This window comes from Azolla caroliniana, unplaced genomic scaffold, assembly GCF_043228905.1.
Source record: "Azolla caroliniana isolate FFs.n. ecotype wild unplaced genomic scaffold, voAzoCaro1.0.p SCAF_21, whole genome shotgun sequence".
Lineage (NCBI taxonomy): Eukaryota > Viridiplantae > Streptophyta > Polypodiopsida > Salviniales > Salviniaceae > Azolla > Azolla caroliniana.
In genome coordinates this window covers 2,937,015-3,005,954 of record NW_028230456.1, presented here as the reverse complement: position 1 = coordinate 3,005,954, position 68,940 = coordinate 2,937,015, and the positions used below count along the sequence as shown (strand labels likewise).

Genomic DNA, 68,940 nt, shown 5'->3' with positions numbered 1-68,940 from the left:
CAATATATTGAGAAGGTCTATGCATATGTATGTGAAAGCATAAAAATGTTCCACTCTTGGTCTCAAGTGCTAGATTTGACTACAGAGGACTGGGTCTATGTGCTCATCTTGTGATCCCCACATATCGCAACTTTACATGTAGTGTGTGAGAAAAGGTTTTCACTTTTGGTGTGATGAGGTGTGTTTGATATGTGACAGGGTCTATATCGACAACGTGCATTTTTGTTTAATATCTAACATGGTCTATATCTACAATGTGCATTTGTGTGTGTGATATATATATATATATATATATATAGAGAGAGAGAGAGAGAGAGAGAGAGAGAGAGAGAGAGAGAGAGAGAGAGAGATTTTATTATCGTCTTCAAAGGTCAAATATGACCTATGAGACCAAACATTTCATGTTAAAGTGAGTAGCAACTCTCGATGTTCAAGAACTTTACCAATGAATGTTGCAATTGAGAGTGCACATTGTGGTTGTGAGAAAAACTCGTGCAAGGATTGCATGGTCAATGATGTGTGGAAAGCTTGCTTGAATATGATCAAGGGCAGAGCATTGTCTCAAAGTGTGATACTCAGACTCTAAACATGTTTAGGGTAAAGTGTGCATAGTCAACCACTCTCATCACTTGTGCCCCAACGCGCCATCTCACATCACTATGCATGTGTGCTAAGTCGCATAGAAACTATGGTTTGAATGCAATACAATAGGATGGGCTCTATCATATATTGAGGTGTATAGTTTCCTCGTTCCGTGAAGAATGTGGTTTTGTAATTAGGTGCAACATGTGTAGTATAATGTGTGAAGCATGAGCCTCCACATTTGTCCCATGTCATGAGGCGTTGCAAAAAGGCCTCGTCTACAAAACCATTCTTCCATATCTTGCATCCAATCGGAACACAAAATTTGGCTTTTTTATGCATATTTTTTGTTATGCGATTCTAGGAAGTTGATGTGAGGGACGGACTTTTTGGAACCTTATGCATGTATTCAACAAGCTTTCCCATGGCGACAATCTTGATGGGAAGTGACCCCATCGAGAGAGAGAGAGAGAGAACCCATGACTTCCTTGTGTCCATTGGGCAAGCTTACCAACCAACTGAGCTACATCTACGTGGGCAAATTCTAAAGTCGATCGAATAAATGAAGAGGATATGTATGTATATGCAAGGAATTATAGATAGGCGAGAAAATTAGGTTTCGAACCCAAGACCTAATAGTGCTCAGTTCTAACAACTTAACACTAAGACAAAAAAAATGAATTGATAATCGTATGTATTTAAACCTCTTTCTTCATACGCTGCATTCGAGTATATTACGTTCTTATGTTTTTCTTTACAATATTCTTATGTTTTTATTTACACTTTTTACCTTAACTTTCTTACCTATGAAAAAACATTACCTTTATAATAAATCATTTATATAAAAGTATGGTATTTACCATACGCGAATGAGAATTCACGTATGGTTTAGGCCACACACCATTACTTCCTTTCCTCTGTCTCTCGCCGTCTCTCTGTCCTGTGAGCTTTGAGCAGGGCTACAGACACAGACACAGACACAGATCCCCCAAACTCCGAGGCTTCCGAAAGAATCAACCGGGAGCTCACGAATGTGCAGGCAAATGTTGCCTCGTCTTTTACTGTAGGTACGTTGCTGTGACCCGTCTACCAAAATTAAGGATTTCTTTCTTTTTCGTGCATCATCCTGTTCAATAAAGCAAGTTTTCTAGATTCCTTTTCCTGTACTTGTTTGCATTCACAAAAGTTCAATTTTGCTCGAAAAGCTCAATTTCAGGGTTGTTATTTTGTCCTCAAGGCTTTTAAAAAATGGGAGATTCTGTTTTCTCTGCCTAGTACGCTTTCCTTTTTTGGCTTCTGTAAGAAAAAGAGCAGAGCATTCTTTCTCCTCCCTGTTTTTCTATCCTATTCTCTGTTCTGGTTTATTATATTGTCTTGTTTGGGCTAAAAAAACCATTTTCTCTTCTGCGAGTGTGTACGTTTTGTTTTTGTAACTTCTTTTTCTTTTTGGTTATATATATGTATATATTTCCTCAGATCTTTATGAAGGAGATATGTTCTGTTGAGAAGCTGCTATATTTGGCCATGCTCAACGAGTGTTCTTATTTCGCATTTGTTTCCCTTGTAATTATCCCGATGCACCACCTAAGGTACTTGTATTTTTATTTGTTACATTTTGATGAGCTACATTGCTTTGCTTGTTTGATTGACAATTGCTTTTCTTGTTTGTTTCTATTATATGATCTGCATGTGGTTATTATTGTTATTATCATTTTTTATTGTTTAGTCCATTTCATTTTTTTCTTTGTTTCTTATTTTATGTATCTATATAGTGACCGATTGTTATATTTCTGGTTTTGGTTATTGTTTTAAAGCCTTAAATTTTTTAATATTAGGAATTTTGAATTTCTGAAACAGATGTATGTTAAAGAGTCGATATCCACAGTGAAGTCATGGCTAGTAATAGAGATCAGGATACCTATCAATTAGTGCATCCCAATTTGTTCAATTATATTTCATTTATACCTGACTGACTCCCTTCCCTATGGACTGTTCTCTTTCTTCTTCTTCTTTTGTAAATGTAGTGTGTATATTAGAATAATGTGGCAAAAACCTATGCTTTCCCTCCTATGATAGTGAGGGGATCTAGTTACGGTAAATCCTCTTAGGTGGTATAATTGTAGTCACATATAAAGGTAACTTTTCCATGTACAAATCTTAGTTGCGAAAAACTAGGGAAATCCAGTTTTCCCATGTGGCCTCAGATAAGATCTTGATGCAAATGGGACCATCTTGGACATGGACCAGGATATTCCGGAGGAGCCCATCTTCAAATGTGAACTGGTCTGAGTCGTAATTTCCTGAGACTTTGGTCGAATCAAATATGAATTTGATCTCTTTGGCCGGCGATTGGAGCCTGTTGCTGTGAGGGTATCTTGATTTGGAGTGTGTATCTGGCGACTAGGTTGATATTGTCTAGCTTCAAAAGGGTCTTAGCTTCTTGGTTGTGGCCCCACAACCCAACTAAAGTTGAACTCTGCCCTGAGAAAGAATGTTCACTTTTACCTTGCAAGGACCCTGCCCGTAACAATATTTCAAAGTTGATAAGAGATCTTGACAATGCATCAGCGAACAGGGAGTGGTGAGATGGGTACTGTTTTTACGGTCACCACCTCCACCAAGTAAGAATGCCATTCCTCAAAGGTGGAAATGATATTAGGCAACTTCTTATCATATATATTGAATGGTTGGCCTCTATAAGGGTAAATTTCTCAGAGTAGAACTTAACAGGGTTCCAGTTACGGCTGTCATCTGCTAAGGAATTCTCTTTTTATGGTGATCCTCTAAAGTGGAGAACGAGATGGTGACTGTGGTTCTATTGAGTCTGCGAGAAGTTCAATGTGTTGCCAGGCATCTCTCATGAAGAACTTTCCATGAATTCCTGAAATATGTGAATGTGGTAAACAGCTGCCCGTACTATGTGTGGAACACAGTCTTCCTCTCATCTCCAGGCTTGATGTGGGGTTCATTGTAGACACCACGAAAATTGATGTTGTTGGAAAAAATCATCACCAATCAAAGAAGATTGAGAAACGTGTGTGTGGATCAAGTGTTGTGGGTATTGGTTTCAGATGATTATTCAATTGAGTCCCTGATCATTGACACTTGGTGATAGGGATCTGTTCTTCTCAACAAATAGGATAGGTGTCAACCCAATGGGAAACTTGGAATGGCAAATGAAGCGATTCCCAAGATCTCATCAATGTAAAACCAGAGGGCTTGGACCTCGAGCTCAGAGAGTTTGTAGATCAGTTCCTATAAGGAGATGCTTCTTCTTTGAGTTTGATGGGACAATTGATTTTTTGCTAGTTGTATTTTCAATTTTAACCATTGCCATAATGATGTTAGTTACTTATACTGTGTTCTATTATTTGATTAGGTAACATTTGTGGGAGGAGCTTCCCACCCAAACATTGGTAGAAATGTTGATAGAAATGGACGGCTAAACTTGGGTATTTTGAGGTAATGGCATCCGGAGACAACCATGTCAGTTGTACGTTCTCTTTTTATCACTTATATGCCCAAGGCCATATTGTTTTTTCCATATAGGTGGTATTTATAATATTGTTTTACTGTGTAGTACAGCATATCTTGACATACACCTAGGGTTTCACAGTGATATAAAAGACCATAGCTATCCAAACTCTTATCTGCCACACACAAAATATGCTTCAACACATAAAACGTAGCATAATGTTTTTCAAACATAGAACTGTATCTGAATCATCAACCTTTTAATTATTTTTCCTTGTGAAAAATGGTGGCTAGGTGTTGATTGCGATATGCTCTCTAGTTGTTGTCTGAACCTCAATTAGCCAAACCATGCGGGTTGAAGGAAGTGCATGAGTTAACAGTAAGGTTTTTACTTCTTGCTGAGCATAAATAACCATGCTAATCAATTTATCTCTAGACTTGTATATATTTTTCTCTATATATAAGTTTGATTATCCTTAACTAATCCTTAATTGACGTTGGTTCTCTAGTAGGGTGATGTTCTCAATAACTATGGCATGATGAGATGAACTCATTTGATCATATCATACGGCATGATCAGTTCCAATTTTTTATTTGACTTTACAATAATGTTAGCAAGATTTGGAGGCTTCTTAGTATTTTTTTGTTTAAGGACTTTGAATATGATATGCATTAATATAATAATGGTGGATCCCAGTTGAAACCAACAATAAATCATGATTAATGAACAAATTTAAGTGCAAAAAACACTTGCAATTGAAACAACACAGTCAACAATGAACGTATGATAGAAGCCCCATCATCTATAGTCAAAACCATAAAGAAAGAACTAATTTCAGTTCAAAAAACACCTTTGAAACTAAACTATCAACTTTCAAGAATAAACAAATATGCTATTGTGGATAGTAATCAATCAATGATGAGGTAGATCTAATGAGGAAAATTTTAAGGAATGAGACTTCAAAAATTAGGTGGCGAAAACAATTTGGCAATGTAGGTGTTCTTGAAACATTGTAATATTGGTTAGAGCATGAGTGTATGTAGTGAAGTAAATACATTGTTTGCTAGAGCATGTAAATGAGTGGTAGATACATTATCTTTACCATACAAACATCAATGATGTGTTGTAAATATGTGCACTTGTTAGAGCATGGAAATGATAGGAAAGCAAGCAATCTTTCTAGAAGAAGGGTTTAATGTGAAGACATGGACTTTTTCTAGAGCACATGGCATGTTGGGTGTGTTTTCGCTATAGAGAATAAGTTTTTTTATTATAGAAAACATATCCTTCCATTAGTTTTAAAAAGCATATCAGCTACAAGACACAAAATGATGGAAAGTCGGTGATTATCCTTCCCCAACCCGTTTTGTGTAAGACAATGGCTAGCCATGAATCCTTGATTGAGCACTTCCTCAATAGTTGAAACATACCATGAATTTGCATATGCTCAAAGCAAATCAATCTTCCTCATCATGTTCATATTAAACATATCTAGATACCACCTTTGGGTCATCTAATCCTTGACAACTTTACATGCATCCAATATACCACCACATTTACAATGACAAAGCATCCTTTATTTTCCATATTCAACGTAAAACTTAAGCCAAGCATTACGGTATAGAGGTCAGCATATGATGTTGTGATTCATAACAAGCACACATATCTAATGAGAGCATTGTTCCACAATAATGTGGTGGATCTATGTGTGGTTTAGTGTAAAATTTAGGGCTTTGGACTAAGAGATGCATGAAAGAGGGGATTATAATAGAATTAATTAACAATCACAAAAATTAATAAATAAGTTTAGGGTCAACATAGAAATTTAAAAATGACTTCGTCAACACCATAGTATAGCATGATAGTTGTAGATTAGATTCTTGGGAAAAGGGGATATAACCATTAAAATGATTTTAAAGCAAATGGATATAACCCTAGAAATGACTTTAAAGCAAAGTGTGACTTTCAACAAGGGAAAAACACATCTCCCCACCTCTAAATAAGTTGTATTGTTTAGGTTGTCACAAGCTAAGAAGTGTGAATAGATTTTGTGCAAAGAAGAATGGAGAGAGACACAAAGATCGCAAACCGTGAGATAACCTTTCATAATCCACTGTTATTAGTGGCACGTTGCTCCTACAAGTTATGCACTCATTAATCTTCTTTGGTTTCTCTAAATTTATGTTGTTCTCCCTTCCTCTTCTTATAAGTGTGTTGCATCAAGTACTAATTATAGTGTTCCGTTATGTAACCTACAATTGTGTGTCGCATGAATTCCCATCCAATGTGTGTCCTTGTTGACATATGTGTAGGTCTTGTCTCGATAATTGTCAATTGGTGATCATCAATGTGTTAGGGGTTGTTAAGAATTAGGTAATTAAGCAAGGGTTAATTATTAACTAATTATATGATTAAGTTAAGTGGAAGATTAAGTGATATGTGTGTGTATGTGTGTGAGAGGAAGAGAGAGAGGAAGTTAACACTATGAACAACGAGACAAGATGGGGGATGATTAACTCTATATTAAATTAGCATCATCATCATCAAAATACAAAAATACCCACAATGAGGTATAATATATGAGTAGAATATAGGTACAAACGTGTAAGTCCTATATTAAATGAACATGGGAGTGGAGGCTTTAAGGTCAACACACTAACTAGATTCTATCTAGGTAACTACTAAGTTACACGTGTTGACTAAACGACTAAACTAAGTTGAGCTTGATATCTCAACAGGGGCATTTCACTCTCCTCCACATGAGAATTCATTTCCCCAGATTGGTAATCAAGCTTGAAAGATTACGACCAATTTTGCTAGCCAACACGGCAAACCCTTGCCAACCACATCATTGTACAACCATGACAACTAACCCTTGGCAAACCACAATGTATCGGTCCCTCAAATCAAAGTAGTAGAAATGGGCGATAATTTCAACACTAACCTTCCATTTCACTTTGATACCACTTCTTTAGTAGGTCATAAAACATTCCCCCATGCCCCCTAGAGACAGACCTCCCTTTGCTACTTCCTGTCAACTTTGTGTGCTCACCCATGACTAATTCTATTAGTGTCCTTATACACTTGCCTCTGTGTTGTCTAGAAGAGGCACATGCTCAACATGCATAGTCTTCGATATAGAACTTCCAATGGTTTGGGAATCTCATTCCCTCCAATTTGTTGTATACCTTAACACCAACCACTTAGAATTGATTTGACAATTTAAATTCATTGTACAATCTGCTTACTACTTGGACACACATATCTTTGAATATAATTGATTAGGTGAAGAAGGAACCGACCAATATACATTTGATTGACCTAGTGTAACAACATAATGATGATCATCGCAATACTCCCACTACATGCATGTTAACCCTCAAATTTATGTGGTTATTTGCATGTAGCTTGAACCTAGCATTGGATTCATGCATTTGAGAAGCTCACATGATATTAAATAAATACAACCCTAGAATAGAGAAGTTTGGTTTTGTGGAAATTTGAGATTATAATAGTTGGTCGACCATACTACGGTAAGATAGTGAAACGGAAAGAAAACTATATATTGCTTATTACTTTTCAATTACAATAAGAGATGAAGTGACGATGGAGAATTGAAATTTTGGGTACCATTATATGGATGGAAGCAAGCATGTGGTTATGGATGAATCATTATAATCTACTCTCTCCTCAACATATGGATGGGAGTAAGGGTGTACCATGTAGTCATGGATGGATCATAATAATCCACTTTTCTCGACTTTGTGCTCATGAAAATATGTCACTTTTGGGCTCATGGGCTACTCGTATATTTTCTTATGAGGTTTTGCACATACTCATCTCTACAACATTAGCATGCTTTTCTTTTCTCATGTCTCGTGGGTCATATATCAAACCAACAACTCTATATATATGTTTTTAACACTCCTCATAAGCAATCGACTCGCGACTCTTTAAGTCTACGCATAACATACTATAAGAAAATGGATTTTCACTTTGAGTCTTGTGGGCCACATAATTGAGGAAGGTATACATGCTCATCATAGTAATCCTGTCACGTCACAACTCAGCTTTTACATCTGTTATGCAATGGTGGTCCACTTTTGGCATTATCGGGGGTGGGCTAGGACTCTCTCTCTCTATATATATATATAGATATATATATTTGACAAGATCTATGAATATTGAACGTGAAATCAAGCTCAATCATGAAGAGAAGCCACAGCCCACCCCCGACAATGGCCAAAGATCTACGAATATGAACGTGAACTCGAGTGCGTACTACCAATGAATGTGTACATACATACTAGGAGGGATTTGACCTAGTCTTTGTCCATTCATGAGTCATGACCTAGTCTTTGGTCCAGTCATGAGTCATGATTGACCCAGAAGACCCTTGACTCCTTCCTCCATTCACTCTTTCTGGTCTCCATGGGAGAATGGATCTAAAAGCTTGGGAGGGAACAGAGCATTCATTACTATCTCTCTCTCTCTCTGCGCCAGGTCAGGGCTACAGACACAGAGATAAATCCCTCCTGCGAAGACAAAAGCTTCATATAACAGAGACAAGATGCGCCTCGATAATTCCAGTATCTTTGCGATCGTTGTGGTCTATGCTGTTATTCTGAGCTATATATTGCCGACAGTCCTCGCCATTCTCTTGTGGTCTTTGGTTGTCTCTGCTGGTTGTGTATCTCTGATCTCTCAAACAATGGGCAGGGATATCGGAAGGATGAACTGGTGGTAGGACTCTAGGGAGGAGAATTATATACATATGTATGTATATGTGCCAGGTATGGTGTCGCTTCATCCTGTTGAGAAAAGCAGTAATTCTAGGGTTCCTTTCTGTTACTGTGCTTCTCTGTGATCCTTTCTGTTTCTAGGGTTTTCTTTCTTTCTTTTTTTCTGGTTAACAAAACCCTAGAGTAGATAGATATTCATTCTCTCTGGCTCTTGTTTTTTGTAACAGAGAGACAGCGGCAGGAGTTAATAACAAACAATAAGGTTTTCTTTTTGTACTTGAGTCAAAACAAATTCAAGACTCTTCTATACATATATCATATATGTACATATGTATAAATTGGAATATTGTCCTTCCTATTTAAGTTAAAATCATTTTTTTGGGGGGGCCGGTTCTCTAGTAGGATGGATGGGGTTCTTGTAACTATGGCTAGATTAAGTGTGGACTCATTGGTTTCTAGTCTAGTCTCATTGCCATCTATTAGTAATGAGTCATGACCAAAGAGATCTTATTTGATCCGACATACGCTCCACTATCCAGTTGACTCTACAAACCATGTTGGTATCTTGTTTTTCTAGGGTTTTTAGTATGATTCATGATTCGAGTACTTCTTAGTATCTTGTTTTTTCTAGGGTTTTTAATATGATGCATTATTCGAGATCTTCTTAGTATCTTGTTTTTTCTAGGGTTTTTAGTATGATGCATTATTATAATAGAGGCGGCTGGCATCCAAGTCGAAACCCCCCAAATCTTGAGGTAGGAACATATTTTTAAAGTCTTATAAATGCTATTAGTAGATGCAAAACCAAACCATCAAGAACAAGCAAATTTAGATGCAAAGTTTGATAAAAGCCAAAACCATCAAGAATGAACGAATTTAAGTGCAAAAAAAAATGCTCCTATTTCTCTAGCGGTTCATCCGGGTGAAGCGGCAAAGGTCGTGTGAGTGTGTGGTTACGCTTCAGATGTTTGCTATGCCCATATTGAATCCCAGTTTCCCTTATCCCCGGTGCACTCGCTTTGGATCCTCAACACACAGGGAGAGACTCGGTAGGGAGAAAGCTCGGCGCTGCCCAACACGTCCGTGCAAGCAATTTCAATAAAAATGGGTTTTAACAACTCGTTACTACCAATGTAACTTGACAACATTAAATGTTGGCAAATATAATTCACCAAATAATTTAATCAAATGAGTAATCAATTAATGTGCTAGTAATAAGGTATGATGTTATAATTGAGTTGGATTGACATGTTTTGATAATAAGGTGCACACCAACAAACAAAGCTTGTTAAAAACGATATCAATTGTCTTGACATTCAAGGATAATGATGAATATTTAAATGAGCAATTAGTTCAAACAATGACGAGGCTTGCCTAATGAACAATTTTGAATGGAAGTTTTCAAGGATAAAATAGCGGTTTATCACTAAAAATTTCTTCAAACATTGGCAATGCAATACAAATGGCATGGGCAAAATTATGAACATGACATGGTTTCATTAATTGTCACAATTCTATATACTACGGTTTTAATTTGTAATTATTGCCATGAATATTTCTTTATTTAAATGCAAGGCCTTGTTTAAATTGGCAAGTATTGGGAAACTCAAATTTCTTGTTTGCATCATCATTCAATATCAATGAAATTGGGAGAGATAAATTAAAATTAGCTCTAATCTAAAGTGAGAAAGGTTGTCATGGTAGTCAGAAAGGGTAGATGTTGGCGCTAATAAGATACTTTGATTTCCTTCCCTTTCAAGAATGTCAACCTATTGGTGTGACATGATGGGTATATCCAAATTTGAGTATGGTTAAATAATGTGATATGTACTTGTGTAGGTGGTTATAGATGTGTATGTGCATGAATGTTTGTGTGTGTATGGTACATATATATATTGTGATTGTATATGTATATACATGCAGATGCATGCATAGAAAGGATTGCATGCATATGCATATGAGTATGTGAGTCTACTCGTGTTTAATTTTGTACATCTCCATACATGTATGTGTAGTCGGTGTGTAAAAGAGTGGAGACGAGTAATAAAAAGTGTGTATGTTAATCTGGGTATGTGGACAAATGTATAATGGTCTATAGTAATCGTATGCCAATATAATTTGTCTTATGTAATGGCATATATAAGTAATTAAATGAAAATGTTGAAGGTTGCAGAGTGATGTTTGACACCTCTTGCATTGGGTCGACGCCCACATTGTTTGCTTGGCCTTAGGTGATCTCATGAAGCGTGATGTTCTATGTTGTTTGTTGTTCATTAGTAGTTCATGTAGGAGTAGCTATGGCAACACGTGAAGCTCTACTTCGTGCTCACCTTTGTGTCACTTGTTACTACATTAATGGGTAGCAACACGTCAAACATACTTTTCACTTCATGGAAATTTCCACAAAGCCTTTTTTTCAAAGGGGACCCATGTGTGTGTGTGTTAAATATATGTTGTATGTTTCCAACAAGGGTTGACATTGACATTAACCTACCAAAGGAACATATCTAAATGTAAGGGAAAGGGCCAAGGGATAAGGACATTCTAACAACTATAGTTTGAATGGTCATAAATAATGTACAAGACTACAAATGTCGATATGTTTTGTGGTTATTTCAACATTTTGTCATATAAAGTTATCTATTAATCAAATACCTCACAATCTCAAACTTGTGTAGTCTTCATATAATACGGCAACTAGGGGGTAGTGTTATCAATCCTGCTAGGTCGAGGCATCTCTTGTAGTAAAGTCAATGATGGAAAAAGCTTTGTCTAAAAATATATGTTTCCAATATGTCATGTCTAAATACCATCACAAAATTAGTTTTTTCTCTACTCACCCGCCAAGGTCAAACAATTGGAATTGTTCCTACAATCTTAGAAGCTCTTGAAGGCTTAGTTCAAGCATTGTCATAATCTCATGTGGATTAGTTCTTTCTCACTGACTTTTTATGTCTTGTTAAATATGCTAAAATAACAAGCCCAACCAAATACCTTGTGTGCAAACACACACCTCTTGATGGGCATGTGTGTCTAGGAGTGAGTGTTTGGTCGAGGTTGTTATTTCAGCATATTGAATGAGACATTACTTGTCAAGGTGAAAGAGCCAATCCATGTGTGTCTAGGAGCTAAGTCTTCAAGAGTTTGTTGGGTTGTAGGAACAATTCAAACCTTTTGTCCTTAGTGGGCGAGTAAAGAAAAATTGGTTTTGTGATGTTGGTAATAGGCATATTCGACATGATGTATTGGAAACACATTTTTTTACTAAATGGTTTTTCATCTCTCTTATCACATTAAGGTAGAAATCTCTATATCAATAAAATCCCCCTACAATCTCAACCCCCTTTAGCCTTCGGCAACATGACTAGGGTGTTTGCTATTGGATAAGTAGCACACACACACACACACATGCACACACATACCTGCCAAGGAATGTGAGTTCACACACAAGCTTTGATTACACTTTATGACGTTAAGGTCTAAAAGTGCTCTCATCTCTATGGATAGAAGTGAAGAAGATGTTCAAAAAGTTATCAAATGTGACCTTTGTAGTCTATACTATTTAGGCCATTTCACATTTTGGTGGTTGGAAGGTCATTGTCCCTTGCCCCCTTTTCAATACGCTTAAATTTACCCGTTTGGTAGCAATTCCAAGTCAACATTGTCAAAAAAGAATATGAAGGGAAACAAATGACATGCACTTAACACACAACCTACTACTTCCTTATTAAGTTTGGTTGGTATCTTACCTACTTAAGTTAATATGGGGAATACCTCATTGGTTCGTTATATTGTGGATAAAAGCTTAACATTTGAAGTTTGGGTTGAAGAAGAGGTCAAAATTCAGTGTGTCTGTGTGTTATAGAGAATAATAACCGATGTAGCTCAGTTGGTAAGGTTGCCCAATGGAGACCAGGTGGTGATGGGTTCAACCCCTACATTCCACAGAGGCATCTTTTGAAATAAGAGATAATAGACAGGTGAGAAAGTTAGGTTTTAAACCCAAGATGTAGTGCTTATAGTGTAAACAACTTACCACTAGGGTAAGCTAATTACAATAGAGAGAAAGAGAGAGAGAGTTGTAGCTCCAAGATGAAAAGTGAAAGAGGAAGAGAAATCTTATCTTTTGCTTTTATATACCTTCCACAAATTGGTATTTATGTCTTTAGCCTAGGACTTCTTCTCTTGTTTTGTGAGTTTCCCCTCGACCCTATCTTTGCCTTCAGATATCAAGTGATTGATTGGTACTTAACACTCATCAAGTTTATTAATATGCATGCCTATGGAAGAAGTTAGTGATGTGTTGAATAAGGGAATCAACCATTTACTAAAATAAATGGTTGATTCCCTTAGTTTATGAAACTCTAATGAGCCTTTGTCAAAGATGTAGGGCATGCTCCTTGATTCACTTGTCAACTCCAAGAGGACAATGTACGTTGCGAAGAATGTGGCAAAAAAATTGTTAATTGAACGTCGCTAAGGTATTTGAGGAGGTGTTCATCCTACCTAAGGGTTTGGTTGGTGGTAGGAAACTTACAGCTAGTCTACTATATTGTGAGCATTGTGGGGGGAAGGAGGTATGTAGACGTGCATACAATTCAATCCCTTTATCAAATCGCTCTAGTCTACAAGCTCACAAGATAAATAAGTCAAACCCTAAAAGGGAGAAACTCGTTTCATAGAAAATCGAGACTAATGTAATTTGTTCATAATAATAGGGTTAAAATGTGGAAGCAAAAAAAAAACATATATTTCATTTTGCTTTCAGGTCACAATAAGACATGAAATGGAGGGCAAAGAATGGATACATGATCAACATTAAAAAGATGAGGGAGAGCCAATATGGATGGATCATAATAATCCACTTTTCCTCAACACCATGCACATTGCAAGAAAACATTCCAGTTTATTGGTCTCATAATTTGTATTTGCCTTCCTTGTTTATCTACGTAAATACATAGTGATCCACATCATGACTTGAAAATATACCTTTGTTGTTTGTTCGATTATATACATAACAATTGACTCATGGGCCAAACTCTTGACATTATGATGCAAGGAACAATTAAAAGTTTTGGTGCGATGGGGGGGAGGAGGGGTTGTGACAACACCCTCGTTTTGATCACAATGACTAGTTTGTGTCCCCAATAATCCTGTCTTGCAGATCCACTCGATGCATATTACATATGTGGAAATGCTTGACTTTCGTTGTACTAGAGGTGGGGGAGGGGATGATATTAGGCTCGGGCCATACCTCTAGTGTAGATCATTTCAAATCCAATTGGAGACTCAACTTGACATGATCCGACTTGGCTCAACCCAAACCAACTGACTTGAATCGAACCAAACCGAATTCTCTCCCTCTCTCTCTCTCTCTCTCTCTCTCTCTCTCTCTCTCTCTCTCTCTCTCTCTCTCTCTCTCTCTCTCTCTCTCTCACCATAAATAATGGCTTTGATTACGAAAGAAAATAACACCACCATGACTAACTTACTACAAAGTATAGAAATCTTCTAGGGATCTAAAAACTACTACGACTCCAACCTCAATGCCACCCTACACACCAATTCAAATGGCGAATATGATGATATGTGACCTTGCAGAGTTCTCTCACTTCATGGTTGAGATTTCGCGACTTCTCTAGCACTATCAATTGCCACAAAAGAAGTCTTTTTAACTTTTACAACATATTTTCTCACTTCAATTTGAGAATAAAAAATGAAGGCCTTCCGCATATTCCAATTGAACCATAGCACCCTCGATACCTCAAGACCTTAAAAATAATTTGGAAATGAGGCATTGGTTCATTGATCTTCATATGTGCAAAAACCGAACTGAAGGAAGATAGTCTTACTCTTGTTAGAGACATACACACTAAATTGATACACCTCCAAACGAACTTATAGCCATCGTGCATGAAAGAAATCGATGTCTACTATGCTCCAATTCCACCGAACAAACAAAACACACTCTTGTAAATATGTTTCTTTTTTTTAATGCATCTCCCAATGGTAAAGCTCCAACCATTACTATCCAAATGAATACCTTAGCTCATAAAATCAATCGTGACCACCAACCTGGCTTGATCACATGAAACCACCACTAGGTAATGGGCTTACGAAAACCCCATATCTTCATAACCCTTTCTTCCATCCACTTATGTTTGTCAATCAACTTGTGACGAGCATCATTTGTTGAGGTCATAGTTAATCTCTTATTTACAACAAATGTCCAATCAAGCTCTTCAGATCCCCCCATCTTAAATCAGGAATCGGCTCATACGAAGATACTAATTCTTATAACTTATCCCAAATAAAAGTATAACCTTTCGGAATACGAAATATTGAACTTGCTCATCGAAAGGTCATTAATTTTCTTTGTGGCACCAACATAGCCATCCGATTAAATCGAAGGTTAAGAATTTGTGAACCTTTCCGAATACGAAATATTGATCTTGCTCTTAGAAAGGTCATTAATCTTCTTATTTGTGGCACCAACATAGCCATCCGATTAAATTGAAGATTAAAGAATTAGGGTTTAGGGATCAGGGATCTCTCTCTTTCTCTCTCTCTCTCTCTCTCTCTCTCTCTCTCTCTCTCTCTCTCTGGTTGTCAACGCAGAGATGTGCGGAGATCCCAGAGACAGAATCGTCGATAGAATCGCACAGTCAGAATCTACGAAGCCGTCGCCGAAGGCATCGATCGATCGATCGAGAGAGAGATGATGGGCTTGGCACAGTCAGGAACATCATGATGATTTGGTGTTCATTTGTCCTCTGCTTGGTTGTTCAGAAATGAGTTTTCAGTTTTAATTTCTTCTGTGGTCGTCTCTACAGTGAAAAAAATAAGTGTTGGGCGTGTTTTTTTTGTTACCTAACAAACTCTAGGCTTTTCTGTAAATTACCCTAATGCGCCTCCCCAGGTATTTTTATTTTTATTTTCATCTTTTACGTGTTACATTTCGATGAGCTACATTTTGCTTTGTTCGTTCGATTAACTGATCGAGAGTTATTTATGTAATTATCCAGTTTGTTTCTATTATATTATCTACATGTGATTAGTATTGTTGTGTATTGTTTAGGTCATTTGACTTGTGTTTTTTGTTTGTTTCTGGTTATATCTATTTATTTACCATTCAACTCTTAATTTTCTGGTTAGTTAAATCAAAGGCTTACAATGACCAGAATCACTTTGAGTCATAAGCATGCATTTGGACCCATGCGAGTGAGAATAATTGCAGCAAACAAGTATGAGTGAGATGAGCTGTACAAGTCTTAGACAAGCATTTTAACCATACAAGTATGAGTGTTCATTGGGATTATACAAGCACTAAATCAACTCACTTATCAACATCAGGGTCTCCCAAAAGATCAGTCTTTTCTTCCTCTCTAAATTCAGGTGCATGGACAACTAAAATTTCAGCTCCTATTGTTTTAATGTTTTAAATTTTAATTTTAGTAATGTTTAATTTGTTGAACAATAAATGCATGAAGGAATAGGCAGGCACAGAGTAATTGTGGATTGCAACATAGGTAAGCATATTGATTGATGAGTGATTCCCTTTTGTTTGATTGTATTTCATTTATATAAATATGAAAGAAGATCTGTTGATACCTGAGTCCTGTTCCTATGGATTGTTGCAAGTTCTCTCTTCTTCTTCTTTCATAAACGTAGTGTGGATATTCCATTGAGGTCATTGATACATTAGGAAGCTAGATGAGCAAGCACTGACGACTTAATTATCAGGTGGTGATGGTAGTTAACTCTTTACCATACAATGAATTATTGATCTCCTCAGAGTAAATATCTGGGATTAGAACTCAACAGGGTTCAGAATACCTCTGTAATCTGGTCGGGTAGGATTATATTAAGGGTGGCATTGAATCAAGATAGAGGGTGATCTGGGTGGATATGAAAGCTTTCTTGAAAATCTCAAATAGGAAGTGGGTTTTGGAATTCCCTTGGAAATTGCAATCATTAATCAAAGGCATTATGATTGTTGAGTAGTTCCAGTTGAAATGTTGATAGAAGTTTGCATAGCTGAAGAATGATTGAACATCCTTTACGTGTGTTGGAGCAACCCGCTCGTGGATTGTCAATGCCTTCAGTTTGGTTATGGTGATCCTCTAAGGGGGAGCATGAATGGACATGTTTGTTGTGTGATCCTCCTGAATCTGGGAGAAGATCAATACATTGTGTAGGTCAGGTACACCATGAACTGATCTATGAATTTCTGAAATATGCTGCTTATCATTTGCTCAAAAATGGCTGGTATATTTGTTAGACTGAAAGACGTGACCATGTACTTGAAATGCCCATACAATATGTGGAACACAGTCTTCCTGTTGCCTCCAGACTTGATGTGGACTAGATTGTGGGCACCATTAAGGAAGATCTCCACCCAAATATTTGATGAGAATGGACGGATATACTTGCGTATTTTGACGCGGTGGAATTGAAATACAGCCGTGTTAACTGTATGTTTTCTTTTTAATTCTTACATGCTGGATGCCATAATGTCTGCATATAGGTTGTATGTATAATATTGTTTTACTATGTAGTGTTGCATATTTTGGGTAGTTGTAGTGTCAAACATACACCTAGGGTATCATGGCGATATAAAAGACCAGACATATAGCTATCCAAACTGTCATCTACCCACAAGCTGGGTGATATGTGGTTGCCTAGTAAAAGATATGCCACATACAATACTTGCTTTGACACATAAATCTAACATAATGTTTTTCAAGCATAGAATTAAACCTAAATAAGCAACTTTTTTATTCTTTTTCCTTCTGATTAAAATTTGTTGTTAGGTATTCAATGCGATGTGTGCTCTACTTGATGTCAAGGGAAACCATGGGCGTTGAAAGAAAAAGGTTTTTACTTCTTGCTAAAAAATAATAGCCATGTTAATAGATTCAATTCTAGACTTACATATACATCTATACATATACGCTTGATTATTATTATTCTTCTTATTTAATTTAAATCGTTGACATTGGTTCTCTAGTATGGGGTCGTTCTCTTAAGTTTGGCATTATAAGATGAAACTTTCCAAGTCTAATCTCACTCTGATCAACAAAATAATTTGACAGGGACACTGAAGAACAACATTGAATATCTAATATGGCATATCTGACATTGGCTTCTATTTTCATTGACGTTAAAATCATGTTCACATGATTTAAAAACTTGGTTTGTTTTTGACGAAAGAATTTTAATATGACATTAATATAATATTGGTTGGATTCAAGTTAAAACCACCAAATCATGAAGAATGAACAAATTTAAGTGCAAACACTTACTATGAAAATGATATCATGAAGAATTAGCAAACTTAACTGCAGAAAACACTTTTCACAAAAGCAAAACTGTCACAGCATAACCCAAAAACTGTAAACACACTTTCAGTAAAACTAAAACTAAAACTATAAAGAATTAACAGATTTAAGTGCAACCACTTGTAAAAATGTGTTTCCAAACAATTTGTGAACATTCTCAATTTTGTAAAGTTAACTTGATTCAACATTCTCAATGTCACAATGAATAAAGAGGGAATCCATAAGCTAGCTAAAAAACAAGATGTTATATGAGTTGGATTGTCTTGTTTTAAAAAGATGCATATCTATTATCAACAATCAAAGCTTGTTAAAGATGATGCAATGTTCCTTGAACAAAGTTTGTAAATGATGATGTATTATGTTTGAATTAGTAAAGAAATCAAATGATGATGAGCCATAACTAAACAATAAATTTAAATACAGGGAGGTTTCAACGATCATTATTGGGAATATTGGTTAAGGATGAGTGCAAGTAGGTATGATAATGTCTTGAAATGTTAGTGACACAATAAAAAATGTATGGGCCAGATAATGATTAATTCTTGTAATTCTATATAGGAAGGTATCAGCGTGAACATACCAATTATTTCTAAGAATATTGTCTTATTTAAATGTGTAAGCCTTATTGGATCAAATGAGTTGCATCTATTTGAATTTTAAAATAGGTGGAGCTTAAAATCCTTGTTTGAATGGTGATTTGATATAAACAAGATGGGAAGAGAAAGATTAAGAATTAAGGTTTAGCGTAAAGTGGGAACAAGCCTAAATCTTGGCTTTAATAGTAGTAAGGTAGAAGTAGATAGGGTAAATGTTGGTGTTGGAGGACGGTTTGAGGTTTTTGGAGGGAGCGGTGGGGCTCATTTGTGGATTTGTGGTGTTGAATGTTGAATGTTGATAACCATTGAGAAAATGGTTATCTCTGCATGGCACTGTCGAAAAACTCCATGAGGTCATTTCAAAACCACACATGTGTAGAATTGATAATAAGCTTTGTAAATTGTGCGTAATCAAAGTAAATGAAAGGAGAGGCCAATCTTGTAGCGTATTGCTATATGGAAATCTTGAACAACATGGTATCCCATGTCCCGAGTCTAAAAAATTATTGTTAGGTGGGGTCTTCATTGAGGTCAAAACAAAGATTATTTGTGTTTATGGGACCATTTGTCGAGATTAAAGGTGTGCTCCATCAACAGAAGCCCAAGAAGCATGAAGATGCGGGCACTGGTTTGGATGTCATGGTTAGGAATGTTGATTTATTTGTTGGACAATGTTTTTGCGATCTGGATCATTGTTGCACCAGTTGTTTGAGATGTGATGGGGTTACTCTTTTGTGATGGAGTCGGTGGTGACGAGTGACCTAGTGGTGTTGATGGGGTGGTGGGGGTGGGGGTGATGAAGGTAGTTTGTTGTTGGTGTCATTTCTCATTTTAGTGTTGCTTTTGTTGTTGTTGTTGTCATCTAGGCAATTGTTTGTTATTGTTGTTATTGTGGTGGTTTTGCTACATCTTCTCACTTTGGAGAGGACTCTAAAAGAGATGTGCATATGATCCATAGTTGTAGAATACTTAGCAAACAATACACATGCAATAAATATGCTATGTATTCTAAAAGTATTCTACCTTTTTTTTAAATATTTAGAATACATATTCTAAAGGTAAAGTACGTAAAATGCATACAATACATGTAGAATACATTAAATATTTTTCATATTTTATTGTATCTACCAATTGTTTGAATTTTGTGGTCAAATTTTAAATTTTTTTGGAAACTTTAAATACGTAGAATACTTAGAAAAACCTAAAATATGTGAAATCTTTTGGTAGTTCTCAAATCTAGCATGTGTTAAAGACTTTAAGAGTATTCAAATACATAAAATGCTCAATGTTTTAACAATTATGATATGACATTATGTGGTTAATGTTCACAACATTGTGGAGTGTGATTGACCACTATGATGGCATATTTGTAATAAAGCACAAGGCCAAAAATCTATGTTGTTAGCACAAGTGGGGCTAGTTGTTAAGAGTGTCTTACTAAACATAGACCCAATTGAAGATAAAAAAGGAAAATAGATTGGATAGAGAAACCCAATCCTCCCAAACGCCCTTGGGCCTTGACTTATGATTGAGATATTGCCAACCTCCCAGTGATGCCCCATATCGAGGGATATTAGGATGACTAGTACCTTGGAAGAAGTAACATGATCCTTGTGACAAAAGCCTAGTCTACACCATTAGTGTCTCATAACTTCAGCCTTAGGAAGTGTGCCAATGAGGGTAGTTAGAGCTCATATTTATACATATTCCTAGGCCACTTGAATAGGCATGCCCTTTTAAAAGACTCTCCATCCATTGATTGTCAAGATCATGGCATTGCATACACCTATCATTTCCTCTATCCGATCACATTAATCCTTCTCTAACATTTGTGAAATTACCCGTCGCTAATGTTTTGTAAATAATAGTGATCTGCATTCACCTACATTCCAATCACAAAAGTCATTGCGAATGGTTCCATTATATATGAACACTTGAGCATCTCGTATCCATGGAGATGGGAAACAACACCACATATTTAATCAAACACACTAGAGATGTTCAATTCGATATAAAAGAAGGTTTTGTGTGTTCTCACCATAATGAAAGATCTAGTGTCCATCAAAAAATTTATGGAACCAGGAATGCAAGTCTAATTTAGTTAATGGGGGGGCACTATGTATCCATCAAACATATCATCTTTGATGCTATGGTTCAAGGATACATTGAGAATCCTTCTAGATGTAGGACAATAGAGAGATTGATTGATTTTATTATTGTCTTTGGAGGTCAATACGACCTATGAGACAAAAACTATAACAACTTGCACTATGTGCATAGGTAACTGTAAACATTGGGTTGAGGTTTGAAAAACGCAACTTGAACCATTGTGCATAGCTCATTTAAAACCATCATGTTGAGGTTTAGGATACCATGGGGTTTTTAAAAACCACATGGATGACATAAAAATATAATTTTCTTGATCTCTATTTCGAATGTGACATAATACACAATCTTGATCACACACGAGGGATCACTAGACAAATCAAAATAGTCAGATGGGTGTATTTACATGCCCAATTCACTTGAGAAAGGGTTGAGAAAGAAGGACCTTGAGACTCCATAGGAGTGGCATCTAGTAAAGTAGTGGATAAAAACGAGATTTGAACCCTGAGTGCACGCGCGAGCGAGCGAGTGAAAGCTTTGGAATGTGAGGAAAATAGAGAGAAATGAAGAGGAAGATAGATAGTATGTACATATGGGGGGGCACAATGCACATAACATAAATGGGGTGGGGGGTATGTTTGGGAATTATGTGAAAGTTATGGGCTATTTTGGTAAATATGGAATTGTTCTTTATTTTATTTTTAAAGTAAAAAAAGAAAAGAAAGAATGAAGGTGGAGACATGTGGACCTTGGATCAGAACCATATCCATAAGCACACACAGAGACTGTGAGAGAGAGAGAGAGAGAGAGAGAGGAGAGAGAGAGTTAGAGAGAGAGAGAGAGAAACAGAGTCTGAGAGAGAGACAGAGAGAAGGGGGTCTTTGCTTTATCTGTCCAATTTTCTTCACACATTTGTTTTAGCGTGTGCAGAAGAGAAGGGAGAGAAGATTTCTCCTGTGTTATTTGCTCTTCCATGGCCATGATTCTAGAAGCTGCTGCAATCCCTGCACGCGATCCATTAACAAGCGCATATGGATCCCGCCTGTCTCTGCCCAAATGCTCAGGAGGATTCAGAGTCTCCTTCCCACCCAAAACTCTCCATGTCCGCCCATCACACTTTCGCCGCGCCTGCTCGTCTCGAGGGGTTGTATGCGAACAATCCCCTCCGGGAACCTTATCGACAGGTAGCTTCCATTTCTCTCTCTCTCATCTCCTTCTAGGTGTTTGATGTTTTTTGGAAGGGCTATATTTTGATAGTGCCTTTTCATTCAAGAAGAAGATTTGTTTTACATGGGCAATTGTTATATTCTAGATTTTGCCATTTGAACAGGGTAATGATAACGTTCTAGATTCTTCTATATGACATATGGGATGGAGCCTATCTAAACTGTTCTATATGACATGGAGATGGAACCATCTACGTCTTTCTATATGACATATTGGATAAAACTGGTTAATTCTAGGTTGCTCAATATGACATGGGTATGCAACCTTTCTACATTGTTTTATCTGATGTACAGGATGAAACCAATCTGGTCTAGATTGTTCCAAAAGTGGAATGGGTGGAACTATTTTAGATTGTTTCATATTACATGTGGTTGTAACCATTCTAGATTGTTTCATATCACTTGAGAGATGAAACCATGTTAGATTGTTCTGTGTCATATATGGAATGGAATCGTCTACCTTAGATTGTTTCATGTGACATGCATATGAAACCATTGTAGATTGTTTCATGTCATGGATACCCTACCACATGGGAGTAGAACATTCTACAGTGTTCTATGTGATATGTGGGATGTTGCCATTCTAGATTTCTCTATATGATGTGGGGCGGGAACCATTCTATGTTGTTTCATGTGATAAATACCCTACTACATCAGAATGCAACCATTCAAGATTTATTTGAATCACTTCTGACACCTACCCACATGCAGCAAAACATTCTCAATTGTTCCATGTGATATCCAAAGTCATGGGATGGAAACATTTTAGATTGTTCCAGCTGATATCTGCCATCGTGGAATGGACTATGCTAGATAATTGCATTTGACAATTGTAATCGTGTGATTTTTATATCTTGCTTTTTTAACATTTTGGCATGCCTATCATCATGGGATGGCATTCTGTATGGGGTAATTTCTGGTTTTGTAATACATGAGGGTTGACATTGTCGAGATTATGTGCCGACTTGGATAAATGATTATGTCATGTTAGAGCGTCCCATCTGATTTTTTATCCATGTGATCAATATTCCATTTGCAAAATAGTGCTTTCTTATCTGGCTTTATTGCTCACTTTTAACTTTGTAGCACCAACAATATTTTGGACTATTTTGATATTCTAGAATCTGGATAGTTCCATGTGATGATGTCTCAGTTGCCCTACCATCATCAATAAATAGTCTGTTTGTGTTTGTCTTTATTCTGCAAGCCATTCTGTACAATACACTGATTGGGTGACATTTTGAGGATTCTGAACTATCGTGGGACTTGACTACTGTCATTCTAGATTGCTCCATCTGAGTTTTATCATTCAGAATTCTCAGCCCAATAAAGATTCCATTTAGGAAGAATGTTTCTGGTAATTTGGCTTTCTCAACTTCAAACAATATCTTGCTGAAGAAAAACATAACTCATGTCATCTTTGACCCAGTCTAATAAGTTCGTGCTCTTTCAATAGTAGGCATTCATTGTAATGGATGTCAATTTGTGATTTTCTTTGGATTATTTGGTTTTAGTTATCAGGCTATTTCGTAGAACAATGAATTGCTTGATTGGGTGAGAGTTTAGGGAGTGTAGACTATATTGTAACTATATACATAATCTTGAATCGACTCAATCATGATGAGTTCACGCTCTCTAAGTGGATACTTAACGACAATCCATGTTTAATTGTCCAAGGCTACATGACATTCCACTTGACAATTTTCAGATTCTCTTTGAGTGGTTTTGAGCACTATATTGTCCACATGGCGTTTTGTACATAACTTCATTTTGTGAGTTTTGGCATAAAACCGAGGTTTCCCACCATTACTGTAAGCTATTGCTAGAAACAGAAGATCGAGATTCAAGCCTATGTCTGATTGATATATCTAAAACTCATTATTGTTTTCTTGCGTTTAGCTGGAGAAGTCACCGACAAGACATGGAAAGAGGTTGTGTTGCAGTGTGATGTCCCTGTGCTAGTGGATTTTTGGGCACCATGGTGTGGACCATGTCGCATGATCGCACCTATCATGGATGAACTCGCAAAGGAATACAATGGTAGAGTTCGATGTGTGAAACTTAATACTGATGAAAGTCCTAACACCGCAACAGAATACGGGATCCGAAGTATCCCGACAGTCATGGTATTCAAGGGCGGTGAGAAGAAGGATACTATTATCGGTGCAGTTCCCAAGACTACATTAGTTTCTACCATTGAAAAGTTCTTGTAAAGAGACATGGTTTTGAAGCCAATCCATCCCTTGCTTTGTAATCTCAATGTATGATTCAACATATGAGTAATGCTTTTGTTGTTAAAAATTATGGTAATTTCTTTTCCACAAGAGGATCTTTTATCGTATTATGAATGATGGTCTCACTATTAGGTAATTTTAAGGAAGAGAATGATGTGTCAAAAAATAGAAGATTCGCTATAATTTTGGATTGCAGAATCCTAATGTGCTTGCTTTGTGAGATGGAATAAATGGTTTCACGTGTGTAGTGTTTGGATGAAAACATTCAATTGTGGCATAATTTGTCTTCCACTAGCTATGTAGAGATTGATTTGATCTCGCCTTGATTTACAAACCTAGTAACTACGTGAAACCCGTTGAAGATAAATGTCTGAAAGCTAGGCACAAGCCTTAATTTAGTATTAATATTGTTTTGGGAGTGTTTCAATTGTTATAGAGCTTGCCTACTTAATTGATTGATGTGCACGTAGAATATACAATATAGTTGGATGCTACCCACAAATAAGCAATAGGTTGGTGTGGTTAAAGTTGTGTTTGTCCCCTAGTAATGTTGGGTTAGCAACATGTTCAACTATTCTCAATACCAAAGGCTATGGTTTTTGGTCACATCTATTAAGATTGGCAATGGTTAGTGACCCAAAACCCCCCATCCTTAGGGAGATTGTGTGCTAGAACAAGGAAGAAATGAAATATAACTCATTACATGTGGGTTAGAAAGTTTTATATTAGTTTTATAGGATGGTAATAGGTTGACTTCTATTAGGATTGGACACGAGATTAGTGCATGAAAGGGTTCTCACATAAATTTTTGCAAAATAATGTGTTTGAGGTACCAATTACAAAACATAACATGACACTAGGTTATGTCCATTCATGATACACGAAAGAAAGATTGTACCTTGTTTAAGTTGCTTTAACTCACTCTCCAAAGCTTTCCTATTCTTGTTAGGCCGAGTAAATCAACTCATAACTCCTAAAAAGATTAAATAAATAAGAAAATGCTAGCCTACAAAACTCACTAAGCAATCCTTAATTAGTTAAACAATATTGGAATGTCTTTGCTCATTAATTAGTTAAACAATATTGGAATGTCAAATGGGTGTTAGAAAACTAATTTTTATCAATCACTTAATCAATGATTGAATTTAGAGAAAGTTAAAAGAGACCTCTTCATAAAAGTCGCAAAAGGGACTTTTGTACTCTAAGAAAAAGGTGTTTGTCCTAAGAGTTTTTTACACTTTCTTGGACAAAAGGTTCTCTTACAGTGAGGGTAAGTGCTTTTCTACACCATTACATGTGGATTTATATAGTGGGATACATGCAAATGTCACAAAAGAGACACATAAGGTCTTATAGGTACTTAAGATATGTTTAGTGTCACATAAAAAACATCACCTTTACTACCTATCCATTGTGGTTACCAAGAATGGTGGGCCTTGCGTTAAAGTTGGAAAAGCCCAATGTTTGACCTAATCACTCAAGCCCCTAAATGAGCATCATAGGAAAAATACCACACATTGCATAAGATTGTTGTAGATAAACAATAACACTCAAAAGATGGAAGGTAACAAATAGTCCATGCAAAACACCAGAAAATGGGAGCTTCAACATTCACAACAGTAGGGTGATCCAATGTACAAGAGTTCTCTCTCTAATTCACAATCTCTCAAATGACATATTCCCTCCAAGCCCCAAGCTTCTCATATTTATTATTAGACTTATAGAGTTCAAACTAGCCTGGCCCAATTTGGCATTTCACTTCCAATGTGCGTTGTATACAACTTCTTGCACCTATACATATATCAATCACACACTGTTGTCGCTTAATAATCTTGGTTATATCTTTCGTCTATTGACTTGTGAACTATTTTTGCAATTGCAAATTTGTTTACTACTCTTATTGATAACTTATTTGTCATGATGACATGACTTTGCAAAGTGTTTATATAATCATGTTGATTTGGTTGACCTAGTTCGATGTGCCAAGGACAAAACATTTTAGGATGCAAGGGCTTGATGCTATATTCAAATATTGAAATGCCTTAATCATGATTTTGTGCATGTAAATGAATACGACAGCAAGTTTGAAATTTTCAATTGGAGTTCAGAATCAACCTTATCCAAGGTTGGTTGCACAATGCAATCCCTGAATCGTTATTGATGCCTTAATCAAACGTATTTTCAATGTTTATCATGCATTGGCCTAAACAATCCATGCATCTCACAAATAATCAAACATAACTTCCACAATATGTTAGCCGGTCGGCTACCCAAAGGATAAAGATTGACAAGGAGTCGAAGTTGGACAAATATAAAAAGACAAAATTTGAATTGTAATTTTGCCAAGTAGAAAAATAGAGTAATTTAGAAAATAGGACGGTTAGTATAAATTGTAAGTTCTTGCCGAACATGCAAGTGTAATATCTTGGAGAAGTTTCTCAAGTCGCCTATAAAAAGGGGCCGAGAACATTGTATCATGATCGGTCTGTTTTGGTTTTAATATAATTTTTGGTAGTTAGAGTATCTACTGTGTCCATTGTTGTTTATTCTTTTATCTATTTATTGTGTCGAATGTTCGAATCTATTCTCTGCTACACATATTGTGTTTAAGTAACAGTCGATCTGGATCTTATGTTCTAAGTATGGTATTAGGTTCTGTGAGAGTAAGTTATGGTGTTTGCATAAGTGTTGAGTAAGTAACCACTTTCGACAAATACCATATCTCCAACCACAATCATCTTGATAGAACGATCTTGGAAGTAAGACGTTTGGCCCATTGTGTCGGTCGACAGGAACAACACAATAAATCCATTATGAACAAAAATTAACTTAACATTGAAACATAAGACAATGGTATAAAGAGAGAATTCACTTGATATATACATCATTGAGTATTAATGTTTATATCAAAAGTTATTGACTTTACAATCAAAATCCACAAGCCTTATCTTTTTACATAAATTGTGAATCTAAATGGATATAGAGCCAAAGAAAAATATTCTCTCCATTTGGTGTCCCATGGCTCACCAAATTAACCCTACACCATCAATAGATTGCAAAAAACTATGTCACCGACCAAGAATGTGTTGGACTAAAAGTTCTACTTCGACCATTGTACTTTAGTGTGAACACTCCCTGTAGTTATGGCTTAGTTCCCTCTTGTATAACTAGGAGGAATTGCTCTTTATACATGATGATGGATGAATGAATAATACAGTTCCTCTTTTTTGCCTAACTAGTGTGTAACTCTCTCTCTCTCTCTCTCTCTCTCTGCATATCTTCTAGTAGAACAGTACACACATTGTCTCACGCTTATTTTACATCTTGCCAGTTCCACAACAAGATCCACACTTGCTTCCGCACAAGCACATCTCAATTGACCACACATATATTGGTTGACTAGACATTACAAGTGTCAACGTAATGGGGTATTGTGCCATCCTAACATTGTGAAAACAAAATATGCATTTTCCATCATAACCTTGGTCTCACGGTTCAAGATTGTCATTACGAAATTCTACCTTGCATGATCTTGACCTAATAAATTAACGAGTGTTAAAGAGCATTTACACCGATTGGCTTGCCTATGTGTTAAGAGTGGTAGGATTCCATTGTTGAAGAATTGCTTTGTTTGGTCAAGGCAAATAGTGAGGCATAACATCAGCCAAGAAACTAGCTACCAGATGGAAAGTTTATGTCACTCCCATATGAATCTAATACCTTGAATCATAAAATGCCACAATGTTGGTAAATCAAATCATGATGCCATAAAATATTTAAAATAGCTCCATATTGTTCCATCATGACATTGATTGTCACATTAAAAATCTTACCCTTGTGCTAGCCTAAATGTACTTGATCATATGTTATTATTATTTATTTATTTATTTCCCAAAGACATACACTACATTAGTATTAAGAAACGCCCTAAGGCAATACATAAAAGATGTACCTTTTGGTAATGAGCATCTTTTCAAAATTCTAACTGTTGGCTCAAACAATTGGAGTTTCATGCCACCTAGGACAGAGGCATATTTTATAAGATGGAGTGGTTCTACTCTACACCAAAGTATTGATCGTATGATTTAGTATTATTTGCGTGAATTTATGGCCTTTCTACAAGCATTGAATGTTTGTCTTGTTATTAAACAATAGCTAGGGAAATTAGAATATGACATGACAATGGAGTGCTTACGTGAAGCACGGGAAGGAGTTTGTTGTCCTTTTGATAATATGTACCCAACCATCCGCATTGAAACCCGTGTGCTCAATGGGAAAAGAAATAGCTCGGACTTCACCTAGTAAAATATAGAAGAGAACAAGAAGCATTCCACGACATGCACACCCAAGTTGCTATTTAAATGCTTATACAATGTTGCTCAATCTTACTAATGCTCCATCCTATTTATTTTTCCTTCGTCATCGGAAGTAACCTACCTCCATCACCATTAGGAAGGGAGGATGGGAAAAGAGTTGTATGGTTGACTACTTGCATGACCAATTCAATCGACATGGTCAATGCAAGTGATTGATTGCGCGAGATGTGGAGGCCTTCTTCTTGTGATAGAAGTTCACATGAGGAGCGGTTGATTGGTTGGGGGGCACACTGATTAGTTCTAAGTGATAGATTGTTTGAACACTTTTGGTTGGGTAGACAAAAATGTCTTCATAGATCTCTTTTTTTCCTAGTAAGTAATGGCTTTCATTACAAAAGAAAAAACGCCACCATGACTAACTTACACAAAGTGTAGAACTCTTCTATGGATCTAAATACATATGACTCTAGCAATTTTCTTTTGTTTAATGCTTCCCCTAATGGTAAAGCTCCAACTATAACTCTCCAAATGAATACTTAGCTCATAAGATCAAGTGAGAACAACAATGTGCCTTGATCACATGAAACCACTAGGTAACGGGTTTATAAACCCCCATATATTTGTAACCTTTTATACCCTCAAACATAAATCGAATGAAAGTAAATCGAGGAGCCACATATCGTCATATAAATTCCATATTGATGCCCTACCAAGACGCTTTGGAGTACAAAAACATGATCCCATGCCAACTACGACATGGAACTTTTCCCTTTTGTCTTCCACAATAACATCCACCTTGGGCGTGACACCATTTCAAGAGCTTTCTTCGACCATGGTAGCAGAGGAAGATAATAAAATACCATAGAAACCATAATTGATTGGACAACCTTAAGTTGTACATGAAAAGGCTAGAATTAAGACCTCGAATACATAAACTTATCCTCCAGTTTTTTAGATATCCACTCAATAAGTTTTCGCATGAGAAACATCTCCGCCAATTGGATATCCAAGACAGGCAATGGCAAACTACACCACGATCTTCTATCATTCATGACTACCCCAACCCTAATGCATATTGTTCTATAAAATGAAACAATGGCGATTTCATATGCATGCTAATTCTCAGGCCTGGAGCATTTGAAAACATTTCCCACATGTCTCTTGCCTTAATACTATTATCTCAAATAGGTGCCGAAAACATGATATGGGCCATTTGCGAGAGCTTGAACAATAAATACATGGCTTCGCTTGACAACAACCTCAATCCAATCGATTTTTCTTCCGGAGCCCATATTGTGTGTAATTTAACAAGAATAGGATCTGTCACAATAATGAATATGTAGTAAAGAACTGACCAGGCAATCCGTGTGTGTAGTTGATCTTCGAATAGATCTCTCTTGTCTCTAGACGAGTCAAATCCTATTTAGAGCCTCTTTCTTTCTTGTTTTTGCTTTTTGCTTTTTGCCTTTTGCTTTTTGGGTTTTTTTTAAAATCCATGGAAAATAAATATAAAATGGAAATGGAAAGCAAAAGCAGCTTTTCTTTCAGCTTTCCTTCTTCTTCTTCTTCTTCTTCTTCACGCAGCTGCTGCTTCTACGACAGACACGCTTTCGCTTCTCTGTGTTTTTTTTTCTTCTTCTTCTTCTTCTTCTTCTTCTTCTACGTTTTCGCTTCGTCTCCATAGCCGCGTTGAACTAAGAAGGAATCAGACAGAAGAAAAGCAAGGAAGAAATCGGACGGAAGGAGCAGGAAGGAAGGTAGCGAGAATTAGACGGAAGAAGAAGAAAGAAGAAGGAAGACGGAGATTCCCCCCCCCCCCCCCCCCCCTCTCTCTCCTCTAAATCTTCATCTTCAACGTTTAGCCATGGCCGTGGAGTCCACACCTTCTTCTTCTTCTCCTTCCGCTTCAGATTTCGTTGCTGGATGCAGACTCTCCATCAACACTATCCTCGGAGAACATTTCGAAGGTCAAGTTGTCACTTTCGATAAGCCTTCAAACCTTCTCGTCCTTCATATCCTTTTTCTTTTTTCCTTCTAGGGTTATCACAGTGCATTTTATTTTATTGTTATTTCTTGTTTTTTTTTTGTTTCAAATTGTTCTCTGTGTGCTGTCTGTTGGATTTATGATTAAAACTGAGATTTAGCTCTAGAAAAGAGTTGTTGAACTTGCTGCTATCTTCAGATTCAGTGAAGTACGAAATCATTATGTCAAAAGGTGTTTTTCTTGGAATTTGTGGAAAGAATCTAAGCTTTGTTTATGGAAGAGAGTTATTTAATTTGCTCTCCCTGAGCAGATTCAGTAAAGTCTGGATTTTATATTGTACTTACTGCTCATTCGTGGAATTGTAGATGGAATCTAAGCTTTTGTTGTAGAAGAAAGTTGCTTACTTTGTAGATTCAGTGAAAGAATGGTTTTTGCGTATTCAGAGTCATCCAGCGAGATCAAAATCAAACAATCGAAGATCACTCCTAAGACTGCAAAGTACAGCCACAATAATCTTTACCAGAGAGAAGTATCATTTTATGATGCGTAAAAAGCATTCATTCTTTACTGAATCTACCGAACTAGAATAGACTAAACAACTTCCCCTCGATGTAAGAACTATTAGAACTAAGATATTATCCATAAAGCCAAAAAAAGAAACTACATAGAATTCACTAAGTCCTTCAAAGTCTTGACTACGCCCCAACTATATCTTGACTATATTGGCAGATAATGCCACTTCCCTCAATGATATGACATCGTGGTTTTGCTAATAAATATCTCTGAGTGCCGGGACCAATTGATTTGCATTATTCCCTTATTTTCTGAGCTTACTTTGGATTTGATTGTTACTGTCAATTTCAGTTAGTTATTATGACCTTAATCATACATAATCTTACAAAAGAAATTTTCAGAGAGGTTTTAGCTTCACTGACGCATTCAGATTGAAATCCAGAATATAATTTATCGTAAATATCTTTCTAAGAAAACTATGGGCTTCTGGAAACTATGAATCTTCTGGACATAGCATTTTTTTTCTCAATTTGTAAGTCCTTAGAAGAGTGGATCAGAGATAATAGTCTGGTTCATCATGTTTTGATTGCTAGCTTCTGTATTTTTGTATTATACCATTTTTTATGTGGTATTTTGAAATTATTAGTCTATGCTCTAGTCTGTATCACACTAGCATTTTACAGTTCCTATATGATTTCGTGCATTTCAAGTATGTATTCCTTAATTTGTTAGCACAGCAAATTGGCCAAACTGGCCCACACTGCACTCTACGTTTTTTGAAGGCAAATTGTATCAAGGAAACTAGTGTGTTGGGACGTAGTCAAGATATACTTGACTTGAAGGACTTAGTTATAGATGTGGAGAGCTTGAAGGCGCGAGAAGAGGCTGCAATAAGGTGTTTAACTTTACCTATTCAATGATGTAATGATTCTGCACATTTACCCATGCTGTTTACTTCACAATAATGGGTTTAGTGTACAGGCAAGCTGAAGCTGAGGCAGAACGTATTGGCATTGGGGTTAGTAAGGAGGCTCAAGATATTTTTGATGCGTTGTCTAAAACGTAAGTATTTTATGAATAGTTAGGCTTTTTGCAAATTACCAAAATATCCCTGTATGCTGACTGAAATCCCTCAATACCCCTGAAAAGATTGGAATGACCCACTTCAGTCAATATATAGGTGTAGGTTGATAAATTTAACTTAATCCTTTTAATTTATTAATGTTATGGGCAATTTATTGCTGGTTGCTTATAATTAGTTAGTTCTCATTCCAGGCTGCCTGTCCGTTGGGATAATACGATGATTGTGGTGATGAATGAAGTGCGTGTAAGTACTCCTTATTTTCCAGAGAATGTATCAGGAGGTCCAGCAGCTGCTAATGAACGTGTTAAGAAAGTGGTAAGGAATTCTTGTTTCTTTCAGAGCACTCTTTCAAGTTAAGATTAATGGATTTGTACAAATATTTATAATTTGCATCCAAATATAGGATTGAAAACTTGTCCCATTACATTTAGATAGTAATGAGAAATACAATTAGTCCATTGAAATTCATCTTTTGTGCTATAACATCTTGAAAATGAGATATGCAGAGATAGTCAGCCAGCACAGAACCTCATGGCATTGTGGCTATGCGAAGACATTTGGAAAGCCTCAAAAGGATATAGTGAAGGTCTTATAGATCTATTTAACAAAAATATTAACAGGTTATACAATAGAGGAATTCAAGCATGGGCACAATTCTGAACTGGGAAGGGACGAGTTTGGATTGAAAGATGTATTCTAAAGAAGACATAACTTTAAGATTTTGACGTGTTGATCATTTGAAGACAGAACCCAAGTACAGAGGGGAAGGAAGTATACAAGGCTTAGATATACAAACTCAAACAGGAAGAACAAAACTGGAGCTATTAGATTAGTTTTGAGGACAGTCAAATGAAGTAATAGCTCAATATCTCACTCTGTGTTTTGGAAGATATATTGGATGTGCAAAATTTATGTCACTCCTGGTATGACCATAGGAAGCAAATGCAAGATGGGAAAAGAGTTTTAAAAATTCCAATATAGCTTTTGATGTGGCTGTAGGATTACGAGGTAATGTCCTCCTCAACTTGCTTGAGATTGAGGGAGTCTATCAATAAAACAGAAAAGAAATTTGATGACACACAATGGAGCTCCTCTTCAAAATCAACAAAGGAAAGCATCGCTCATTTTTCTTGCCACTATCCTCTAGATTTCATACAACACAATCAGTGTTTCTTCCATGGACATTAAAAAGATATCTATCTATCTATATATCTATCTCTTTCTAGTGGGAGGATATTTTGGATTGACTTTAATCAGCTGCCAACCTCAACGTGAAACCGAAATGCAAATTGCCTATTTCAGTTTTATTTTCTTCTTGCAGCCTTCTCGTGCTCCTGTTCCATCTATCGTTCTTCGTGCAGCCTTCTGATCTATAATTCTTGTTTCTTCTAAGTCCTAATCCTTGCTTCTTCTTATGTCGTCGCTTCTCCTCCATGCAACTCGACCTATTTGAGCTAATCCTGTTGCATCCTTCTCATCTATAATTCTTGTTTATTCGAAGTCCTAATCCTTCCTTCTCCTTATGTTGTTGCTTCCCCTCCTTGCAACTTGACCTATTTGTGCTAATTCTATTGCTGCTGCTGATCCTCCTTCCTGCCCTCCTTTCATTTATACTTCTTCATGGAACCTTCTCCTGCCAAGTCCTTGCTTCTACTCCTAGCAGCATCTCCAATCTATTTTTACTACTGCCAATCCTCCTTCACTCACTCTTTCTTGCTTCTCTATGTGGTATGCGACCCTCTAGAGGAACGTAATAGATGTTGGATTATCAGCTTTATCCCTTAGGTTCAGTTTGGCCTCCAGATGATGTTAATATAAATTTCTTTCTACTCTCTCTCTCTCTCTCTCTCATTGTGTGAAGCTGCAGGATGCAAGATGGACATTAGTGTAAAGCGATGACATGTGATCTAGTAATGTATGATCTAATAATGAACGTAGGGCAGCAAAATGCAAGGTTAACACCATGCCAGATTGAAGTGATGCTTGGTCAAATGTAAGAAGGGATTACAATATCCTCAAAAGAAAGAAACAAAGAGAGTATGAACTTGAAACAAGGACCTAAAAGGGGCATGAGAGCTATCAAGGGGTTGCGCATGGTAGTAAAGGAAAATTTCTCCTCGGCTGTTATTGTGACATATGTAGAAGGACGAAAGACCCATGCTGACATATTTCTCTGATGCACATGGAAGCTTTCAAGTATACATGAATGACATGTTTTTCTGATGCATATGGAGGCTTTTGAGTATAAGGAGGTAACTATACATGAAGAATGAATAAAGAGGCTATAAAAGTCCTGACACCAGCCCAGACTACCACCCCAATTTACAGATATTTATAAGATAAACCAATCATGACACAGCACCTTTCTTCACAGGGCAACATTTTGAGTTCCATTTCTCAGATACCAAATCAGTGTAAGCAGTTTGGCATCAGTTCCTCATTATCGAATATATTCAGGCCGAGTTAACATGATCAAAATAGTCAATTACAATCTTTTGGGAACTTTTCTAAATCTTTCTCTCCTCTCTCCTCTTTCTTCTATCTTCCCTTCCTATGTTTCTTCCTTCATTTTCCTTTTCTTCATACCTCTCTTCTGCTTGCGTTGGTCGGAAATAGGAGGGTTTCAAGGATGAAATGTTTCTTAGAAACTGTTAAAGTGAGCAAAATAGCCAATTACAATCTTTTGGAAACTTTTCTAAATCTTTCTCTCCCCTTCCTATGTTTCTTCCCTCATTTTCCTTTTCTTCATACCTCTCTTCTGCTTGCGTTGGTCGGAAATAGGAGGGTTTCAAGGATGAAATGTTCTTAGAAACTGTTAAAACTCAACAATGTTTGACCTCCTTGTATTTATTGTAATGTCATGCATAGGAATCACTGTTAGACTTTGGAGGCATCTGTTGCTGTTTTCATCCAGCTTCAAGAACATCAAGATGCACTTCCAATATGTGCATGTTTTAGAGAGAGAGAGAGAGAGAGAGAGAGAGAGAGAGAGAGAGAGAGAGAGATGATGGTATATTAGTTCTTGAATATTCCAGAAACGGAAAGAGAGGAATTGTTTGATTTTTCAGTTAGAACTTGAAAGAAAAAGACTGGAAGCACGAGGAGCTGGGCAATGAATGAGTTTTTACATTGGAGGTATGTAGGAGCTCCTGTGTCCTGATTACAAGGAATTTTTAAAGCAAAAGATTGATCATTTGATTGATAAAAAGCTAATGCATGAATCATTTTTTGTTACGATGTTCTACAGAAACTATAATTCGATTTCTGAGAGGAGATTGCATGCGCAGTATCACAATTCAATAATGGTTGAAAACTTATGGAAATTGTTGTGATGTTGATGTATTGAATGGCAAATGACAGAGGCTTGAAATTTAATTTTCAATAGCATTAGAGAATTAGGCTGTCCATTTGCCATCAAATCAATGGGAGGCATTTTAAGATCATTTTAACACAATTGATTGGGTTCTCTTTATAGCCCATGCCCACCCTATTCCAATAGGATGTTTGTGACCCATTGTTCACTATTCAATATAGAAATTGTTGAATCCCAAATAATTTCTTCATGATAGTGGTGTTTACTTCAATACATACTCTTTATCACCACTGCTTTAAAAAAATATCAGGTGTGTGCTGCTCCTATTCTTGCCCTAAAAAAAAAAAGTGCTAGTTCATGAGCATATGATGAAAGCTTCAATGTTCCTATTATGGTGACTACCCTATATTCTTGATGCTGTGGAGAGTAAAGATTTCTCACCTTTATAAAATTTCATCTAGTTTCTATTCCAATTAGAAGCATTTAAGAGGTCCATGGTTCATTTGCTTGTGAATACTAGCGATGAATGTGTCAGTTTAGTTTCATTGGAGCATGTATTCGTGGTGTCTATGATGTACTCCCAAATTTTTTGCGCTTGCCTCCCATGTACTATGCATACTTCTCATGTGATACTTGTCTAAACATAGTTGCCAAGTCTTCTCTGTCTTTTCTTGCAGTGATTTTTGTTTTTTGACTTTTAAATCTGTTGTATGACTAGTCACAACTTGGTTGTCAAGTCTTCGCTTGTTAGCTTTTCTTGCAATGATTTTTTTTTTTCGTTTTTAAATCTCATTAGGAAGAAATTTTTCTCGCCCTTGTATGATTTTCATTCTGTTTTGTCAAGTTTCATCTTGTTCGTCCGTTTATATCCATGTTGAAAAGTAATATTATCTCTAGAGGTAAGCCAAGTTTTCAGTGATCCATTTGCTGGGCTTCAAACGTCATCAATGGATAGAGTGTGATTTGTATCTGTGCACCCAGCAATCTTTAGGGGGGTGAATTCTGATGGTCTTTGCCAAACAACCTTGCAAATTGCTATGGGTAAAGTTCTTAGATAGTGAAAAAGCATTATTTGATTTCTCTCAAAATATCTATAATTTGTCAAAAGCTTTATGTGGTTCATGTTAGGTTAAGCCAAGCTTTTTCTTAAAATAACTTTCACACTTGAACATAAAGAATTAATTACTTAACCTTACACATTGGGGGAATGATTCACTTTTGCTTTCATATGCCATGTTTGTTCTTTGAGGATGAGAATACAAGGTAGAAGATTTTTCAACTATTGCATATTTTGCTTTGAACAGGTTCACGAGTATCACACTTTACATAGAACCCTGCTGCTGATTGCATTTGAGTTTTCCTTTCTGACATTGTCAATTTATGTCTTGGACCCCATGCAAGTTTCTCTCATAAATGTAATATACAATATACAATCTCAAGGCCAATTTCAAAGTGAAACATTCTTGATCACCAAGAATCACCAAAGTCTAAACATAGTATGAACCATACATACTACATTCGCATTTGAGTATGTTAAACCCCCTTGAAGTATGGTAAATACCATACTCTTGTATTCATTATTTATTATAAGGAAAAACTTTTTTTTAAGGTAAGAAAGTTAAGGTATAAAATGTAAATAAAAAAAAACATAAAGTATGTTTTCATAACATACGCATTCGTTATCAAATGTCTAGACCTGTTTGCAAATGCATTCGAGTATGTTACATACTATGGTCCAAACATGTCATGAATGTTGAGATGGAGGAAGAATGGCGGAGCCGAATCAAGCTTGAGAAGGCCTTTAGTCACAACCTGTGGAGCTAAGAGTGAGAAAGCAAGAGGCAATTGGTAACATTTGAACCCAATCGTCTTGTTGATAGCACAAAATGCATTTGTTACCAGAATATTGTTTTTTATATCCCTATGAAGTTTAATATGTCTAATCTAGAATATTGCTTATAGGAACCCTTGAAAATGCTCAAAGCTTCACTAGTCTCTTGGAGTTGAGAGGTAAGTGCCTTATGTGGTGAGGTATGACATCTTGTTTGGAATTGACACCCCCAGTCCTTTAGTTGACTTACCATGACGAAGGTGATCCCTCAAAACTCGATAGTGACCCTTGGCAAAATAGCACTCCAAGATATGAGTTGTGTTGTCCCTGGCAAGGAAATTCGATTCAACATTAGAGATGTTGCTCACAAATCCAATTCATTTACGATGTTTGGTCATGTGTTTAAGTATGGATTGTGATGAGAGCTAAAACAAACATGTTTTGAAATGTAACATGATTGTGAGTTGCAATTGGAAACAATGAAGTCATCGAGTTCTAAAGCCAAATGACATTCATGAGTATGAGATCCATTGTTTCCTCTCTTGATGTGAATTTAGAGTAAGGTATAGTGTGGGCCACTTTTTAAACGAGTTCATCATGACAACACGGATAATTTATTTACTTAATAGGAAATCTGTGTGGAAGTTCAAAAGAATCAAGGCTGAAAATTAGATGGGATTAAAAGGGGCTACAAAACATCATAAGGGCGAATCATGGTGGGGAGCTCTTGAACAAGTGTGTATACCACGAAGATTTAATGAATTTCGTCGAATGCATTTGATTCTACTACAAAAGGTTTGGTTGGATCACGATGGAGGGAGATCAAGGTAGATGTCAAACCTCTCTTGAGAGTCTCAAACGTGAGTCAAGCTTTGGCATTACATCAAACGGGGCAATTCTCGTTGATGAGGGTCATTAAAGTGGTACAATTGTAAAGTAGTCTTAGATGAAATGTCAATAGAAGTTCACAAAGCCTAGAAATGATTGAACATATTTCACATGGGTCAAACCAACTCAATCTTAAACCATAAATACATTTTGCTTGTATGTGGTGATACCCTCTACAAAGGAGTTCCAATGGAATTTGATCAAACTTACATTTATTGAGTTTTGTGTGAAGCCTATATTTGTAGAGTTTGGGAAGGAAGAGGCAACATGTTTGTTGTGATCGTCCTGATTCTTTGAGAAGATAAAGATGTCAAGTACACAAGATGAATTGATGTGTGAATTCCTCAAATATGACATCGATCATGTGTGGAAAAACGGCTGATGCATTTGTTCAATTGAAAGGCATGATTATCTACCCAAAATGCCCATATTATATGTGCCTTAGTCTTCCACTTATCATCGAGCCTAATGTACACTAGAATTATGTGTGACAACATAGGTCATGTAATAGATTTGACCTCCAAGGACAACAAAATAAAATCTCTCTCTCTCTCTCTCTCTCTCTCTCTCTCTCTCTCTCTCTCTAACACTTGCTTTTTGTAGGAATAACTTGTATTGTTTTTTGTTTTATTGTTGTCCTCATGTTTGACCATGAGAACCTTAATTAGATCTCTCTCATATCTCTATCTAATGGACTAACACACTTTATTTTGTACCACATCATTCTTGGGAACTTTTTGAAGCTTGTAAAAATTCTATTTCATTTCATTCACAACATGGGATGTCTTCATAGTGATTACTCTTTGTTTTGCATGTAAACAAATTTTAATGATCTTTGGAAATGCCTCACAAATGTTATTGATCCATTGTTTTAACATGTCTTTTCAAATACTAGTTGTGAGCAACTCAATTTCTGTTAGGTGAAATGCAACGTCAAAAGCACAACTACTCGAATTTTAATAACTAGTCTAGAAGGTTGATTGTTGCTCCAAAAATAAAACCATCACACCATCTATTCATTCGTTACATTTATGACATTCATTATAACATAACGTGCCTACTTTCTATACCAAATGAAAATTGATGTTGGTTGCATGTAATAAATTTACTAGTAGGATCAGATTACATCTGTCTCTCACACTCGTTGTGCCTATATCAAGTAAGTCGCAAATGATTGTCCCCTACATATTTATTTTTTCTTGACATCTCAAGCCTTGGGCATCGTATAGTGTCTTTCTAGTTCTCTCATCTTTTTGGATATCATCCAAAGTGATGTTCTACATGGCCCTATCCCTCCATAATTAGAATACCTTAATATGTATTGTGCTCTACCACTTTTGGTTATTACCTTAATGAAAACATATATTTCAAGTAGACAATAATGTACATAGATGTTAAGAATAGTGTGCATGCACTATGTATTTAGTTATGTAGTGGAGAAATCAATTATTCTGTATAGTGGTGGGTGTGAAAATTTATGATCATGAATGTGCTTTGAATGGTAGTCTTCCTTTTCTTTTATGGGAGATATAATCCATAGTCATCTCTTGGTTGGTCTATGAATGAATGCCTCACAAAGGTCTTTAGACACTTTTGACTAATGATCCTATTTAATAACAATCAAGATTTGTTTGTTTGTTATTCCTTGCATTATAAAGTGGACAATACATAACTTTCTACATAGAGATAATACAAAATGTTATTGGTTCATGGCTTATCTTATCATTCTTGCAAGTATATTCATTTTTTATGTTATTGTATAGTTACAAAATGGTTCTAGTTTATCATCCAAAATATTTCAATGAGCTATGGTTGTCACTTACCTATCCAACCTAGTGTATGCACTCATCCAATTGGATAATAATGATAAAATTTATCATTGAATTGAGATTATTAGTTTTGTTGGTACAATTGAATATGTCATATCCATATTTGGCACTAAATTGTCATATAATGACAAGTAAGTGAGAAAGATGAGAAAAATAGTTTGTAGTTAAGTCATAGACAACAAACTCTCTGTAAATTTCACAAATCAACAAGGGGGGAAACATCACAAAGAAGCGCTAAGCTTACCAAGTGAAATGTATTGATATAAAGAGTGGTTTGGTTTTGAGAGCAACGTTTACATACATTAGCCATTATGTGTCAAATGCCCGTTAGAGATTGGACAAATGCAACATTGCAACATGGGGAAAAACCTAGAGAGTGTGAATAAGTTTACTAAGCAAAGAAGATATGCATGAATCACTATATGTGATAATGTTGGCTAGGGATGAATCTAAAACCTAGAGAGGAATTGCATTTACCCATTGATGAATATATTTTGTGGGGCAATACAAGTGAAGTACTAACCATGGATCAAATACATATGTGGACAAAGATACTAAAGAATATAGACATTTGCTAATATTTATTAAGTGGCAGGCTTCAGCCAAGGGTGGATCATGGATCACAAGCATTTCTGCACTACAATAGAGATGCATCAACATAGAGCAATATATATAAAGGGTGAGAGCTAAAGGTTGAAAACATGCAATCATGAGTTAAAGTATGTATGAGCAAAACCCATAGCAATAGGATTAGGGTATACCAACAAGAGAAATACATGCAATCGGCAGTATGTATGTATATACATATATGGTAAATGCCTGAAATGGTATTGGCACACATGAATGGTGTGATATCAAATAAGGTGAAATACTAAAATAGTCTTTGGTTTCTCTTTATTCGTTGAATTGGTTGAGTTTTCACGATTGGGAAAAGTGAAAAGACCTCGTTGCATGCCAAGAGTGCAATAGAAAACTTGAATTTACATTCATATTATATGTCAGAAGAGCAAAGCCGCCAATGTTCAATGGAGCAATTATTGCATTCGTACAATCCACAATGAGTGGCTTGGGAGTATGAATTTATATGGCCTTATTCATTGCTCATATGACAAGGTGTTTATATCGCGAGATGCTTTTAGAGTCATCTTATATAGTCATGATTTATATTCTTCAAACTTTTGCAAAGAACACTACTAAATCACTAATGACATTATGTGTTACATGTTGTGTTTGGGTTGTAGTGTAAAACTATTATATCTCCTCTGTCAACACAACCCATATAATAAAATGTCTCTTCCAAAGGTTGACAAAGTGTATATGAGGAAATAATGAAAAGTTTGTTGCATCCAAGGACATAAAGAAAATCTCAAGTGGGTGTATATGAGAGTCTTTCCCCTATGCACATGTGTGCACACATGAATGTACAAGTAAAAGCTTAGGCATTGGATGTTGTTGCCAAGTACAAATTGCATAAATCGGGTGTAATTGTCAGGGGTTACTCTTGAAATAAAGGGAGATTTGGGAAGTAATGTCCCCAATTTGTCTCAAAACTGATTGGGCTCTCTTATGAGTCCCAATCAGTTTTGGGGCACTGTCCTAGTTGAGACAAATTGGGAACATGTCATTCACCCAAGTCCTCTAGAGCTTTGAGTCTCATCAAGCTTATATAACTACACCAGTAGCCCCAATGTGTTAGCCTTGTGCTTTGTGTTGTGTGCCCCTCTCAATCTTCCCTTCTATCCCCACCACCTCACTCAACCACCTTGGTTGAACTCACCTTACTTGAATTGTGGTTGGTCCTTTGCTCTATGATAGTTCAAGGCAGTCCTTTTGTCTTTAGACCTTGCTCAGACACCTTGGTTGAGCACACCTTACTCGAATGGTCTCGATCCCTTGCTGTATGGCCCTTTGAGGCCTTTCCTCCATCATCACATTTTGCTTGTCCCCCTTGGTTGAGCACACCTTCATTGAATTTGCCTTCTCTCGAACTCGTGTAGTTGATTCCTCCTCGTCTTCTTTGTCGAGTTTGACTTGCGCTCTCGCCACTTGAGAGGAACCCCCTTCACACTTAGGGAACCCCCCGAGCTAAGTGTGATCCACCACACGTGAAGTAACATTGGGTTGAGTTGGGGTTTGAGGGAGTGTTTCATTCACTCACCTTGCTTCCATTTGTGATACCCAACAATTTGTTCCTTTCTAGATGGTGAGGTCTTCAAGTCCCCCTTTTTCTTTAGGGAGTCTTCCTTGTGTTGGGAGGCCTCCCTAGTCGCCCACGTGCTCTGCAACGTGGACCGCCTCCTCCAAGCGTGTTGGTTCCAACTTCTCTACCTCCTTCCTCAACGAAGGCCCGCCAATCTGCAGAGAAATCCACGCAGCTTGTCGAGATTGTACAGATTGGTTATCTGTGACATAATCCTTCTATACTTAGTAGATTATGTATTGCTCGAGTCAGCCGAACTCGTGTCGTAAAGATCTCCGTTCATCCCTTAGCCTTATGTGTGGTGTGGTTCGGCCCGGCGGGATGGAAATTTACTCTTGGCATCCTCTTTAGCTTGAAATCATCCTTAGCATATAAGGAAGGAAGGAAGGAAGGAAGGATGGATGGAAGCACTAATATACTCTACTTACTAGTAATAGAAGAAGCTACTTACTAGAAATAGAAGAAGCAGGGGAGAGATAAAAGTAAAGTTTGCATGAGACACACACAAAAACAGAGTCTCTCTCTCTCTCTCAAACACACACAAAATTGCCCTCCTTACATAAAGCCCTGTTTCTCTGCTCTACTACTGTCTACACTAACTAGCCCTCCTCCATATTTCTTCTGCCCCCCCCTCCCCTGTTCCACCCTCGTACCTCACTCGATGGCTTCTTCTTCCTCCTCCTCCTCTGTGATTTGCTCTAATTTGCAGTATGCTGCATCTTCATCCATCCGAAACCTCTCGCCTTTGTCTTCTTCCCCCCAGATGGTCCGATTCCGTGGAGTCGGTGCCTCAAAGTCCCCGTTCCTCTCTGCAGGATCTCGGATCCTCTTCCACGCTCTCAGCTATGGAGGAGGAAGAAGAAGACACCTCTCTTCTTCTTCTTCTTCTTCTCGTAAAGGAGATGTTCAGGTCTTGGCTTCTTCCTCGAATGGAAATGGAGTTTCTTCACCCTCGTCTTTGCCTTCTCTTGCAATTGATCTTCGTGGTAAGCAAAAAAGTGCCACACAATTTATCTATTTCATTATGGAGGGGAGTAAATAAATAATTTGCTAAGCTTTTTAGCTCCGACATGGTCCAGATACATTGTTCTTGCTTCTTGAATGCTTTTATCTTATCTTAGAAGAGTTTTCCTTCCGAGATTTGTTCATAAGAATCTCTATCATGATCTCGATGATTAGTTAGAGTTACTGATTTTGAGCTTATGATGGTCAGATTTATCAGAAAATAAGGAGTTTTAATACCAACAATGTAGGAATTTAACACGATTTCCTCTAATTTTTGCCTCCATATTCTTCCATTTTGCATGCATTATTATTTCATTCCTGTCTATGGAGAGTTGCTGATTTTGAGCTTATGATGGTCAGTTTTATCAGAATGTAAGGAGTTTTAATACCAAAAATGTAGGAATTTAACAGGATTTCTTCTCATTTTCACCTTCTTACTCTTCCATTTTGCATGCTTTATTATTCCATTCCTGTCTATGGAGTTGCTTAAATCAGTGATAAATGCAATCTCCATAGCCACTAATGAAGCCGAGTGTTGTACATTTAAGAGTGTAATGTGAATTCCCTTCTTTTTCATGGGCCATAATGCTAGGATCAAATGCTAGTTTCCTCCAATTTGGGACCATAACTTGACGATTTGATGCTCATATTTTGAACCATAATGATGATGAGGTGTCATTTCTCTCGATTTTTAGGATTGTAAATGATTGGAAATTCTTACCTTATAAAACACCATAAATATGATGATCTGGAGCCAAGTTCCTCTTTTTAGGCCATAATGTCGATTTCCTCATTTTTTGGAGATGCGTGTTGTCCTGCAGGGAAGAGAGCATTTATTGCTGGAGTTGCTGATGATCAAGGTTATGGCTGGGCCATAGCCAAGGCTTTAGCTGCAGCTGGAGCGGAGATCCTTGTTGGGACTTGGGTTCCTGTATGTTCTCCTTTTTATTTCAGATGAAGTTTTTCTAAATAAGTTGGTCAATGTTAGGCTAAAGTTGCTCTGGATTTGAACCATCCAAATAGTTTCAGATAAAGTTTAATCAAAATAAAACAATTTTGCCACTAAAAGTTAGAAACAAATGAATCAAGGTTCAGCCAAAATTTGTCGATTGTCTGAGGAATTCAGATAAAATTATATTGTCTTTCGTGCAGTTGTCTTCAAGATGGAATTTTCCTAGTACAAGCTCCAAATCTTTTACATATATTGTTTTAATTGTAGGCATTGAATATTTTTGAGACAAGCTTCAGGAGAGGAAAATTCGATGAATCTCGTGTGTAAGTGTGGCATTATGTATTTCAATGAATGAAATTGAGGCACAAAACCAGATTCTTGTACTTATATATGTATATATGATTCAGTCTTCCAGATGGGTCGCTCATGGAGATCACCAAAGTTTATCCACTTGATGCTGTTTTTGACACACCTGAAGATGTTCCTGAAGAGGTGAATGCTCTTCACTAAGGTGCTTTACTGTGCATGCATGGTATGGTTTATTTTATTATTTGTAATTTTGAGAAATTTGTAAATTATGTTGTACAGATAAAAACAAACAAAAGATATGCTGGGAACAGTAAATGGACTGTATCGGTAAGGATATGGATCACAATCATGATTATATGATTCATTTTCATGTAATGTGTACTGAGTGATAAAATTCTATAAAGAGTTTCTGGGATGCTTTTTCTGATTTTAACCTTATTTATATACTATGTGCTAAAGGTTATATTGTCTTGATGTATAATGGCATGCACATATTAGGTTTCTGAAATCTTTTTAGCGACTTATAAAATATGCGTGTTACTAAATTATTATATCTATGGCAGATGTACAGAGACGTGCATACTGAAGATTCTTTCTTTTAATTGTTTATGTAATATTTTCTGCAGTTTATCTGTGAAGTGATGATATTAATGGCTTTTGATGTTGCATCTTGCAATCATTCTAACCGCTCTCTCTCTGTGCAGGAGGTGGCTGAGAGTGTAAAACAGGACTTCGGCAGCATAGACATTTTGGTACATTCTTTGGCGAATGGTCCCGAGGTAAAAACAAAGCTCACATCCCTCCAGAGTTGATTTCCTTGGTAAATTTCCAGGATTTGAATCTTCCTGGGGAAAATAGACAGCTTCCAAGAGTAGAACTCTCTTTTTGTGAAATGGTATATGGATCTGTTTTATGAACAGGTAACCAAACCTCTCCTTGAAACATCGAGGCGTGGATATCTTGCTGCAGCTTCAGCATCCAGCTACTCATATGTGTCTTTACTTCAGCATTTTGCACCTTTCATGAATTCAGGTATTTATTTGGTACAAGAAAGATTTGTATGTATCCAGCGTATTTATCTTTGTTTGTATAACTGTGATACCTCTTTTTCTCTTTTTCTGTAACTTCTCAAGAAAGGTATGTATATATCTTTGTTTATATCAATGTTGTACCTCTTTTTCTGTAACTGTGCAAAAAAGATAGTATTTATCTCTGTTTGCATCAGTGCGATCAGTGCGATACCTCTTTTTCTGTAACTTTGCAAGAAATGTATGCTATATCTTTGTTTGTATCAGTGTGATGCCTCTTTATTCTGAAACTTTGCAAGAAAGATTTGTAAAAGTTCCCCATGTGTTATCAATAACAGGTGGCTCAAGTCTGTCTCTTACATACATTGCAGCAGAGAAAATCATTCCTGGGTAAGCTTCTTAACATTTTATATGTAACTTCAAGCCTACAAAATTTTTCTTAATTACATTGCTGCAGAGAATAATTCCTGAATAAGGTGATATTTTAGATATATTGATGTAGCCTACAAAGTTTAACATATCATCAATTCATGATTTGGTGAATCATCTTTATATTTGATCTTTCTAGATACGGTGGAGGAATGAGCTCAGCCAAAGCAGCACTAGAAAGTGATACTAGGGTATATTTTTCTTTTATTCAATTTATAACTGGTAGAGTCTTAGTAAATGTATGTACTAATGTTGATATTGTTCATCAAAGGTCCTTGCATTTGAAGCTGGTAGAAAGTACAAGATTCGAGTTAATACCATTTCAGCAGGTTTATTCTCATCCATAACCATGGCATGATGAAGATGTTGTTTTATGGTGATGATTATTTTATACAAATTTGTTCAATGAATCTATGCATGTTTCTTTTGTGAATGTAATGGTGATCTTTTCAAGTACTTGGATGTGCATTTCCCTAATGAATCTATGCATGTTTCTTTTGTGAATGTAATGGTGATCTTTTCAAGTACTTGGATGTGCATTTCCCTTTTGATGATTTGATCAGTACCATTATTTGGAATAATCAATCTTGTAACAGTGTTCTAATATTCACCCCACTTGCCAGGACCCCTGAGGAGCAGGGCAGCCAAGGCAATTGGATTTATTGATGACATGATCAATTACTCACTTGCAAATGCTCCTCTTCAAAAGGAACTTGAGGCTGGTTAGCATATCATGTGCATTTGTGGGAATTTTAATGCCGTTTTAATTCATGTGCAATTGTAAATGGGTTATTTTTGTCATGTGTACAAATTAACATAAGATAAAAAAGACTGTCTAAATCGAAATAAGATGCTTCTTGCTCTTTTGCAGATGATGTTGGCAATGCTGCAGCATTCTTGGCTTCACCATTAGCATCATCAATCACAGGATCAGTTGTTTATGTGGATAATGGATTACATGCAATGGGCCTTGCAACTGACAGCCCGACCATTGCACAAGCTGCAGCGGCAACACCCAAGCAGAATAGTGTTCCTGCTTGATTTTTGATACATAAGTCATTCATCAACCGTTTGTCCATGTGATTAGCATTTACATTAGTTTATTAATCGGCCCTTTTCACCATACAAAAAGCACCGGAGAGTTTCCAGAAGGATGTAATGAGATTCTCATTTTTCAAATTCCCAATAACCACAAGTCCCATGTTTTAGCCATAAAATTTGTCAACCTTAAGATTCAGAATACTTGTGTTTCGATGACAACATTTTGGGAATTTGAGATATCTAATCAGGATTGAAGATTAATATATTGGTTTTTTTATAATGCTTGTGTCTGGACTTGGGCAAAATTTATGTATGGTTTTGTGCATGATCTAGGTGTTATAATTATAATTATAGAATTGCCTTGATTATACTCTGTAAAAGGATTGTTAAGCAGATTAGAGCATTGATTCATGCTTTATGTTATGAGCCAAGTGTGTCTCATTAGGTGCAGGTTGATATTTATGTCATCATTGATTTTCCAAGAATGTGAGGCCATGCATAAAACATGTTTGTGATAATACTTAACTTTGCTCTTTCCCTATCGATGGTGTTCAACAATTTGAACAATCCTAGCATGTCTTCTTGAAACCCTAAACCCTAAACTCTATTATCTACGGCAAACATCTAATCATATTTGCGATTGTACTTGACAATCTTGCAAGATCATAATATACAAGTAATGGTTATTGGAAAATGTGATTCTTAACATTTCATAGGGTGATTCTTAACTTGGACCAACCCCAATATGTTAAGACAAGGAGGGTGTGGACAATAACATTACCATTTTAAAAGAAAACATACTAGTAACCAACACATGCTCAAACCTAGAGCATACACACACACACGTTACATAATGACATGAGTGCAAAAAGAGTGAAGATGCTTATTAGCAAAAGCAAGGTGAGATAGCCTAAGAAGATAATGTATACTCTTGAGGCTAGTCATGAGGGTGGCTTTCTATTGGCTATTGTCATCAAACCAAAGTCAAGCTTACTAATAAAGAAGATACACAGAGAGAAGAGTAACAAAGAAAGTGTTGAGTCGCGCATGAATCCATGACAAAACTACCCATATGTGTCAATCGAATAAAACAAATTGGGTAGTCCATGAAGAACTAAGAGTATGTCATTGAAGCAATTTTTTTACCGTGTCATTGAAAGTAGGAAGACGAGGGAAACCATCATGGAGCCATGGAGAGCTCAAACTACATCAGGAACAGAGGATACCCCAGGTTTAGGATGATGGCCTCTTTTCCTTTTCCTTTTTCTTATGTCATTTCTATCGAAGATAATTTTCTTCTTTAAGTTTTTAAACATGTAAGCTTCTTTTTATTCTCTGTGCAGGGAAATTAAAACTCAGAAGAAGTGATAGATTAATGACTATTTCTGCCACTGGTAAAGAAAAACAAAGTCATCCTATCAGAAGAACTGATGGAAAAAAGAGATTGCATGTAGAAGTTTCCTATGAAAATGATAATGAAGCTAAAGTAATTGAGGTTCAGCAAGAAAACCATCTTGCGAAGGTAAGAAGTGATAGATTAATGACTATTTCTGCCACTGGTAAAGAAAAACAAAGTCATCCTATCAGAAGAACTGATGGAAAAAAGAGATTGCATGTAGAAGTTTCCTATGAAAATGATAATGAAGCTAAAGTAATTGAGATTCAGCAAGAAAACCATCTTGTGAAGGTATTTATTGCCTATAGCTTTCCATTTTTTCATCGTTTTTGTAATGTTAAGGCATCTCCATAGATTTCCATTTTGTAAATTTCCCCTCTTTTATTGCAACTTCTATTTTGAAGTTTAGTTATAACTTATTATCAATAGTTTTTCGTTTTTATTTTCTTTGTAGCTGTAAACCTTCTTTATACGTTAAGAAAAATTTGCCTTATATGGTTGTTGTTTATTACATTTTTTTTTTCTTACCAGGAGCAGGATAGTGAAGCAAAACTGAACAATAATATGATCTCCTCTGTTTCAAAAGGTTTTTAGCTTTAATAACTTTGACGAGGAGAAATAAATGCATAAGTATTAAGGCTAGATATAAACCATATTTGCACGGGAATAGATAAATCTGTCCATTCAAAGTCTTGAATATAGGTGTTTTTATGCATATACTGGGCAAGTATGGAGTCAATCTGCAATGTGTTTTATCACTTCCAAGCCTCCAAAAAACAAATTCCAAACATTTTTTATCTTCTGAACCATTGTTTTTCTTGAAGAAACAAACAGAAGGAATGGATTAGCAGATCATGAATGGGTTTCTGTTGATACCATACTCTAGATATCATTGTTGTTACACATGATGTGAAGGATCAAACAGATTAACAATGTGATTCTTATTATAAAAGTGCTACCTGGTTGTGGCACACATCTCGATATCTACTTTTGTGAATCCTACATGGTTAAGCTTGAAGAAATGCAGATCGAAATGGTATCCTTTATGGTTGGATTTTATGTCTAATGATAGATGACCGCTCCTTAGATAGATGAACAAATAAAGCAAGTTATTGATAGTAATATATCGTATATTTCTGTTTCTATTGAAGTTTTTATGCTAACATCAATAATGTGGTATATTTCCTTTTTATGGTGAAGCCTTTATTTTGAACACAAATCCCTTTTCTCAAAGCTTTAAATTGGTAAAAGTGCCATTGTCTTCACAGTAATGCCACCACGATGGCAACAAGTTCTAGAGGCAATAAGGAAGATGAGAGCATCTGGGGATGCACCTGTTGATACCATGGGCTGTGAGAAAGCTGGTAGTTACCTTCCACCAAAGGTATGCTTTCAAGATATGACAACATAATAGTGAATTTTGGTCTAAGAAAAGGCATGCTTTTGAATATATAATAATGTTTAATTTCAAGATATTTCATACCTATATTTCCTCTTATTGGCTTTGTTCACAGGAGCATCGGTTTGCTGTGTTAGTTTCTGCTTTACTTTCAAGCCAAACCAAGGATGAGGTCACTCATGGTTGTGCACTATCTAATCAGTTCAAGTGAAATTTGAATTACTGCAATGAGTATTTACAATTAACTTGCTAAATTTCCGGTTTTTAAAAGAAAAAGAATTGTAGTCGAAATTTACTTTGTAAAGCAGATCATTACCTACTGGTAATAATAAAGATGAATTATTTTAAGGCTGATTAATTTGAGGCTAATAACATCGCACTGGTCTTTAATAGATAAAAAACCAAAATAATTCTTTCACCAAGTGATAAAAATGATAGAGTCTGTCTCATTAAGTAAACATGGATTTGTTTTTCTAACTATATATGTCTTTGGAGCATCAATTAAAATTTCTTCTTTAATGTAAGGCTTTCTTTCATTTTTTGTTTATGTTGTCTCTCTCCAGTAGAGGAAGAATGAGGCATAACACCTATATCTGTCATGGTACATGTAGTTGCCATCTTACTCATCAGATTTTTATAATGCTTTTACTCATCAAAGTTGCCATCTCTTGTTCGCTTGAAAGTAAAGCATTTTTAGTTTCTTTTGTTGCGCACTATCTTGCTCTCTCATGTCTTCTATGTTATCATTCAGCATGTGCCAAATGACTCATACTAGATTTGTATTAATCATACAAAATATGTTTTTGGAAGCATTTATATGTATGAGAGAAACTCATGTAGATGAGTATTTGAACTTAGGGATGTACTCACAGAAGGTACTAGGATACAGATTCAGACTCATTATGCGCACTATTTAAGATATATAGGGGATAAGCTCACAAACCTGTGTAATAGAAGGTTTAGATAATGGAGAGGATTATGAAGAGGGCCAGATATATACGGAGACTAGCAACTGGAAAAGAATGATACTAAAAGCTTGGTTAGTCTGGACTCTACTTTATGCTGTTGTGGGAAAGTCTTGTTATACATTTTGTCCAGGAGGAATATCTGAAAGTATCCAAAAATATAGCATTTGAAAATAGATAATCTTTGTAAAACATTGTACCTAAAAGACACCTCTCGCACTTTTCTCTCAGAAATAATAATGTTAATGAAATCATCTTACAGGACAATGAGAGAAAACGTGATAAATGCTCTCTTTCTTATGTGTGCAAGAGGGTTATGTGAACCAGCCCTGTTAGCTTACTATCTGTAAATTTCGGGTGCAAGAACAGGAGATATTTTCATTCTGTTTTGTACAATATTCTGTTTCATATCAGGGATTTGTGTCAATGTCAAGTTCTTATGCCGGTTAATAATTTATGAAGTTCATACTGTCTGCTGCCCCTTTCTGTGATTAGGAGCTGTTCAAAGGCTTCAGAAGCAAGGAATTTTATCTGTTGAAGGAATGATGGAGAAATCAGAAGCATTGATAAGGGAAATTATTTATCCGGTATGTAATGTTAATAGTACTCACCGTTCATTGCATAGCCTCAACTGACCAAATTCTTCGCTTAAGTTTGATAGGTTGGATTCTACTCTCGAAAGGCAAGTTACTTGAAGAAAGTAGCAAAAATATGCAGAGATAAATATGATGGAGATATCCCTAATAGTTTGAAAGCGCTCTTGTCTTTACCTGGGATAGGGCCCAAAATGGCACATTTAGTATGGAGTTCATTTCATAATGATATCATTTTGGATTTATTTTTTATGTTGTAGCCCAATAAGCTGACTATGCATATGAAAATCATAAATGTGTTGAAAATCAGATCATGAATGTTGCCTGGGAAAATGTTCAAGGTATCTGTGTTGATACTCATGTTCATCGAATCTCAAACAGGCTTGGTTGGGTGGGTCACTCACGGGTGAGCAATAATATGTAGCTTTTTAAAAGATAAATAGTAATTGATAAATCTATACTGTTACTTGTGGAGAAGCTCATTAACTTTTTGTTATTAATGAAGCTGGAAATAATATTTCATTTTTTCCATGGGAAAAAATCCCATGATCAATCCACAGGATAATTTGTGGCCTTCATCATATTTGAATTCGCTTTCTGCCATTGTCATGCAAACTGCTTCCTAATGACCATATTGTTGAGATAAGCAGTATTTGGCCACGTTCTATGTATCCTACATAATCATACTATTTGTTTTCTCATCCATTATATATTCACATTGTCAAAAACTTAAAGATCAAATAACAAAGATGTAGTAATTACTAATAAGCTCATTAACCAAAGAAAGTCATGACCTGTGAGATAATATACAGTCATCAGAAAGAATGCTTCGTATCATCATTCTCTGTGCTCTTCTTCCTGAGAAATGGTTGCTAGGAGTCTTAACATTCTGGTGGGGGAATAAGCAAAAATATTATCTAACCATGTGAGGGGAAAAGACAGATGAGAAGTGACCGTTACATCTATAACTTTCTATGGAAGTAATATGAGCTAATTTCAGAATTTTCTGATCTGGTTAGAACTGTAGTTTTCATATGTTCCATCCTTGAAACTTTCGATATCACAGGTGTAATCTAATATAGTGCATGCCTCCCATCATAATCAATTCTCAATTATTCACAGTGTAGGTACATTAATCTCAAAGTCTATTTTAGGTCATGATTTTTGGTGAACAAATTATATGCTGACTAACATTGTAAAGGTATTGTTTGATGCACATAATGTGATTATTTCCATCATCCCTCATTCTTTGAAGGCCAAAAATAAGTGTTTCGTAGCAGAGATTGAATAGAATGTAATAAATAACCCATATGTGGTATCAATGTTTCATTGGGGATTAGCATGCATCGTAGCAGCATCAAGCTCATAAAGTGGTGACAACCCACTCTTTTGAATGATGTAAAAGAAAACCTTGTAAATTCCCTATATGCCTTTTGCTTGACATTATTGGCATCTATATCAGATCCCTTTGTATGAGGCAAAGGCAGTAGTAGCAAGAAATCACCTGGTCCTTGGTGTATGTAAATTAGACCATTCCAACCTCTCTTATTATTGGAAAAATGACACTATGATGACTTTATAAAGTAAAGTAACAACAATGACTTACTAATAGAGTTGTTGATACCATTATACATAAGGATATTTTGACTGGTTATTTATGCATTATACCATTATACATGTTTGTATTGTAACTTTATGCAGATCGTCAATCCTGTGAACATGTTACTTTACGTATTGTAATTCCAAATTCATTAACGCTGTATATATTTGCCAGAAAACCAAAACCCCAGAGGAAACAAGGATAGCTCTTGAAGCCTGGCTTCCACTGGAGGAGTGGGTGGGAATCAATCCTCTACTTGTAAGTTTCAATCCATGTACTTGTATTTTTTCCTTCTCCTTGGTTTTTCGTGGATGACTGACTAAGAATTTCAAGACTCTTAAGGCAAACACACCCCAAAGAGCCAAATATGTGGTGCAGATTTTTAAGAGATACCGTTCATTGCAATATTATGTTAACTCTACCCACTCATTGGCGGGAGGTCTTTTGGCAAAACTGCAGGTTGGCTTTGGACAGACAATATGCACACCAGTACGACCACGGTGTGATCAATGCCTTCTCAATACTGAATGCCCTGCTGCTTTCAAAGAAGCTTGCAGTCCGGCCAAGTCCATGGCACCAAAGAGAACTAAACGTGAAAATGGCAATGCTGGTTGAAAATTACACTTACCGTTATGACTAACAACCCATGGACAGAGACAGAGAGCATGCCTGAATCCATATGGGATATAGGTTTTTTGGGCGTCCATATGGATATAACTTCTTTTACGAAAGAAAATGTGGTGCAATATGGGTATATTCATATGGATATATCTTTTTTGGAGTTGGCTTTACGCGTGTGTTTACTGCTTCTTTAGTCCATCAAGGCAGCGGTGGTATATGGGTTTAGCTTTTTGTTGAGTTCATGAAAGACTGGCCTTACGCATCTGGATATGGCTCATTTGAAGTTATTGAAAAGGCTGGGGTTTGGCTTTTATGTAGATGGATATATGAGTTTTGGTAGTTCATCATGAAAAGCGACTCATATATGGCTGTATAATGAATGTGTCTGTTCTTCAGTCCAGTGAAAAGGAACTGTGAAATGCAGAGCATATGGATATGTATCTTCTTTGCAATCCAGTGGAAAGCAGCTGGTGTTTTTAGGATTCTATTGCAAAGTAGCTGGTGTATGGATAAGCTATGTCGGAGTCCATTGGAAAGTCCGGCTTATGCATATGGATTTGCAGCTTTTTCTTTGGAGTCCAATGGAAAGTGTGGCTTATGCATATGGATATTGCTTTCATTATTTGGAGTCCATTGGAATATGGAAGGGCATATAACTTTTTTGCAGTTCATTGCCAAACGACCTAGCTTTTGTTGGAAGAGAATCAACCTAATTGAATTTTTATAACTGACAATGAAACTTTGCATGGGACGGATAACTATCTGATTTCTTTATTTTTGTTGTTTTTATTTGTGAAGTTTGTGCTATTTTTAGGGGGCTATAGTGAACCAGAAGATAGTTTTTCATCTTATTTTTGAGTTTTTTTGTTTTAATTTTCTATTTAATTATATAAAGAAATTCAAACCAATACTGAAAGCCCTTGGTTGCTTTATTAATCCTTACAAGGAATCCAGTGATATTATTAGAGAAATGGTTTTATGCTGCTCAGTAAGCATGGCACATAACTACCACTGAAGTGATTCAATTTTATATCCCCATAATTTTTGTCGATTGATGATGGTCATAGTCCATAGGGTGTAACCTTTGATATGTGCATTAGTTTGTGTATTTTTAGTATTTTAATGTGAAGAAAGCATGAATCAAGCCTTCGTGCATATTCTTGATATGTATTTACAAAGTATACATGTATGACCATTTAATTTTAAGTTACAGTAACACTATTTTAGGTTTGGTCTCTTTCTACCCCCAAAAGCATGATATAGATTTGAACTTATGATCATTAGGATATATTATATTAGTATGTATATAATTTTATGAAATGTCGCCACTCACATAGGCTATAATGCATGTGTTTATTAATGAAACCATTTTGCATCAATTCTATTGTTAATGCATTGTTAATCTCCTCTTTTTTCTCTCATTTCTCCCCCCGTTCTTTTCTTCAATTGAATCTTGTTCTTGGCTATGGCCCTAACAAGTCCATTTTATCATCCATCTATTTCTTATTAATAAAATCCTTTCAATTTCTTCTCCTCACTTAACTTTCCCTCTTGACCATGGAACCTTAGGTATTCTCAAGTTGTTTTCCACAAGGGTTACTTTAAACCATAAACATATGCACACTCATACATGATTTCACTTTGACAACTCTTCTTTTTTCTCCCATTTGTTTGAATACTCTTAAATATATTACATGCCTATCTTGTTCATGCTAAGCTTCCTAGACCCCTATGAACATGCCTACTGAACTGAACAACATTTTAATATCATCTACAATTCCTTTCCTTCAACCTTGAATATATTACATATTAGAAGTTAATGGCTCTTTTCCATCAATTTTTGCATCTTTGGAAGTTGGAGTTGGCACACCTTTTCTACATATATGATCTACCCTAAGTCTCTTCCCTTTACTCTCTATTGTATCAACTTTAGAGCATGGAATAATGTGAAACCATGAAATTCTATGTTCTTTTCCTTGTTTTGGCTGAATATACAAGTGGTCTTTTCAATTATTTATTTGTATGTTCCTTTGAGACAAGCTCTAAACTTTCTCTTCCTTTGCGATGCCAAGGGTTATGATAAATTGAGGTATTGTCATATATGTTTCATGTCTTTGCTTCTAGTATCATGTATGTATGACCATTGTTTAAAATTAACGTCAATGGAATTGTTTTCATATTTTACCAATGTCCATATATGATAGTGCACCATAAAAGCTAATATGGATGTGTTTCCTTATATAATGGGGTGTCCATATATTCCACCCTTTATTGATTCAATTATTCCTACTTGTAGCATATAATAGTATCAGCTGACAGAAAACTGTACAATGATCATATGACCTACATTTTATGTTTACGGGTAATAATATTATCTTCATGTGGTGAGGAATAATAATAGCAAGGGGAAATTTAATAACCTTTTTTAGTTCTTCTATGTTAAAGAATGGATAATTCAATCAATGATGGAAACCTTATAACTGGGATATTTCCTAAAAGATAGTCAAGACAAGAAGAGAAAAATAAAGAATATGATTCATTAGAGAAAATGAGCTGATCAAGTCCTCAATAAATGCTCGCAACAAACCAACCTTTAGTACAGGTTTTCAATACAAACTTCAGAGACAGAAAACATGCAATGTGTTCCCCATTTTAACATCGCCTTGATGTAGACCCCATTTACTATATGGTTTATATTCTATTTGACGTCTATCGTTGACCTACCAAGCGTGACTTAAAACTGACTACTTAAAACCATCACAGAAGAGGTAACATCAGACATAGTCCTTGATCAGAACCACCTTTTCTGGACACTGTGCAAAAAGGATGAGGAATAGATTTAGAACACTATCATACAAGGCATTTGTGAATTTAGACGTAAAATCTAGTAACAAACATCTCTATCATTTAAGCATGTGCTAGGCATATAAAATGTGCCCACCCCCCAAAAAAGTCTTCTATCTTATCACAAGATTGTTATTGATACGAGTTCTCGACCTCAGATAGAAGATTTGAGTTCTCGACCTCAAACCCAGGATTTGAGTTCTCGACATCCATTGGGTGAGATACATCATCAGCAGGAGGGAATACAAAAAGAGATGAATTCTCAGATGGGGGATTGATCATTGCAACATCAGTAGTACAGGGGGGGTTGAAAACTATAGGAAATTTCGTAACCCTAGGCTTGTCTGCAAGAATGTTTCTCTGAACTTTGTCAAGTAAGACCTTGGGAGGTGGTTCTTCTCGCAATTGCTCATCAATGTAATCATTGCTGACATAATAACCAACCCTAATGAACTCTTGACCCATGTAAGAACATGTCAGAAGAAGGACAGTTACTCCCAATATGTCTTCATCAGGGATCTTGTCTGGCTTCGGCGGGTCTGCCTGTAAAGAAACATAAGCAGGCCACTTCAAACATGTACATCCCCAAGAAAAATTATACGTCATTTAGGCACAGATCAAGTTATAATGTGTATATGCATTTGTACAAAAGAGAGGAGACTTCAATAGATAATAATTTAATAATATGAATTGACTCAAGAAGCCACTACATTTATTTTCTAAATATATTACTTAAACCTAACAGATCCCAAAGTACATGTGGATGCGTTTGTGTATGCAAAAATGTCATCAAACCAAGTATGAATTGCTTTTGCAATTATTTGGATATATATCACTTTTCTATTGTGATAATAAATTATAGATTAATTTTACAATGAGAATCATTGATAATAACATGTTTTTTTCTGTATATTATGTTAAACACATCATTCCCATATCTTTCTTACCTGGAAAACAAATCGATAATTTCCAACATTTACGGGACCAACAAGAACACTCTCCAACAATTGATCATACTTCTCGTCCTCTGCCGACCCCACATATGTAAGCTTCCATTCCAAGTCTGACATTAAATAAAGTGAGTGAGACAAGTTGCCAAGACCTAGCCTTATTAGCAAAGATCAAATACGTGGATTTTCTGCAAAGAGTGATAGATTTTCCTTTTCAAATGCAAATTATTAAATCACGTCTGGCATAGAATAAATTGATACAAAGAGCAAACACTCATCTTTTAGACGTAAGTCCAAATGTATATGGCCTTTTAACACAGGAAGAAAAATTGTAGTTTTTCTGTTCTAATTCTCCTACACAACTACAATTTACTGTTGGCCTTTGTTCACAAAAGAGAAAAGTCCTAAGTAAAGAGCAAACCTCTGGTCTTTTCAGGAAATAAATAAACATTATAAATTTTATTTTCTAATGGACAGAGATATATCCTCTCCTAGATGACTTGAATTTATTTTTTGTCAATTTATATAGCATTTTGTTCACAAAAAGTGTTATTCAATAATATAACACAAAAAACATATCACTAGTCTTCTAGCAAATAACAAAACCATGGCCTGTTAGCAAAGAGAAGAAACACGATAAAACTTGGTTGCTAATGCAGATGGATGTTTCTTTTCCTACATCACTCAAATTTACTGTTTGTCGAAACACAGCACATTCTGTTCACAACATTCACATTAGAACCTGTGGTGGGCCATTGAATTAAGTACAACAAAGAGAAAAGAGATGTGTTCTCCTACATGGCTAAATTGTTGATGTCATAGTATGAACCATGCGTACCATTCACGAGAATGATTCAATCATTCGAGAAGGGTAAACACCCTCGAAGGATGATAAATACCATACTTTTGGATAAATTATTTACTATAAGGTAAAAAAAATTTCAAGGTAAAAAAAATTTTAAAAATTGCAAAAAATAAACATTACCTTCTTAATAACAGAAATTACAACGAAATTACAACAAAATTACAGAAATTATAGAGAAATTACAAAAATTACAAAAATTATAGAAATTACAGAAATTACAAAACAATTACAGAAATTACAACGAAATTACAACGAAATTACAACGAAATTACAGAAATTATAGAGAAATTACAGAAATTACGAAAAAATTACAGAAATTAATGAAAAATTACAGAAAGTAATGGCCAGGAGAAGATGTGGTCACTGACTCACTATTGACTAGTGTGCACGATGCAAGCAGTAGATCGTTCAAGGAAAAGGGGGAAAAGGGGAGGAGAGCAGAGCGTAGCGTTGATGTGCAGAGGAAAAGCGGGGAAAAGAGGTAAAAAACCAAAAAAAAAGGGAAAAAAAGGGAAAAAAGGAAAAAAAAAACACACGAATATTTGAATATCATTCATGTTCGTTTTCCAAAGTAGGAAAACGAATGATATAGTAGACGAACACGAATTTTACGTACTATGGTTGATGTGGTCTTTTGTTGGCAAAATCACATATTGAACCAGAGATCTAAATGTATCGACAAACAGTTATCAAATAACATGCTGAACATGATAAGTATCGTGAAAAGAAATGCATCTATAGAATTAGCATGCTTTGTTGAAATGATCATTGAAACAGCATGCAAATAAAAAGGGAGTTTTAATAATAAAAAATATATAGTCTGATATTTGAACGAAAAAACTTACTACTCTCAATAAGCAAAGCACACATCCTGTAGAACATGTTTATTGAAAACATCTCTGGTCATAAAAGGAAGTCAAAACCCTAATTCTCAGGCTTGTATTAACCATCTCTAAGCATGAAGGAAAGCAACAAACCCAATTCTCAGATTCATTCAGATGTGAAAATATGGGCAAGAATACATTAACCATTTCGACCAAAACTTTTACTAAGAAACAGAAGACAAAGAACACCCCCAATAAACTGTCCAGTTTATTAAACATTTTTCAGCACTGAAGCTAAAGAGAACCTAATTCTATAGAATACTAATACAACATTTAAAGTTAAACAGGAATTAAAGACTTTCTCAAAAAACCAAAGATTAAAAAGGAAGCGAAAGAAAACTAGAAGTTAGCAATATTGATGTAAACTTTTAGAATAAAAGGAAGCAAATCGAACCTCATTGTTTTAGAATATCAATGAGAGTTAACCATTAAAAGTGTAACAAAGTTCCTACTTCCAAAACTTAAGGTATAAAGAGAAGCAAACACATATGTATATTTCTTATCTTAACTGAGAAGAACTCTGAGTGTGAAAGGAATCAAAAACACACTCATACAGAACCAGATGCTAAAAGAAAATTAATTCTTTTAGAGTACTGACACAAAATTTAGGGTTAAATGGAATGCAAAAGAAAACCAATTATTACAAAAATTAAGAAAAAAGAGGAAGGCCAACAAAACCTGATTCTTATGAAACATACAAATAAAAAGGAGGGAAATAAGAACTTAATTCTGACAAAACTTAAGGCTAAAACGGAAACAAAAAATAACCCATTTTATATTAGAGATATCTGAGCATAGAGATACGGAAAAACAAAAGCAATTTTTTGATGAAAATTTTAAGCGTAAATGGGAAGCAAAAATATTAGCAAGCTATTGCAAAATGACAGACTAAGAAGGAAGCAAAATTCCTAGGCATACTGACACAGTTTTTGAGGTTAACAGGTAGGAAAATAGATATAACTCTTAAATTATTCAAAAGATATACGAGCATGAGGGCACACAAAAAACTTCTAATCTTTAGAAGATTGTCCTCATGCAAATTTTAAGGTTAAACTCTTATTTCCTAGCATACTTGTGCCGAATTTCAGGTTAAACGGGAAGATAAAAAAACTGATTCTTGAGCATACTGAAACAACTCTCGACTTCTCGTATTTATCGTAAAGACCTCTAAGAGAATCAAAAAATAAACCTTGAACCTTCATAATACTAACAAAAACAGAAATTTTAAACGAGAATCAACTGCATCCCGTATCTTAGACTACTTATGCAAAGAGAAGCAAAGAATCCTCAATTTTACTCCTATTCAAGAGATATCTGAGGGTAAAGGAGATGCAAAATATCGATTTCAGTAGAATACTGCACTGATGCATATTTTAAGGGGCTCTAATTCTGAGTACACTGACGTGAGGTTAAATGCGAACCAGAATAAATAACCTAATTCGTACCTTAACTCAAACTATCTCTGAGCCATAAAGAAAACAAAAAATTAAAACTAATTATTTACGTTACGTAATCTCACGTTCAAAATCCTAATTCTTACCACACATGTAAATTTTTTAAGGGAAACAGGAAAGCAATAAAAACAGCGATTATCAAGTTTATTGTCAGGGGGCATTTCTGAGCTAGAAGGGGAGTAGAACAGAGCTAAATATAGGGAGCTGCCTCTATAAGAAACTGACGAAGTATCTTAGGCGTAAGAAACTGACCTTCGCTTAGAGGGATGAGGCATTCATATGCGATCTCGAACTGAAAAGGGTTGAGGAACATGGAAGGATTGTCAAGAACCGAAACATTAGTTACATTCACAGCGCTCATGGTTCCGTTCTTCCTTTCTCTGCTTTCAGGGCTTCTTCTTCTTCTTCTTCTTCTTCTTTTCTCGTTCCGACACCTGCTTCTACGTATCCTTCTTTCTTCCCTTTTTTTTTTCTTTGTGTTTAATTTGCTTAACCTTCTTCTAGCAGGTTACGAGGAGACCTTCTAAATCTGCGGTCGTTAGGCGGATCCTTCCAAAGCTACCTGCTTCCTTCGACTGTCGTCTCTTCGTCTGCGTTCTGCAATGGCGGGAAAATGAAAAACAGGAGACGAAGAAGAAGAAGAAGAAGAAGGAGAAGAAGAAGAAGGGGGTCCGTCTTCTTCGTCTTCAGAGAAACAGACTCGTATTTTCAAAGGGAGGGGTATTTTGTGACTTTAACATATTCTACGTATTTCTTCTGTACAATACGTACTTACATTGACATACTCGTATTTTCAAATGGAGGGGTATTTTTGTGACTTAGCATATTCTACGTATTTTTCCTGTAGAATACGTACTTACACAAGCAGACTCGTATTTTCAAAGGGAGGGGTATTTTTGTGACTTAACATATTCTACGTATTTCTTCTGTACAATACGTACTTACATTGACATATTCGTATTTTCAAATGGAGGGGTATTTTTGTGACTTAGCATATTCTACGTATTTTTCCTATAGAATACGTACTTACACAGAGAGACTCGTATTTTCAAAGGAAGGGGTATTTTTGTGACTTAACATATTCTACGTATTTCTTCTGTACAATACGTACTTAACATATTTTTAAAGATAAATAAGGTAGAATACTCTTACAAAATACTTAGCGTATATTATTCTACGTGTATTGTATGCTACAACTATGCCAATATATAATTTCACATTTTATCGCTTCGACTCGGCTCAAGCCTGAACCGAGCCATTGAACCGTTTTTAAACGTTTTGATGGCTTGGCAGTTCGTTTCGACATGGTTCAAGCTTGAGCTTCCTTAACCGGTTTGAGCTCGATTTGGCAAGACTCAAGCTGAACCGAACCAGTTTGGGCTAAACTAGTTCCTAACCCGATTAAGGTTTAATCGTTTTGGCCATACCGGTTGAGGGATTGGTTTGCTTCACGTTTGAAAATTCCCAAACCGGTTTAGCAATTTGGTTTTGACAAGGCCAAACTAGTTAAGCCAAAACCGAACCGTTGCAGATTCCTAGTTCCGTATATGCTCCTCAAAAATACCCACTTTTTTGGCATTCAATTAACACCCATATACAACTTGCCATATATATCTCATATGTATGTATTTCCAAATCTTCATATGAGCAGCAAAATTGTCTGCCAACCATCCAACATACTATCTTCTGGCTAAATTGTACAAAAAAAATGTGTGCTTATTCACAAGCCTCGTCTCTTTAGTACATGCGCCTAAAGGTAGATCACCCAAATATCACTTTTCGAATATAAATATTGTTATCTAAATTACAATCGTGAATGCCAACTACATTGCAAAACTTTCCACCACCCTACAATCATACTTGTATATATTCCACTCACTAGCCACCATGCTTATATCGTTTTATACATTTGCATCGACCAATATAAGAAATGTGTTTTACCATTTGAGCACCAATCCAACCAAGTTTGTTAATGCATCAACATAGATAAAGAATCTCGAAGCAATAATGTGCTCTGCAAATTTTGCCAACTAAATCCATAATTCGACGAAATATGTAATGAGCATTGGCTTCTTCAAACTCTATTAACCTTCAAGAATTAACATCAACAACATCACCCAACTCTATCTCTCCTAATCGAAAAAAGTGATTAAATGGATATCTCAATCTCTCTTTTCCCTACCAATATCCCTCTCCCCCCCCCTCTTCTCTCTCTCTCCATTTGTAATCCTTATCTCATAGGTTCTCTCGAGGTGTGATGTATAATTGATATATGAATTGGATGATGAAATTTTGGATATCCATAATCAATTTCACATCAGTATTTCTTAGTTGCAATGTCAATGTTATCGTTAGGCTAAGATGTGGCAACTCAATATGGGCTCATAGGTAATCAATGTCAAACTTGTTTACTTAAAAAAGTGTTACATCCTACATCTTGACCTGATATGGTACATGTGAAGCAATCTCATCTAAATCTGAAGAATAATGAAAATTACATAAATTTGATTATGAATGGTTGCAAAGTTTAAAACGTACTTGGCATTCTAAATTGTCACTTGTAGCGAAGGTTTTCATTTGGCGAGTTTAGATTGGGGGTTTGCCTTTCGAATTAGCTCTAAAGCAACATGGACTAGCAACGAGCACTATATTCTTTTACAATGTTTGCTTGCTTGTCAAATTTTGAGTTACATTTCTCAGATTTAGCCAAGACAATGGGTGTTTGCACAATTCACACAAGTAAATCCAAAATCAGAGATGGACATTATTTTCCTATTTCCTAGGGATTGGGGATTGCATCATATTTAGGATATTCTCAATGTTTTCATATTTGATGATAGGCATGGACTCAGAGTATATCTATGAATATTGAAGTACTAATATGACGAATTTCTCATACTAATTCTTTCCTTGGTAGTACTAATGTTGAATGTTCGTCTTTCCTATTGACAATTCAACATGTTCCACTACCTGTGTAGTGGTGACCATACTCCGTTGTGATACACATTGTAAGTGTTGTATTCCACGCATATTTGTTTATATATTATGTGTTTACACACACACACAAGAGAGAGAGAGAGAGAGAGAGAGAGAGAGGATGGATTTAGCTCAATCGAAAAGGTTGCCTAATGGAGACCAGGAGGTCATGGATTCAACCCCTTACATTCCACCGTGGCATCTAGTGAATTAAGAGATATACGTATGATGTATAATATTAGTGAGGTAAAAAATTGACATAGGAATTGTAGTATAACAACTTGCCACTAGGGTAAACTAATTATGATAGAGAAAGAGAGAGAGTGTGTGTGCTTAGTAACAAGGAAGAGAACATGTTGTTGGACGAGATTAAGTCAATATGAGCTTGACTATAGGCCCATAGGCAAGTAGTGACACCCACATCTTACCAATGAATTGTTCTTCTAGAGTGAATAACACTTTAATGATCATACGATGGGCATCAACATCACAAAGCACTCCCATTGACATGTTTGTTACTAGAATAAAGTATAATAGAATAAGATATACTTGTGATCCATGATGAGGTGGGAATGCCATGTTTGTTACTAGAATAAAGTATTATAGAATAAGATATATTTTATGATCCATGCCGAGGTTATTACTTTGTATGGGCAACTCCCATATCATCTTCACGTGGCTCCTTCCTAAGAAGGGTGGTTACTACTATGTAGTAAAAACTCTATATGTGAAAATAATTCACGCCAATTCTGTGTTCACCATTCTTGATGGACATTTGTGTGTGACATTTACATTATCTTGCCCATCTAACAAGTTGCCATATTTCTCGCGCATTACTTTACATGTTGAGCATGTCAAAAATAAGTGATATTCATCCTCCAGTAGACGTGTAATCAAAAGAGGACCCATGGACTTCAAAATCAAATGACAACTTGCAAATCAGGCACTTAATAGTGACTCCAATACTCACATCAACAAACCTGACATTGCACAAAGGAAGAAACTTATCGATAACATCTCAATAGAGGAGCAATAAGAATGGGAAAAGTCTGTAGTAGTAAGAAAAAGGGAAAATTAAATCAAAGTTTCATTTGCACGTGTCTATCCATCATCAAGCCAAGAAACTGAAAGCAAGTTTTCCTTTTATCATGTTACGTACCTTTGAAAGGGGAATATAAAAAATATGTCACATAGGACAATGTTAACAATTCCCATAAAAGTAAACTTCTCTTTTTAAATCTCATGTCTAACAATGTCACACCGTTCTTCTCATTCTTGAATGATGCTTAATTGTCTAATGATGATATTTAATACTTCTAAATCACAATTAATAATATTATTAATTGTTGCAATCTAACTAGGAAATTGATAGTTTGATCTCTATTGAGTATTCATTTGACACTTCATCTCTAATCCTATAGCCTAGGGATACGATACACTAAGGACTTCTTGTAGATATAGGACAATAGACATTGAGAGAGGGTGTCCACATCGTCTCATGCAATGTCTAATTACTTGTAAGTCTTGGAGTTACATTTCTCAATTTTGGCAAGTTTTGTGACAATGTTATTTGACACCAAGATAATGGTCGTTTGCATAATTCACACATGTCAACCCAAAGTCATATCAAAGATGGAGATTGTTTTCCTATTTCTAAGATATTAAGGAATGCGTTATAATTGGGATATATCACAATGCTTTTGTATTTGATGATAGGTATGGAGTCAAAGCATATCTACAAAAGTTGAAGGGAGTTCTAATATGACAATTTTCTTTATTGGAGTAAGTTGAAATTATTTCCTTCACGAAGCATTCATCTTGCCTATTGCCAATTCAACATGTTCCATTACCCATATACTGGTGAACATACTCCATTGTCGTGTTTTCCTCGAGTGTGTGTGTGTGGTTTTATATGATGTCCCTGTCTTGACAAAGGTAAGTAGAGGAGACTAAGAAGTTGTAACAAGTGAAATTTACATAATTCCATGCTTTTATCGTGAGAGAGGGATCTTAACATTGTAATGGGGTATACATCCAATGTCTATAAACGTTTGGACCCTCCCTAACTCCAAGTGTGAAAGGGACATAATTATAATATTGTTAAATATGAATAATTATAAAGGTGAGGCAAAATGATGAGCCATCTCTAATGATTCTTCCTCATTTTCTATTTCCTAATAGGTAAAGCTTAAGCATCTATCTTTTCTTAATACTTTATAAACCTAATTTTTGCAATTAACTTAAACTTATAATTTATTTTTTCTTATTGATTTATACTACTTTAGTATTTTTTATCTTTGGCTCGCCCGAAGGATACAACTCACACGAAGTCATGTTTTATTAGCAGTACATAGTCCATCAGGGGGTGTACTGAACGGTACGAGTGAGATACATGCATAGGATGACCTCTAGGATATGATGAGACTCGCACCACGTTCCATCATGCAACTTGTAGACAAGCTACATTTTACCTTCTTCATCATCGAAACCGGCACCATCTTCGTCGTCATCACTTACAAGCACAAATCGCCCTTCACTGTCACCATTTTTGCGTCGTCGCCACTATCTTCGTCATCGTCACTTATGGGCACAAACCGCCCTTAGGGTATGCCTTTCGGCCTTGGTGCGGGGAGACTCGAACCTCCAACCTAGTGGTTGGAGTGTCCCCCCATTACCATTACACCAACACATCACAGGTACCTTAAACTTATAATTAGAGCGTAGACTAATAAAATCAATTCATCATGTTGTCGCTCTTCAATGGATTGTGGTCAACTCTCACATAAATTAAGTATTGATTTAACCATGTGAATGGGATTCAATCGTGGAACAAGAATAGGCATTGTTTTAGTGGTTAATTTACACGTTAGTAGCTCTATAATGATTGTCAGTCAATTGAAAAGTAGTAGTGGTCTGTCTTCACACATTATAATCTCGCAAACAAAAGGGTAGGTAGTGGTATGTTTTTTTTTTCAAAAATGGAGATACTTTCCCATTAATCAGGAGAGTTTTTTTAGAGAAAGGCTATACAAGGTGGCTTATATATATATATATATATATCGGGGAATCACCCCCCAACTGAGTTCCAATACATGAGAAAGCAACTATGGTACACAACCTCTCATATTTTCTACTCAATGTTAGTAGGTACCTAGAGCTATAAACATATTTTCAAATCCATTGTCAGCTGACACAAGCTTGATTTGTTACGGGCAGGACCATATAATATCCCGTGGTGAGAATTTACTGTAGTATTTTATACACATGAATAAGTGTGAGGGTTAAACAAGAGTGTAAAGAAGGGAAGGATTACTTTTAATCCTCAGGATTGAGACAACCCATTAGGCCAAGTGTGAACTTGTCTAGGGGCCTTAAGTCTCGCTATAAATATGAGGTCTAGCTACCCTCATTTCATTATCTCTTGACTATGTCGAGACTATGTTTCGTGGTGGGTCAACTCTTGTAGCGAGTGCGCCAGCACCAGGTATGACTCAACACCACGACGATGGTATGGGATGCCAATCGAGGCTCGAGTCCATCTCGATCCCTTCGCTCGGGGATGGTCGGGTGGATCAACACCCTTCTTTCTCTCTCTCCTTTCTTATTACATATATATTATATCCCAATCATATGCTTACATTAGATCATCACTCTAAAATGATCCCCCAGCCCTCAACGAAGGGAGGGTGGGATGTGAGTTGGAAACAACCAACATGGGGGCTTTGTAGTTCCACCTGGGGCCGTTGTCTCCTTGCATCACCATAAGGGGTTATAACCTCAATACATTAAACATTTCGAATGAAATACAAAATGTAATTGTGATGTCCCATATATATTTAGGAGGATGCTTGGATGCTTGCTACTTTGTCAAGCATAACGTTGCTTCATATGTTCATCGGTAATTATTTTTTGTTGTGCACCTATTATTTGGATCGATAATGATTATTGTTAAAGAATGAACATATTGTTGTGTGCATGTGTTCCTTTGTGCCACCCTTTTAGCACACCCTTTTTAGCTAAGCCAACCCAAATGGGTACCTTTGTATCAACTATAAATTGAGTAAGAAGTAAGAAGCTAACTAGTTTGGTTTTGATCTCTTATGTGCATTTCACAATATGCATTGAATTTGAGGAGACATTAGCTTTATATATATGTTGTGAACTTGAGGGCATGTTTTCATAAGATCGAACATATGTGACAATCTAATATAGTTGATGCTTGTAATAACACTTTGATTCTTTTTTAATTGAAAACATGTTTTTTGAAGGTATGGAGATTCTTGGGTTTGTGCTTGAAAATAACAAACCTTTTGTATACAATAACACACCAACCATGACATAAATTTTTTATTGATTGGTAGGCGATGGTTGAATATACGTTGCAAAGAGTTACAAGTTTTTGCTACAAAATATATTTCATTAGAATATGTGTTGTGCAATAGTGGTAACCCGTATATTTTATTAAGCTATGCATTGGGGTTAAAGTATTGCTAATAATATTGTCCAATTACTATAAACATTGTATAATCCAAGGGTTGAGTGCGAGTTATTATGGTCTTTAGACAAAACCTTACCACTCTCTTAAGTACATACTACATAGTGTTTCGTGCAATTTCATCCCCAATGTTAAATTTCACTCTCAGTGCATATTCAATTAATATATTGTTAATATGGATGAGGGTAACAATGTAATTTTTTATTGCCAATTCTTCTAAAATATGCTTGTATGAATGCAAAGTTTTGAAAATATGTCAGTTTGTTTTTATAGCACCTGTATATGTTTAGTCAAAATGAAGTTGCTAATTAAGATTACATATACATTAAAATCTATGTAAGTGAGTTTATAAATATCAACAAAAGCTTCAAATTGAAATTTACGTTGCTAAGTTGCTCATTCTCGACTTTGATATGAGACATTGAATTAATCAAGTCGGCTATTTAGACCAAGTTAATGCATTATCCTTAATTTTGAGTGTGCGTGCCTATTATGTTGCTTATCAATATTCTTTGTTATGCTTAATCATAATTGTATTTTATTAGGAGCCTCGGTAATGACTGAGCATTATAGGCAACTTTGAAAAAATGACACTTATTGTAAGTATGCATTGCAAAACATTAGCCTTGTTAACGTGAGTTGTACATAATGTTCATAAAAGACAAATAGCATATCTCACCACCTAGTCCAAATAAAATGTCACATTATATCTTTTCTTGGCATGTGATATAGTGATGTTCAAAAACTTTAATCAAGTTGGTTTAGATTGCATGTATTGTTAAGCAATACATTGAATATTGAATCACACGAGGCTAGATGACTAGTTGCTAATTTCATTTAATTTCTTAACTAGGGATATTAACAATTCATTTTA

General features: G+C 36.0%; 5 protein-coding genes and 2 long non-coding RNA genes across 13 annotated transcripts; 6 read left to right on the top strand and 1 right to left on the bottom strand.

Moving 5' to 3' along the window:
- The first annotated feature begins 1,567 nt into the window (after positions 1-1,567).
- On the top strand, positions 1,568-4,608 carry LOC147850332 (uncharacterized). Of its 4 annotated transcripts, none has more exons than XR_015531687.1 (5): positions 1,568-1,649; positions 2,059-2,171; positions 3,962-4,075; positions 4,351-4,435; positions 4,569-4,608. It is a non-coding gene; the product is annotated as an uncharacterized LOC147850332 (long non-coding RNA). The 4 variants fall into 4 exon arrangements; XR_015531686.1 differs by having other exon boundaries at positions 4,566-4,608; XR_015531689.1 differs by having other exon boundaries at positions 4,351-4,440.
- Positions 4,609-15,859: 11,251 nt separating this feature from the next.
- On the top strand, positions 15,860-18,052 carry LOC147850331 (uncharacterized). Of its 2 annotated transcripts, none has more exons than XR_015531662.1 (3): positions 15,860-16,194; positions 17,613-17,675; positions 17,895-18,052. It is a non-coding gene; the product is annotated as an uncharacterized LOC147850331 (long non-coding RNA). The 2 variants fall into 2 exon arrangements; XR_015531661.1 differs by lacking the exon at positions 15,860-16,194 and adding an exon at positions 16,206-17,273.
- A 3,608-nt stretch (positions 18,053-21,660) lies between these two features.
- On the top strand, positions 21,661-24,392 carry LOC147850330 (uncharacterized). The gene is made up of 2 exons (XM_087336309.1): positions 21,661-22,026; positions 23,968-24,392. Exons 1-2 carry the CDS (start codon positions 21,816-21,818, stop codon positions 24,279-24,281), a joined length of 525 nt encoding a protein of 174 aa, XP_087192435.1. The 5' UTR covers positions 21,661-21,815; the 3' UTR covers positions 24,282-24,392.
- A 5,971-nt stretch (positions 24,393-30,363) lies between these two features.
- On the top strand, positions 30,364-35,765 carry LOC147850329 (RNA-processing, Lsm domain-containing protein). 2 transcript variants are annotated; one of them, XM_087336432.1, is made up of 6 exons: positions 30,364-30,631; positions 31,852-32,010; positions 32,097-32,177; positions 32,391-32,514; positions 35,268-35,334; positions 35,447-35,765. In XM_087336432.1, the coding sequence occupies exons 1-5, from the start codon at positions 30,483-30,485 to the stop codon at positions 35,313-35,315; spliced, it is 561 nt and encodes a 186-aa protein (XP_087192558.1). In that variant the 5' UTR covers positions 30,364-30,482; the 3' UTR covers positions 35,316-35,334; positions 35,447-35,765. The 2 variants fall into 2 exon arrangements, with proteins under 2 accessions (XP_087192558.1, XP_087192559.1); XM_087336433.1 differs by having other exon boundaries at positions 35,436-35,765.
- A 7,111-nt stretch (positions 35,766-42,876) lies between these two features.
- Positions 42,877-47,304, top strand: LOC147850328 (enoyl-[acyl-carrier-protein] reductase [NADH] 1, chloroplastic-like). Its single transcript, XM_087336581.1, has 12 exons — positions 42,877-43,246; positions 44,087-44,196; positions 44,485-44,540; positions 44,625-44,709; positions 44,806-44,853; positions 45,231-45,305; positions 45,447-45,558; positions 45,893-45,944; positions 46,123-46,174; positions 46,255-46,312; positions 46,607-46,705; positions 46,855-47,304. Exons 1-12 carry the CDS (start codon positions 42,922-42,924, stop codon positions 47,022-47,024), a joined length of 1,242 nt encoding a protein of 413 aa, XP_087192707.1. The 5' UTR covers positions 42,877-42,921; the 3' UTR covers positions 47,025-47,304.
- Positions 47,305-48,045: 741 nt separating this feature from the next.
- Positions 48,046-54,404, top strand: LOC147850327 (endonuclease III homolog 1, chloroplastic-like). Of its 2 annotated transcripts, XM_087336508.1 has the most exons (10): positions 48,046-48,255; positions 48,368-48,546; positions 48,952-49,006; positions 49,689-49,804; positions 49,935-50,001; positions 51,280-51,371; positions 51,446-51,583; positions 51,688-51,783; positions 53,152-53,235; positions 53,437-54,404. In XM_087336508.1, the coding sequence occupies exons 1-10, from the start codon at positions 48,147-48,149 to the stop codon at positions 53,590-53,592; spliced, it is 1,092 nt and encodes a 363-aa protein (XP_087192634.1). In that variant the 5' UTR covers positions 48,046-48,146; the 3' UTR covers positions 53,593-54,404. The 2 variants fall into 2 exon arrangements, with proteins under 2 accessions (XP_087192634.1, XP_087192635.1); XM_087336509.1 differs by lacking the exons at positions 48,046-48,255; positions 48,368-48,546 and adding an exon at positions 48,555-48,711.
- Positions 54,405-56,448: 2,044 nt separating this feature from the next.
- On the bottom strand, positions 56,449-61,030 carry LOC147850326 (putative histone chaperone ASF1A). The gene is made up of 3 exons (XM_087336871.1): positions 60,848-61,030; positions 57,390-57,505; positions 56,449-56,985 (listed from the first exon to the last, which is right to left on the bottom strand). The coding sequence occupies exons 1-3, from the start codon at positions 60,954-60,956 to the stop codon at positions 56,575-56,577; spliced, it is 636 nt and encodes a 211-aa protein (XP_087192997.1). The 5' UTR covers positions 60,957-61,030; the 3' UTR covers positions 56,449-56,574.
- Positions 61,031-68,940: the final 7,910 nt, after the last annotated feature.

What these genes read in the sequence shown, in the direction of transcription:
- LOC147850330 (XM_087336309.1), top strand. Translation starts at nt 21,816, where the DNA reads ATGGCCATGATTCTAGAAGCTGCTGCAATCCCTGCACGCGATCCATTA. An exon ending in TCCGGGAACCTTATCGACAG is followed by an intron (nt 22,027 to 23,967) that starts GTAGCTTCCATT and finishes TCTTGCGTTTAG; the next exon opens with CTGGAGAAGTCACCGACAAG.
- LOC147850329 (XM_087336432.1), top strand. Translation starts at nt 30,483, where the DNA reads ATGGCCGTGGAGTCCACACCTTCTTCTTCTTCTCCTTCCGCTTCAGAT. An exon ending in TCAAACCTTCTCGTCCTTCA is followed by an intron (nt 30,632 to 31,851) that starts TATCCTTTTTCT and finishes TTTGTTAGCACA; the next exon opens with GCAAATTGGCCAAACTGGCC. An exon ending in TTTGATGCGTTGTCTAAAAC is followed by an intron (nt 32,178 to 32,390) that starts GTAAGTATTTTA and finishes TTCTCATTCCAG; the next exon opens with GCTGCCTGTCCGTTGGGATA.
- LOC147850328 (XM_087336581.1), top strand. Translation starts at nt 42,922, where the DNA reads ATGGCTTCTTCTTCCTCCTCCTCCTCTGTGATTTGCTCTAATTTGCAG. An exon ending in TCTTGCAATTGATCTTCGTG is followed by an intron (nt 43,247 to 44,086) that starts GTAAGCAAAAAA and finishes GTTGTCCTGCAG; the next exon opens with GGAAGAGAGCATTTATTGCT. An exon ending in AAATTCGATGAATCTCGTGT is followed by an intron (nt 44,541 to 44,624) that starts GTAAGTGTGGCA and finishes TATATGATTCAG; the next exon opens with TCTTCCAGATGGGTCGCTCA.
- LOC147850327 (XM_087336508.1), top strand. Translation starts at nt 48,147, where the DNA reads ATGTCATTGAAGCAATTTTTTTACCGTGTCATTGAAAGTAGGAAGACG. An exon ending in AGGAACAGAGGATACCCCAG is followed by an intron (nt 48,256 to 48,367) that starts GTTTAGGATGAT and finishes TTCTCTGTGCAG; the next exon opens with GGAAATTAAAACTCAGAAGA. An exon ending in GGCCCAAAATGGCACATTTA is followed by an intron (nt 51,584 to 51,687) that starts GTATGGAGTTCA and finishes GTTGAAAATCAG; the next exon opens with ATCATGAATGTTGCCTGGGA.
- LOC147850326 (XM_087336871.1), bottom strand. Translation starts at nt 60,956, where the DNA reads ATGAGCGCTGTGAATGTAACTAATGTTTCGGTTCTTGACAATCCTTCC. An exon ending in CCTCATCCCTCTAAGCGAAG is followed by an intron (nt 57,506 to 60,847) that starts GTCAGTTTCTTA and finishes ATTTAATGTCAG; the next exon opens with ACTTGGAATGGAAGCTTACA. An exon ending in ATTATCGATTTGTTTTCCAG is followed by an intron (nt 56,986 to 57,389) that starts GTAAGAAAGATA and finishes GTTTCTTTACAG; the next exon opens with GCAGACCCGCCGAAGCCAGA.